We start from the raw sequence: 72,089 nt of genomic DNA on the forward strand, positions 1-72,089 counted from the left end.
TATTTAAGGTTTTTGATTGCCTCGTTGACAGTACATATGGGGTGAAGTTGGAGAAAGCGATGGAGAGAGAGAGACAAGATGTTGCTACAACTTGAACAGGAATGCATGAAGTATATCGAAAGAAAGTTGACCAAGCAAGACATTCTAGGACTCCCCTGCATCAAGCCATTGTAGATACTGAAGCAAAAATTGATTTTCTTATTTTGGCTCTAGCTGAATATGGGATCGTTGTAAGGGTAAGAGGATTCTTCTTTATGATTATTCTGCAAAGATGCTCTGCATTGGGATACCTGATTTTTATCTTAGTACTTGAATGTGATGGAGGTGCTAGTATTTAGAATGAGAATTATGTGGCTATGTTGCAAGGTGTGAATGTTTTAAAAGATCTAGAAATAGCAGAAGTTGCTCTCAGCTACTTTGTGTCTGTGCAATAAGAGTAAAATCCAAAAGCTTCCAAAGAAGATATTGTGCCTCTGTCAATGAGGCTATTACGTCTCTCTTTACATAAAAGAAGCTTTTATGTTCATACTTGCACTCCTTTTCACATACATTGTAAATACCCGAACATGGGACCACATGGTAATTGCCTTATTCTAAAATAGTGTGAGCTTGAGAGCAACATCTCGTTATTGGACAAACCATAATTTGTTTAAATGTATCTTGTGAATCATGCAGATCAAAAAAGAGGGTTGCAGGGTGTTTGGGAAAAATATTGTATCACTGCACAGGAAAATAGATATCAACGCATGCAAAGAGAGAGCCTTTGTCCAGATGAAATCACCTGCGTATGCATATCTTGATTGCATCAAGCAAGGGCCTCTCTCTTGATGCAATCACATGCGTGTGCATCTTGAAGGCATGTGGCTCTACGCAAGATGCTGATATGGGCATAAAAATTCACGCTGATATTGTTGGTAAAGGGTTGCTGAAAAAGATATTGTGCTTGGCAATGCCTTGGTTGGCATGTTTGCTAAATGTGGTTCACTTCAGAGAGCACCATAACTTCTCGAAAAGCTTCCTATTTAGAGTGTGGACTGATTGTAGGATTTACCCCACAGGGGGCAGGCCAGAAAGCTCTACTCTGTTTTCAACATATTTGAAGTGATAGCTCTGGTCTGTTCTCAGTAGATTCGAATCGATGGCCTCTCTCATAATTGCAAGATTTGCTCCAAAAGGGCAGCGTAAGAAAGCTCTAGGCTGTTTTCAGCAAATGCGAAGCAAGGAATCTTGGAGAAAGATGTCATGATTGGTCGTATTTTAATCAATACGTATGTCAAATGGGGTGCCCCAAAGACTACGACTTTGTGTATGTGTGCATGTGAGCCTACGAACGAACAGTACGGAGGATTCAACATCAATCGACATGTTTGCAGAAGTTGCAGAATGGATGACGATGGTAGAACGTATACTAGTGGGAAGGTGGCGGAACAATGTAAGGAAGTTCTAGAAAGGGCTCCATCCAAGATTGTGCGTTGATCTACATAACCGATACCAAAGGTACACTTATATTCCGTATTTTGATTTCCTTTATGTGATCTCAAAAGTACTTAGATTAAATCATGTATACATCAAAACAATAAATTTATATCATTTTTATTTAAAAGATTGTAGATGAGGGTGACAAAGGCTGAAGAATTTTCTGTGATGCCCAACAAATGGACACGTTGACAATACGCCACGGCAAGGCAACGTGGAATGATACATGTCTTCATAAAACATCTGTAATGAGTTCTTCTTTGTAAAGCTGTAGTATTTTTACAATAAAAAAGCCCCTCTAACATTGGAGAAGAAGCATAAGTCCCCCTTCAACACTGAAGAGAATAAAAGTAGCAGGGGAAGGGCACGCTCCCTACGGTATTATTATAAATGTGGAGAACGGTGCCAACTTCACATCATACATATGTATGGTTTTTTCCTTTTTTTATGGGCACAAACATCGTAAATGCACGAAATGCATCTCGTTTTGTTTTTATTATAATGTGGAACTGTTTACATTCATACATCTTTTCATGCAAAATCTCATTTGTGATGCGAGATCGTAGAGCTTCTGGTGAAAGCTTCGAGGAGATATGCTAACAAGCCATCATCACAAACTATGTCATGAGGTAAGCGCCACACCATCATCACTTTTTGAATTCTTACCATGTGCACAATAAAGCAATCAAAGCAAACTAGTTATACAACGTACCAGGTGTTAGCCCGCATATTGTGCACTTAGAAATTTTTTGGTTTAAAGGTTGTTCTAATGTTGCTTGATATGTGCCCAAGAGATCTCCTCCACATATTAAGCCTATATAAAGTGTTAGGTTTGAGGCACGTGGTGGGGCCCCACCCATTCATTATATTTTTTTGGTTATAATGAAAATAAGCAGTGTCAGCACATTGAGTCCCTAAGCTCCACCCAAGACTTTGCTGCTTCTTCTCCTTCCCCCTTCTCTCCTTCCCTCTCTTGCATCTTGCACACATCTCTCTCTCCACAAATGGTATTAGAGCATAGGCGTCTCGACCGCAAGCCCCAGCTACATCCACGTGTGCAGCAAGCCTAAAGAGGATTGGAATCTTTGGGAGATTAGGAAGCAAATCTGCAGGAAAACCACACAGGTCGACTGTGAGAGCTTGAGGCAAATCGAGCTTGGTCAAAGCCAGATAGAGTCGAGTATGGGAGCTTGGAAGCTCTGTACCAAAATTGAAGAGAGTTTCTTTGGTGGATCTGCAGCTCACGATTGTAGCAAGCATTTTGCAACAGGCTAGAAGCGAGCCCATTTGCAGATGAATCGCAAAGCAAATCGGAGCTTGAAGGCTTGAAGAAATCAAGCAAGGAAAAAGCGATGGTTTGGATTGATTCGAGCAGTGGCGAGTAGAACCGTCGCGTGTCAGTTTGTCTGCAGGTTTTTTGACAGTTTTGTAGAGGATTTGATTTTTTCCAAAAAAACTTGACTTACACATTCATGTGTGCAAGCCATCGCTCCCACCATTGCCCTCGACAACTCGAGTACCCGACACCCGCTCACACACACCAGAGTCAAAGAGTGAGAGAGAGATTTTCTCACCATGGGAGAGCAGAGTTGTGTGTGTGTGTGTGTGTGTGTGTGTGTGTGTGTGTATGAGAGAGAGAGAGAGAGAGAGAGAGAGAACAGGGCTTTGAAATCGACACCTCGTCATCGGCATCGGAGACTCCCATCCGGCGGCGGGAGGCGGCGTCGACATTCGTGATTCACTGTCGACATCGGTGAGAGCAGATCGGCTCTCGGCTAGTCTCTAACATTGGCAGTTTCCACTGTTCTGTAGTCCTTCCCGTCTTGAGAGGAGAATCAATGGCCTCTCGCCATTTCGAGTGAATCTCATCAATCGGATAATTCTTTAGGTACAACACATATTTTGGGTTTCTGGAGTACTCGATCAATCTTTTTACACAAGTGTCAACCTACAATTGACATTTGTACTCCGCTCTAGCCAAATTTCCCGTCGTAAATTTGCCTAAATCTCCTTTGGTTTCTTCAATTTCCACGTTGGGTTTCAACTTTTCTTCATCTCCCTGGAGAGGGTTGTTGTCTCTGTTAGATTCTTCGTGAGAACCCATGTGTGTTGCAGAAGGGATCACATCGTGCGTAGAAGAAGAATCTTTTTGAGTTTTGATACCACTGTTATAGGCTTGTACGCTTCAAGCGAGAAATCAATAGCAACACACGAATAGAAACTTCAAAATCATTGAACTTCACGAGAGAGAGAGAGAGAGAGAGAGAGAGAGAGAGAGAGAGAGAGAGAACGATGAACTGTGATGATGTGTCTCCAAATTGTGTAGCATTTTATTCAAGTCTCATGGAATAAAACCTATGAATTTTTGAATTTTTGAATAATCGAATAACTCTAGTCTATAATGGATCTCCCAGAATTCTCCTCGTGAGATAGATCTTTAAGGTCTCTTGGGATAGTTTCCTATGACGTTAAAATTATCTTCTTCTTCTCCTCTCTCTCTCTCTCTTCTCACTCGAATTCCATCGTAGAATACATAAAAGAGAGCACACACAACCATAAAATTGAGAGAGAGGAAGAGAGCCTTGCCCTCAAGTTTTGGTCTGGTAAAGCGCTCTCTCTCTCTCTCTCTCTCTCACACACACACACACACACACACACACACATTCCATGATAGAAGACCAATAAAAGAGCACTAGATAATTAGGAGAGAGGAAGAAATACTTACCCTTAAGCTTTAGTAACTTCACTACACGTAGTTTTTGTTCTCGGTGCATAGGTTGATATATATCAAATTTTCTTGTAATCAACTATGCTACCTTTCTAAAAATGGATCCATGAAAAGAAGGACGAAAGAGCATTCTTGAATGCTATGGATTTGTGGAGTGGGCTCTCAAGGATCCACGTGGCATCGTGGTGAAAATTGTAACACGATCCCCTTCTTATCCCCTTTCCCTTCTTTTGAGTATGGCTTGAATATAAACAAGTGAAAACATGACGGCTTTCAAAAACAATAAAAAAGTGATAAAATTGTTTAAATTGGTATCAGTGTTTGGGAAAGGATTGCATCAGCTTAGTCTTGAGTCGATTGAAAATCGAGACTAGCTAGCTGTAAATCATGGCAAACGAAAAACGAATGAAATATGTGAGAAAGTCGTCCAAATATTTTGCAAATCTCAAAATTTTTGCTAGTATTTTCGGTTTTTTTCTTTGTGAGGAGAAAACTCGATCAGCAATTGCTTAATAAAAGAGACTTTCTTGAATCTATTGGGTCCACCTTTTCTATTACATGGAATCTTGATAGATTCCATTTTATGCATAATTGAATCGACACAAAAGTCCACCTCCAGGGGCGAAGATCGACCTTGCCACCTTGGAAGCTCTCTGCGTACGCCCGCAAGCTCCAACACCACCTATAATCGGACCCCCCCCCCCCCCTCTCTCTCTCTCTCTCTCTCTCTCTCTCTCTCTGTGCGCCTCTCTTAATCACACCTTTCGCTATCTGCAGCTTGGATCATCCTGAAATCGGGAAGTTAATCAACCTTCTCATGCTAAAAATAAGCTTGAATGGGATAGAAATCAACTCTATCGTTATCAGTTGCGCCCCTTTTTGCCGTGGGCGGATGATCCACCTTCCCCTCTGTATGCGCATTGCCCTCACACACATAGTCTAGGTGGAGCAGCACACACCCCGTGCCCCCCTTTGTCCACTTGGGTATCTTGAACTACAAGAAATCACGCACGATGTCATGGGCCTGAGGTTGGCCTTGTGCACTTTTCCATCGCTTGGAGACCCTTGAGACGTGCATGTGTGCACCCTAAGAGAGAGGTTGCCGGGTTGGCAAGTAGAGGAGATGCTTGTTGGTTGGCTGAGCTCAATGCGATTAAGCACATCAAAGACCAGCCAGAACATGTCCCTGGCACGAGAAACACCACAAAAAAAAACGTTGATTTTATTGGCCCAGCCATGTTTGTGTTGGCTAGTTGGAAGAGTTAGCCACTGAGCTTTCTCGGCCAACCACGACACTATCTAACATGGGGTCTTAATGAACCCAAGGCGGTGGGATCGATGACTGCTCTATGGGAATCTTGAGGACGACGAACGGCTAGGAAAAAAGTCAGCACATTGACCCACATCGCTCCTCATTGCAGACTCAAACCCGAGACCTCACGTTTGGCAGCGTGACACTCTAACCACGGGCCCACATGTCCCCAAGGCCAAGCCACTTTCTAATAAAGTGAACTCGAACATGGGAAAAAGTAAACACCAACAAAACAAGTAATAAAATCACAAGGCCTGCAAAATAAGTGTCGAAGAAACATACTCTTAGTAGAAGGTAGACTTCCATATGCATTTGTTGATCGTATTATGCGCATAGAAGAAGCGAAAAAAGTTACATGCTTTGAAAATTTCACGTGGAAAGTCACACTCTAGAGGGACACCTTGTGCTCACATGGTGTTCATGTTGCTAGGGCTCTTGCCCTTGGACACTTGAGTGCATCTTTCTCTTGGGTGGGTCGCCCAAGGAGGAGGTTCCTAACTAGTTGCTACGAGTTCTCTCTATCGTTCCTAGCATGTGGTGCATCAATTATGTTGCCATGGTGATGCATATGCGTGGCTCTTGCATGATGGTAGGTGACCCTTGCCCGACCATGTAACATGACTAATATTTGGAACGGATAAGCACCTGCCCCCTAAGGGCCCTCTGGTGTGTCGAAAAAAAAAATCTTCAATTTAAGAGTCATTAGCTCAAACAAGAATGCAGTAAATCCTACCAAACACGAGCCATGTGTGTGTGTGTGTGTGTGTGTGTGTGTGAGAGAGAGAGAGAGAGAGAGAGAGAGAGAGAGAGAGAGAGAGAGAGAGAGAGAGACAACTGAGATGAAATGTTATATTAAACATATTTAGAAGGTCAAAATGACCTATGAGACCAAACTGATATAATCGTGGTGGATCTAATACAATGTTTGGATACAAAATAAAATGAAGTAAAATAAAAGCTAAACTGAAGAGAGAGAGAGAGAGAGAGAGAGAGAGAGAGAGAGAGAGAGAGAGAGAGAGAGAGAGAGAGAGAGAGAGTTAAGAGTTGATAGTTGAGGGTCTGAAGATCATGAGCTTGTGTATAGGAAGGTGCACAATGCAACCCTATCTAGGAGACACCATTATTCATGAGGAAGAGAAGAGATGAAACTATAAGATGGCCATTTCAGACTGCCTCATCAATTAACTGATGCCGGCTTGTGTTGATCAAAAACCCAAACTCATGTACATTAGCCTAGCAGGCTTGGTAGCAGGGAGTACAACCTCTCTAAGCTTGTAGTCCATCAAGATAAGGGCTTCCCAAAAACAAAGAATATAAGGGCACACTTTAAGCCCTTTCCGGTTTTGGGCAACTTGAAGCATTTGAAAGCAGCACCGCCAAATTCAAGTTGTATTCATTCATTGCTGATAAGTTATGTTGTCATAATATGGATACGATAGGGAGGCACCATGGCATTATGTTTCTGGTTGCAAGGGAGCATGAGCATGCCAATAGGATAGACGATTCATTTATGTCATTGATTTAGAGAGAGAGAGAGAGAGAGAGAGAGAGAGAGAGAGAGAGAGAGAGAGAGAGAGAGAGAGAGAGAGAGAGAGAATGAAATGAAATGTTATATCAACTTGTGTGACTTTAGTACATTGTCAGGGGAACATAAACATAAAAATAAACGAGGGCACCTAGAGTGTGTAGAGATATAAACAGGTTGAAGGCATCAGGGTTCCGTTTGCAAGGGAGCGTCAGCATGCAGCCAATAGGACAATAGGATAGACGATTTGTAATTTTCTTTGCTCGTCATTGATACACACACACACACACACACACACACAGAGAGAGAGAGAGAGAGAGAGAGAGAGAGAGAGAGAGAGAGAGAGAGAGAGAGAGAGAGAGAGAGAGAGAGAGAGAGAGAGGCCAATGTGCCTTGCAAGCTCCAACCAAAACACGTAGTAGAACTGCATGAGCGCTCAAATCAATCTTGGCTCGCTCTGCAAGGATGTGTGCACGTGTACATGCACAGGTGTTGCCTTTAATACAAATATGTGTTGGCAACCTGTTTAGAGAGTTGCAGTATGGAATGTACTTGAGCTTCAGAAATCTCAATGGTACTAGTTTTGTCGAGCTAGGTTTAACCGCAACACTAAACTTATCTTCTACTTGCTATAAATGTGAGTTCCTCAAGCCTTGGCAACTGATTGCCAGCTTTCACAAGGTTTGCCCCTAGCCCACCCACTAAATTGTGCACTTTGAGATCCGAACACTCAAAGATTAATAGCTTTTCCAGCCAACTAGCTCATCATGTCTCAAATCTTGCAAGACGAGCATGATTAGCCACCCTACATTTGGGACTCCTTCCAACCTCTCAACTTTGTAACTTCTTGTATATTTTCCAATCTCAAACTCGGAGAACCTTAATATTTCTCCCTTCAATATTGCTCAGATGCAGGCTCATGCTATGCAGTCTATTTGAATGAGGGCAGCTATACTTTGATTTGTACTACTTTTACTGCACTCCGATTTCTGCATGCATACATGTAAATGAAGCACTGATTGACCTACAATACACAAATGTTATGCTCACAAAGCTAACACACATGCGCACGTGTGCAACTCGTGTACTGCACCTAGTGTTGAAGCCTAAGCCGTCAAAATTATCAGTTACAATAACTTACAAAGGCAACCATCGATGAATTCAAGCTCAACACCCCGTCACCCATATCTGGCAGTTTAACCTCAACACTGACATTATCTTCTCCATTGAGGCCCGCAACCCCACCAAGTAGATCAGCCTCTACTACAATGACATGGCCGACTCGCTCCTCTACTAATGCTAGAATTAAAAGGGTACAGAGAGAAGACAGAGCCCAGAGATTATGTGCCTTCTTTGGCAGCTTGTCCACCCGCTTCAAGTTGAACTTTACCTCTCACGTCACTCCTTTGGAGCAAAGGACTCGCGGGAGCTATCAGATTATGTGAAATGTCCTAAGGAGAGGGAGTGGTTGAAAGCCAGTTGCCAAGAAAGCTCACGTCTCATAGATGAGTGCTACGGGTGGAGTCAGGGCATCAACTGCTCCATGGGCCTCCTTCAAAGTAGCTCCAATATCAGCCCAACGTGTTGAGGGTGAGAGCAACGAGTTGAAGATAGGTTTAGGATTTTGGTTGTATGGCAGCTCTCTCTCTCTCTCTCTCACAACACACACACACACACACACACACACACACACACACACACACACAAAAATATCCCTATGTCGGTCCAGCTCATGACGGTGAGATCACCTGAGAACCCCCAAGACATGTCCATCATTAGATTTACACACTCTTCTTTTAAATGAGTGCCCACTATCTTATTTCAATCAATCACCATTTTTGCCTTATCAAAAAATGCTTCAAAATACAACTCGATCTTTTTCTATTATAATAAGCAAAAAGAGAAGGCGTCACTATAGCCTTTGTCCTTTGGACAGGCCAAAAAATAAACATGAACAAAAAAAGTAAATAAAGACAAATTGAACAACGTCCCAACTTCACAAAAAACATGCTTCACTTCCAACACCGTAGATCCCACCCATTCTTCATTCAATAAAGTTGTCCTAGTTACTCGCATGGGTGATTAGCTGAGGGAGGAGCAATCGTCCTTCTCGGCCCTCGATCACCACAGGAGCTCACTCGGAAAGAAGAGTAGGTGCTTGGATATGGCGGCTGCAAACAGCGAAGTGGTTTGGGATGCTGCGAATAGCAGGTTTGCTACCCGTGACGGCTTGGCTTACTTGCAGTATACCATGCTCTCCCGAAACCAGAAGCCGGTGATGGACATGGTCCACACGTATGTGCCCCCTAGCAAGCGCGGTTCTGGCATCGCTGCCCTCCTTTGTGCATCTGCTTTCCAGCATGCCCAACAGCATGGCCTTCTCGTCCTTCCTACCTGCAGCTACATATCCGTAACACCCTCTCTCCCCCCCCCCCCCCCCCCCTTCCTTTTTTTGCCACGTGTGTTGCAGCTACATATCCGTAACTCACTCTCTCTCTCTCTCTCTCTCTCTCTCTCTCTCTCTCTTCCCCCCCCCCCCCCCCCCCCCCCCCCCCCCCAAAAATACACACACGAGGGAGAGTTTGTATGTTTGTTTTTGGGATGAGGGAGAGTTTGATTGTTGGCTCCCTTGCCTGATTTGGAGTTCTTGATTGGTGAAAATATTCGGGATGCGAGGGAGCAAGTTGATCCTTGGTCATAAGGTAGGGGAGTGTCAAAGAACAAGGAGCGATATAGGGTGACTCTTTGTGCACCTCCACAATTGAAGTCTTTCACTCAAGTTGTTGAGTTTTGGAGATTCTTTATTCTAGTTGGCCTTGGATTCCCTTTTCTCTCTTCTTGGAGAGAGCCTTGGCATCTACAGATTACAAGTGCCGCTTTCGGCAAGTGGACTATCCTCTCTAGTGCCAAAGTCCTACTAGGTTGCTCTAAGTAGGTGTTCTCGTTGGCTGTCCCTTTTGAGCTCTATATAGCAACCTTAACAAATTGCCCTACCCAGACTTTGACGATAAGTAAAATAAATACCTAAAAGCCAAACTAAATAATGGGATTACATTGGGCAGTTCACTTGAGATGCCAAAAACACCCTCTTTGTAGCTCGTAGTGGACATCAATAGTGAGACCAAGTCGATGAAGAAGCTACCATGGACACCCCAATAGAGGATCCTGTAATAGACTTGGACACTCCAAGTCAAAAATCAATCACGACAGCACCAAATAACCACTTCAAACAATTCACAGATCACAATAGATTTGCACTGGCCCGGCGGAGTTCCCTGCTTAGAGATATTGGCCCCAAAGATTGGTGCCCCTTTCGGTATTTCTTTTTATATTAATCAGATCAATGTACAAGAGAGTGGTTAGGGTTTCATTCTCAGACTCTGCGTCCAGATCCTCTGAGAAGTGAGGCCCTCACCACTTATTTAAAGATACAAGGGATGCCCAAAAGTAGAGCCCCAAAAGCTTTTAAAATAAAAAGCATCAGTTTTCTCTCTCTTAGAGAGTCTTTTCAAAATTCGCGTTGCTCATCATTTTTCAAATTTTTTTTTTCCAACCTCTGCGATTTCCGAAAATTAGGGTTTTTGGCAAAAATTAGGGTTTGCAAGAATTTTAGGGTTTTTGGCAGAAATTAGGGTTTTTGCTATCCGCCATGTCATCACTTTGTGACAGATCCTTTCTACTAAATACACCTCGGTTATGCTACCTTCAACTTTGTACCTTAGAAGAGTGCCATCTTGAGCATTGGTTGCCTTTTAGAAAATTTGAACTGTAGACCACACTACGTCCAAGAATCCCCATGAATCCCCATTCATGAACTGTGAACATATCATGTCCAAATATACTTTCCAGATAATAAACTTTGAACACATTCTGTCCATAATCCGACCAACAACAATGGATTGGTGCGCACTCATCTGTAGTGTTTTAGATACGTCTGATTGATTCCCTGCAAGATGCATGTGTCTCGAACTCCAACCGACGGGTTCAAACACCGATAACTTGAACTCCAACACAAGGGTCCAAATTAATCATATGGAGCACTTCTTGCCCCTCTCTGCTACTCACAAGCCTCTCTCTGGCCGAAGGTAGTGGTGACACTTTCCCCTTGACTTCTAGAAATCTGACATTGAGGCCACGTTGGCCGTCGCCATGTGTGCCATGCCGATCTCCTCTGGCAACTCTTTATTACGATGTCGACGACGACGAGGACGGCGACGAGACGGACTGAAATCTGAAAACGCTAAGGGTTGAAATCTGCAAATCTTGTATCTGCTGAATTCTGTCTCTATGTCGGTGACGACGACGACGATGACGATGGGCAGAAAACACAGATGCTGAAATCTGCGAATAGCGGGCTGAATGTGCAAACTTTGGCTGATCTAATCGTGCGGCGAGGTTCTGCTGCAGGAAGGTGAGATCTGTAAGGTTCGGGGGCTGCGGTGCAGAGTCTATATGCTGAAAATTGAAAAGGCTGATATGGAAAATGGTTATGACGCAGGGAATCTGCAAAACGCTAGGCTGAAATGATGGTCCAAAAACGCTAGGGCTAAATCTGTATCTGTTGTAGAAAACGCTATGGCATCTGCAAACGCCACGCTAATCTGCAAGTGGCAAAAACACGGGGTTGATCTGCACTTGGTGAAAAACGCTGGCTGGTCTTGGTAGCTTGAAAACGCTAGGTCTTCTTGTTGGTCTTGCTAAGAAGGTGCACTTCAACTGTGGTCTCGTGCCTCTTCTGCTAGAAATTGCTAGCGCTAGGTTTTCTTATATATTGGCTTGGCTAAATTGCCTTACCCAGTTTCTCAACAAAGTCACTTATTAATAACAAGTGAAAAATGGCTAAAACAAGGAAAATAGGTTTTCTGCACTGTAAAATGCTTCTAATGAATCTGATGGTACTGCTGATGATCATGCTATGTGCAACTAGAGGATATGCATCTACTCTAAGTGCCTAGACATGCACGGTCTGCGAACAGACTCACAAAAGTGCCAGAACACTTTCTAAGCTAAGTTAACTGAACGCTTGTCATGAAGTAGCTTGTCCACATACACATAGGGTTAGATGTGCACGTGACATCCCCTCCTTTTTAAAGTAAGGTACTGGTACCGAACTGTATGGCGTCGAGGGAGATCACCAACAGCGTGTGGAATCCTGGAAAGGACTCTTCGCCGACCCACTCTGATGCGTGGGTCATGCAATACTTGAACTTCATAAAGGTCTGCAATGCTTGCTTCTTTGGGCCGCACCAAAAGCGACACAAAGTCATCCTGGCTCCTTCAATGCTTCAACTTCGTCTATAGTAATGCGTCTACCTTCTTCAAAAATCTCCAAGGACGAAAATTCTTGAAACCACTTCCAACAGAAAAACATGAACATACCCATTTCATGTAAAGTGACTGGAAAAATTCTAGTCTTTCGAAAAAACTGTGCATGCAATGCAGATGAACAAAGTGACGGAGTGCCAAACCGTTTATCAAACACACGCAAACAATGGGGTCGAATCTTGACTTTCTGATCTAAATCAGTCAACTGTGGCAAATCATAATGGAAATGCCGATGCTTGATGCTCAATCCTTCCTGTGCTCTCTCTGACACTGTGTCATGCCAAGGAAGAGACATGGAATGTAAATTCCTTGATTGCAAACATTTCATCTTTTCATGAGTAATCCGTATACATCCGTGCTGTGAGTGAATCGTGTTCAACGTACAATATGTCATGCTTATGAAAAGGGATCACGTAAAGACGGTGACTAAAATACAGGAAACCATCACAAATAAAACACTCGAACAATGCGTGCTGACTAATCATGCGCACACATAATACTTCTTGTGGGGGTTCTTGGGACCTCGACTCGAGAGCCAAGATCGGTTCTTCGTGATTGATCGAATCTACAATGAGGTTAGCTTCTCTAGACAAAGTATCAACTAAACCATCATCCTTGTGAACAATCACATCTTTATCCTGCAATTTATCATGCTTATCATTATCATGCAATTCATCATGCTTATCCTGATCATGCAATTCATCATGCTCGTGAATAATCACATCTTGATCATACAAATCATGTGTGTGGTGCTTTGGAGAATACAAGACTGAGAGAGTCTCCTTCTCGTGATTCTTTTTAATCTTCGTCTGCACATTAGGAAATAGTAGGACCAACTCTTGCATGTGTTGGTCTCTCTGCGCTTCACGCTCTAACCGTCTTTCTTTGCGCTCGCAATTCAATTTGGCTTTTCTTTCTTCGTGCTCACGCTCTATGGCTGCCATTCTTTCTTTGTGTTCACGATCCAAGATGGCGTGTCTTTCTTCGTGTTGTCTCATCATGTCCATCATCGTCTTGACGAAAGCCTTCAAAGGATTTGGTGCAATCCTTGGCATAGATGAGGAAGGGGGAGGGTCGGAAAAACCTCTTGGTGGGAAAAATTCTTCTTCGCCACTTCCATGCTCATCACCTCCATGTGAAGTATCCATTCCACTTCGGGTGATGACCATACACTGAAGTCTTGGGTTCTTAAGTTCACGAGGAACTTGGGTTCTTGTGGTTCTTGGTTTTTGAGATTCTTGAGGGTCGTGAGTCTTGGGATTCTTGAGGTTCTTGAGTCTTGAGGTTCTTCTTTAGCTTGCAATCTGTGTTAGAGAAGGATCTTCTCTTACCTCAGCTCTTCTCTTTCCTGCGGGCGCACCCCTTAGCGGCCTTGCGCTCACACCGAGGTTGCTTTTTCCCACCTCACATCGATTGGCCGGCCGCTAAGTGCACGGTCCGCTCTCAATGAGTGAAAAGAGAAACAAGGGGAGGCTGGACAAGCCCTTCTTTCTTGTGTTTCCTGTCACTCTGTAACAGACTTTGACACTCCAAGTCAAGAATCAATCACGACAGCACCAAATAACTACTTTAAATAGTTCACAGTTCACAATATATTTGCACTGGCCCGGCGGAGTTCCGTGCCTAGAGATATTGGCCCCAAAGACTGGCGCCCCTTTCGGTATTTCTTTTTGTATTAATCAGTGTTTAGAGTACAAGAGTGGTTCGGGTCTCACTGTCAGACTCTGCGTCCAGATGCTCTGCAGAGTGGGAGCCCAAACCACTTATTTAATTTTTACAAGGGATGCCAAAAGCAGAGCCCCAAAAGCTTAAAAATAAAGCAAAACTCTTCTCTCTCAAAAGCTCTCTGTAAAGCTTTAATAAAAATAAAGCAAAGTCTCTCTTTCTCTTCTCAAATTACGTAAAAAAAGCTTGATCGCTTGTTGCCGTAGAATGCGCTGCAAAAAGCGGGTTCACCCGTACGATGCCACGTCATCATCCGGGATTCAACCTGTTGCCCTTTTAGGGTTAGGGTTTCCAGAATCAGGGTTTTCAACAGCAGTCAGGGTTAGGGTTTCCCGCATGCTCTCGGGCAAACACGTCATCACTTTGTGACACTCTTCAAAAACAGGATTAGGAATCGACCGTGCATGCCCAGTCACTTAGTGTAGATGCATATCCAAAGAATTTTTTGACATGTGACCGAATTTTTCTCAAGGAAAGAACCACATAATTTTTTTTGCTTGTTGCGGTCATCACTTTGTGAGTCTATTTGTAGACCGTGCATGCCCAGTCACTTAGTGTAGATGCATATCCTCTGGTTGCACAGAGCATGATCATCAATATTCCCATCAGAATCCATTAGAATCAGTTAGGGGATTTTTCCAGTGCATTTAGCCTGTTTTTCCTATTTTTGACATTTTTCACTTATTATTTTTAAGTGACTTCCCAACAAAAGTAGGTAGGGAAATTTTGCTAAGTTTGTATATAAGCAAACCTAAGTTAGCACTAAATGGCAGAACAGGCAGCAGGAGCACATGCTCAACAGGCACCTTCTCAACAAAACCCCAGCAGAACCCAAGGACTCTAGCGTTTTTGCTCCTCAGCAGCTTGGCTAGCGTTTTTGGACCAGACACCGCAGATCGGCCAGCGTTTTGCCCTTGCAGATCCCTGGCGACAAGACCCCAGCAGATCAGCCTAGCGTTTTTGCATTTGCAAAACCGCGGCGACAGAAACACCATTTTCAGCCCTAGCGTTTTTGCATCTGCCAGCAACCTCAGCGTTTTGCAGATCTATCGCGATAGAATCAGCCCTAGGACTAGCATTTTCAGTTTTCAGCTGTTAGACTTCGCAGATCAAGTCTCGAACCTCGCAGATCTCACCTTCCCACAGCAGTTCCTCGCCGCACGGTCAGTTTCCGCAAGGTTTACAGTTTCAGCCCGGAAAACGCAGATTTCAGCATCTGCGTTTTCAGCGCGTCGTCGTTGCATCGTCGTCATTGCCGTCGTCATCGACATAGAGTCAGAATTCAGCAGATAGAAGATTTGCAGATTTCAGCCCATAGCGTTTTTGGACAGCCGTAGAAAGATTGCAGATTTCAGCCCTTAGGTCGACTTCGTCATCACCGTCGTCATCGTCGACATAGCCTAGACTTGCATCAGTCACTTGCATTCATTTGTACCAGATTGTGCAATCAATAAGTAGACCACTCTCGCCGACGAGAGTGGGGCCTTCGGAGGAGGGTTTTACAAAGTCTCTGGTGTCGTATCTCTCTTCTCTCTCTATCTCTCAGTCTCATACACTTGCATGCACAGTGTCCATTCACTTTGTTGTGATCATAGCACTTTCCATTAAGAACGGAAGGCTCTCCCTTCCCAAAGAACTAAAAGGAATCTTGAGCACAGTTTGGAGCACTCATCTTGAGCAAAGCGCAAACAATCATTCCGCTGCACCTAACAAATTGCCAAGAAGCTTCAGCCTCTAACTCTTTGCTTGGAAAGAGATGCTGGCCATCGCTTTCATGCCCTGCATATTATATTGCTCCACAAGACCTCTTATGCATTAGCGTTTCAAATCACTGGATCTCTGTGCATTGCCAACAACATTTCAAAACGCTCTTAAAAACTGCCACGCTGGAGGGGTCACCTGTTGGCGTCTCAGAATGCTCTACAGAAGAGAGGGCGTAATGCCCCTATTACCCGCCAACATTTCAGAATGCCTATGATTCCTCTGCTCTACTTCCTTTTGCTATAAAACGCTGCAATAGGGATAGCTTGCCAATTTTTTGCCTTGCGTTTTAAAACACCATTACACACAGCTCCAGATGCTTTGCTGTGCTTGCGTTTTTGAATGCCGTTGCACACAAGGTTTTTCTCCTCGCCGCTTCTTCTTCCCTCGCCTGTTGATATGCGACCAAACATGCTGCAAGGCCTCTTCGAATCCTCTTCTCCTCTAGGCCACCTTGCTCGCTCAAGGTCATGGAGCACACTCAACTCTGATACCATGTCAAAGACGACGATGCGAAAGCGTAGAGACCAAGGGGAGAAAAAACGAGAGAGAGAGAAAGAGAGAGATACTACTGAACAAACCAACCTTGGCAATGAAATGATGATAATACAATGGGGACTGAGGGTTGCTTATATAGCAACCTTAGTAAATTGCCCTACTTAGACTTTGACAAATAAGTAAAATAAAGAACTAAAAGCCAAACTAAATAATGGGATCACATTGGGCAGTTCACTTGAGATGCCAAAACTCTATCACTAGGAAGTGTTCTGGCACCCTTGTGAGCGTGCATGCAGGGCTTGCATGCTTACACAATTTAGAGTTGTTCCAAACTCTATAATTGCACATGACCACAACTAGTGTTCGCTAGGTGTAGTGTCACGAGCAGGCACCACGTGCCAACGGAAAAGAACAGATTGGACAGACTTTTAGCACTTCAACAACAACCGAACTTAAAGAGAAAGAGCACACGTGACACGGGAGTGGCGGAATTCCACCCCAGAGAGTACTGGCCCCAAACCTTGGCACCCCTTTTGGTATTTTTTTATATTACTTGAACTCAGTACAATGCCTGTACTCGCGCTCTACACCTTTACCCGGAAGAGTGCTAGAGAATGAGCCCTCTACACATATTTAAAGGCCCTTGGCCTTGAAAAGCAGTTACATGAAAAGGAGTCAAACTCAAAATCATATGGCCCCAAAAGCACTAGCGCCCAAAAGCTGCCAGTGTGTTTTGTGGAAATCCGTATAGGTGCCATGTCACCACCAACGAGAAACGCGAAATTTCGTATATACTGCCACGGCAGCATGCCACCGCAGATTGCGAAAATCTGTACAGGCTGCTGCCACATCATCAGGTTGGTTGTAATCCTTTGGTTGACTCAAAAGGAGTCACATTGTCATAAACAGGTGCCCGCAAAAGTGGTGCTCTAGGATTGACCATTCTAGCACTCGCATCACCTGTTTTACCTGTCATATTTGCATTTTGGGCATATGGTTGCGAAAAACCAGCCGTACAAAATTGTGTTCCAGGCACTCGAAATTGGCCATAGGCATCGTGAGAACCTGGTTGAACACCCATGTTCCCGTACATAGGGTTACCCATGCCTGTTTGCATTGTCCCGAACACATTCCCTAGCATATAACGTGTGGAAGGTTTAGCCATAGCTTGAAACACTGAACCACCTCCAAAATAATCAGGGTATGAAGTAGGTAAGGGAAAGGTATGATGCATAGCTTGTTCATTACTCCCTTGACCATTCACAAACGGTTCCTATCCAGCTAAAGCAAATTGCTTGGGATTAATGGACACCGTTGGTTGCTCAACCACATGGGCTTTCCCTCGAGCATCAGGAGTCCTCTGTGCATTGGAAATCTCCTTTTTTTGCAACGGCTCAGTCATACCTTGGGTCGGAGCTTGAAAACCCTGTGTCGGAGCCTGTAAATCCTATGTAGGAGCCTGTAAGAACTCCTACATCCTTGAGTTGTTAGCCAAATTGCTGAAACATTTCCATGCAACTACGCAATTGAGCTCTGAACAACGTGTTCTCTTCTTGAAGAGTTGAAGGAACTTTCTCCGTGCCACGTGAGGAAGATCCCTCTTCAGGTATTTGTGCTCTCTTCTTTGCCATAACGACAAGCTTTGTGTTGCTTTCACCCACGAAAATCCACGGTGCACTTTTTGAGGAAAAAGTAACTATCCCGTGGATGGAACAATATACCGTCCTCTACACCGTAGAGCCAATTTAAACACCTATTAACTTTACACAGAGCATTGTGAACAAAAGAGAACACAGATGCGTCCAACAATTAGAATGTCACTGTGCAAACAAGACCGACACCCTGTAGGGCCCCAAAGACTGGCGCCCCTTTCTGTATTCAATTGAAAGTAGATGATCCGAACACTTAGACCAAACTCTCACAAAGCTGTCCAAACCTGACGAGGGCTGAAAACGCGGGTTTCCAACCTAATTTCGGTAGCATAACGGTACTAGAATCCCTGTAGGTCAAAAGTACCTATCTAGGACGGATTCCCTCGCAATTTAGAAGCTTTTTGATGAGCTATATTAGGATTTCAGCGTGCTGTATTTCCCTGTTTTGCCACTTTCGGGTGCCCAAAACCTTGTGCATGCATCGCAAGGCTTTCTCGAGGCTCCCCTCGTGTTCCCTTGCAGTTAAGTGTGAAACCCTAAACCTGCAGAAAAACATAGCAAGCTATAATTCTCTGTTTTGGATCGTTTTTAGCGGAACGAACACGTCTACGCGTGTCCCAAGGGCTCCTGCATGCAATGGGACAACTCCCTTGAAAATTGGACGAGTTTGCACGTGAGAAAAATCTCCAAATCCGCAATCTTTCGCGGTGGAACTGTGCGTACCTGTGGGGGATTAGCAATTAGCTAATCCGCTTCTTGTTCAAAAGGCCCTTGCCTTGGCAAACGTGCATAAAACCCTTAGACTAATCATCGCGCTACATGAGACAAGGAGAAGGCAAGCTTCAATGCAAGCTTTCCATTAAAGCTGTAAACCTGCACCCACTACTCATACACACTCTGTAGATCACTTATGGAGCAAAAATTTGCCCCCAACCTCAAATTGGGCGCCCCCTCTTATGCAAACTCGGAAAATCAGCCATAGACCGCCAAGTGTCCAGTTTGTCCCTTTTGAGATAATTCCCTGGTTCCCACCTACTTATAAGGTTGTAAGTGACTTGCCGAGTGGCCCAAATACCTCTTGGCTCACACAAGCTTCCATATTCATCAGAATTTAGTGCTAATTGGCCGGATTAGTCTCAAACTGAACGAGCTAGACTCTCGATGTGAGAAACGTGCTCGGCCGCAACCGTTTCACACTGGCCATGCAATGTCCACTTGCACCTTTTCAAGGGTTCCGATGAAAACAAGTAAAAATAAAATAAATTAAAATATGTAGTACATCTTTAAAGAAGGCAACATGAAAAGTACACCTAATGGTGACACAAGCATCTCTCCGGATTCGTTCAGTCGGTCCCAATTTCTCCCAGGGATAGGTGCTTGGGAGTAAGGGCTGTTTTGTGGCTGTGCCCAGCCAATGTGAGGTTGTTCTTTCATTTCGGGTCGTGTCCAGCCATGTCTAGCTCGGGTTTTGGCTCAGTTCCATGGCCATCAGGCTCCTGCATGCTGGGGATATTTTTCCCAACCTTGCTATCTATCCTTTTTGTTGATTTCTTTCTTATTATTTATTTATTTTCACTTTTTGGAAACACCCCTCGGGAAATCTAACTGCCCTACATTGCATAGCTAGTGTGGAACTGTTCAGAGGGAGTCCAGGCCTGAGGGCAAGAGAGCACTAAGGTTGGACAAGGACTATGGTTAGCCAAAGTGGGGTCATTGACTAGCCAAAGTGGAATCCTTTGCTACAGAGGCTACATTTTAGTTCTAGGTGTGGCTGCAGTGTACAAAGGGGGGTCAGATGACTTAGAAAGATACAATGGCAGTATCTCCTAAAATTTAGGGAACTGCTATTTTGGGACCTAAAAATGTGTTCGCGTCATTATCTTCGGAATGACAAGGGGAACATTTTATTACTCTGTCGCGAAGCCAACTGGGCAACCGGTCGGGAGATTTTTAGGCGGCAACCCCGAAATGGGAAATGGCCTGTAAATGTGCCAAGTGGCACATTTTTGTGGACTTTCCTCATGCATGAAGAAGTGGCGCTGATTTTAGAGAAGAGAGGCTCATTTTGCAGTTTCTGTCACAGGTTGAGAGCTATGGAGTGCTTCCTTTACCTCTTATGTACAGTGCGGTGCCAGGAGTGATGCCCTGCACGCTACGCACTGCCCTCTCTCTCCCCTATGGCAGTATGTTATGCCCCTCTAGTGGGCTTTTCAATTGACCAATGTACAGTTGTGTGGGTTCATGCGCGATTGCCGAGGCAAGAACCTCTTGCACAGGTACTGGATTAGCTAGCGGCTAATCCCCCGCAGGTACAGGTGAATTCGGAGAGGTTTCACGTGCGAAATCTTGTCCGATTCAAAGGGCAAGTAGCCCTACAGGTGCGGGAGCTCGAGGACTTGCTACGGATGCGACCGGCACGCAAAACGGAACCCGAAACAGTGAATTACAGCCTGCTGTGTATTTTTGCAGGTTTAGGGTTTTGGCCCTAAACGGACCCTAATACCCCCAAGAGGTTCGGGGAAGCGAGGGGACCGCTGTACAGGTGATCTGGCGCATTTTCATGGCAGAAATCAGAGAATTCAGCGTGCTGCAGATTCTCGCCAGGTTTTGCAAAGTGTCTGTATGCATCGGGAAAGTCATCCAATGCGTGGGGATACTGACTGTGAAGGGTCCTAGTACAGTTATGCTGCCGAAAACGGGCCAGAACAGTTGAAATCCAGCCAAGATTGTGCGAGGCAGCTTGTAGGGAACCACAGCTTTTATTCCCTCTGTTAAAGAATAAAGAAATACCGAAAGGGGCGCCTAATTTAGGGGCCAGTCTGGTGTCGGTCTTCTGGTACAGGTGCAATCTAGCAGCCTGTATCCCTTTCCCCTTTTGTTGTGTCTTGAAAGTACAGGTAAAGTGGGCGACAAATTAAATGGGTGAAAGCAAATAAGGTTTAAGTCTAAGGTCTACCGCCCTTTTTGGATTAACAGGCCGGTTTCAGGCCCACCTACTTGGTCTCTGTCAGGTATATAGGCAGGGGATGTTCACCTTAGGAGAGCAGTTGTGTGCAGTGCTGTGGGGGCAGGAGGCCCCCATGACGAACGTGGATCTGCTCCTCTCGTATGGCTGCACCATGACGGAAGTGCTCAGCATGATAGCGCTGGCACCCCTAGAGGGCAGCCCCAACAGGCTAGCACGGGTGATGGGCAGGAGGGGTAGATCTGTCCAACATTCCTACTTGCAGCCTTGGGGTTTTCCCTCATGCCAATGCCCAACGTTTTTGGCAGCACTCAGCCGAGCGTTTTCCTCATGGGCAGCAGGGGATCAGGCTAGCGTTTTCCACAGCATCCCTGGCATTTTCTCCTTCCCAATGCAGATGCATGGAAGCCACATCATAGGGCAGCACCGATCCGGTTACTTCTCCCTTCAGATCAACCTTCCTACCAGGAGGAGATCCCGCCAGAGCCTCCGTTCCATAGGATGCTAGGGCAGCCCATGACGAGACCGTACCAGTGGTCTCGTGTGCAGGACCAATTGGCAGTGTCAGTAGCAGTTGCAGTTGTGTGTGTCCTTGGGTCTATCCATTTGCATGTCAGTTCTATGCCGGATCACCCTTGGTCACTTGTATGAGCAGATTATTATAAGCATGGAGAGCCTCTCTCTCTCTCTCTCTCTCTCTCTCTATCATTCTCAGATTTATCATCATTTCCTGTCTCTCTCTATGTCACAAAGTGATGACATGGCTACGGACAGCAGAAACCCTAATTTCTGCCAAAAACCTTAAAAAAACCTGTAAACTTTTGGGATATTTTTGAGCGACGCAAATCTCAGCTTTTGGCAAAAAAAAAGCATAATTGCTTTTTATTGCTCTCATTGAGAGAGAGAGAGAGAGAGAGAGAGAGAGAGAGAGAGAGAGAGAGAGAGAGAGAGAGAGAGAGAGAGAGAGAGAGAGAGAGAGAGAATTTGGTTTTGCTTTCAGAAACTCTCTATGAGAGAGGGAAAAGAGCTTTTGCTTTAAGGGCTTTTAATTTTGAAGCTTTTGGGGCTCTGCTTTTGGGCATCCCTTGTAACCTTTAAATTACTGGTGAGGGCCTCACTTCTCAGAGCATCTGGACGCAGAGTCTGAGAGTGAAACCCTAACCGCTCTCTTGTACTTTGATGATTGATTAATACAAAAAGAAATACCGAAAGGGGCGCCAGTCTTTGGGGCCAATATCTCTAAGCACAGAACTCCGCCGGGCCAGTGCAAATTTATTGTGATCTGTGAATTGTTTGAAGTGGTTATTTGGTGTTGTCGTGATTGATTCTTGACTTGGAGTGTCCAAGTCTGTTACAGTGGTATCAGAGCACGGCCAATTTCTTTTCTACGGGAAATCCGATCCCCGAATTTTTTTTTCTGCGGCACCTATGGCTTCGGGCAATGATCAGTCGACTCCCTCTGCATCTGGAGATGCGGGCTGGGATCACAATGAAGATTCAGACAGAGTATGGCCCGCCTCGGCCTACTCAGGCGGAGCAAAGAGAGATGGAGCGTCGTCAATTGATTGGTGATGCAACAAAGATGATGCTCAATTTTGCCAAGGACCCAAAGATGGAAAAATATATGAACCAGACCTCTTTGGAAGAGGTACAGATGGAGTGGCAAAGAACCACACACCACTCCCGAAACCCGCTCTCAAGAAATCTTCTGTCTCCAAGAAATATACGGAGAAGGAACTGGAGAACGTGGTTAATGCACGGATTGCTTAGCTTTTCGATGTGCAAAAGAAGGACAAAAAGCACGGCAAAAAGCAGAAGAAAGGCACTGACTTCCCGGGATATTTGGGTCGTCCGTCGACATTTGACAAGGCAAAGAAATTGAAGAAGCGCATCAAGTTTGAAGACCTACCCAATTCTTCTTCTTCTTTTTCTGACAGTTCTTCTAGCTCTTCAAACTCGAGCGAAGAAGACAGGAAAAGCAAAAAGCGAAGCAAGCAACAACGCTTCGGAAAGGGCAAGAAAAAGGCAAGGAAGTCTAAGTCTCGCCCAGTGAGTGACACTTCTACAGAGGACTCGTCTACGGACAGTTCAGACTCTGACAACGGAAACTTTTATGCGAACAAGAAGAATTTTTACAAAGCTAACTAGTATGACTTTCTCGAAGATAAAAGCAAGAAAGTCCGAGAGTTTAAGGAAGGTGGCCACTCGATCGAGTTTGATACTTTTTCAGGATACTCAAATGCTTCGAAGGCTTTGTCTTTTATACAGCAGTTTGACATCGCTTTCGCGGGAGGACGCTATTCAGAGCACTCCAAGATTCTGAGAGCTACCTCTTACTTTAAGGGGAATGCTCGTACTTGGTGGTCCACGCTTCTTTTAAACAAGACTGCGCCAGTTAAATGGCTGAAATTTAAGAAGCTTTTTATTTCTTCTTGGTTGACGCAAGAATATGAATGAGATATACGAGCTGCTTGGAACCATCTTCGGATGACCAAGAAAGATACAATCAATGCTTATTGTGAAAGATTCTGGACCTCTTTTCTACCCGCCTCTTCCTTCAAGAAGATCTAGTTCAGAGAACAGATTGAGCGGTTTACCTTGGGTCTACCTACAAAGATTCGAGATCACTGCTTGGAACACAAGTCAGCTTCTATTCAGGAGTTGATGAGTCATGTGAAGCAGGGCTTTGCCATTCACTCTGGCAGTCTGACCTACCCCACAGATGAGGCCATGACACAACGAGCCGAACAGACTTCTCGAAATGAAAGTAGAAGGAAAAAGAGCAACCCAGAGAAGAAGGATGCACGACCCAAGCTTACTCCTCAGGAGAAAGCTCGCTTCATCAGGGAGGGGAAGTGCTTTGGATGCGGGGAACATGGACATATCTCCGCGAAGTGTCCTAAACAGGCACCGAAAGAACAGAATGATAAGAACGACGACAGGCCTGAGAGTTCGAGAGCAGCTGAGGAACGTGGCAGAAAAGGCAGATAGAAAAGCAAAACTGGTATCACATGGCGTGGGACCTGCACCGAATCTAATGAATGAAAGTACAAACTTTGCCGCTTTTTGGGGCAAAGTGAAGGATCAGGAAGCTCTTTTAAAGGAGCCAAGGCCAACTTCTTTTCACTTGGAATTGGCGGCTCGATTTGGAATTACGCCCGACAGACTAAAGCCTAGGGCGGAGGTAGTTTGATTGGCACTCGGAAGGGATGTTGCCATTACACCGAGCATTGGCAAACTTCGTTTGCAATGACAGGGGTGTTCAGGGCACGCGAGTGACGTTCTACTCAGGATCCCTTCGTACCACAAGAACTACGCCGTGGTTGACTACCGGGCCGAGAGAGCGACTTTGATAAATGAAGGGCTTAGAAAATGTACTTGATGAACTTCAGTTTCTTACTCATTCTTTTGGGAGAGAACTTAACGATGGATAAAGGTTGAATATGTTTTGACCTGATCAAAAGAACGCCAAGATTTTTCTCCACACTCATGCTGATTGCTTTTCAGAGGGCCTGAAGATCAAACCATTGATCTGATACCTGGAAGCACGCCACCGAACCGGCCACCTTACCGTGTGAGCCGAGTACAGAATGAAAAGATTATGAACCCAGTGAAAGACCTCTTGGAAAAGGGTCTTGTCCAACAAAGTACTTCACCGTATTGCTCTCCACTGTTGTTAGATTTGAAGATAGACGGATCTTGGAGAATGTGCATCGATTATAGAACTCTCAACAAAATCACCATCAAGAGCAGATTTCCGATTCCTAGGATCGATGATATACTTGACAGGTTACAGGAATCCTCGTGCTTTAGCAGGATTGACTTGAAGAGTGGATATCACCGAATCGCGCCGGGAGACGTCTACAAGGCAGTCTTTCGGAAGACTTTTGGGTTATTTGAGTTTTTGGTGATGCCTTTTGGCTTAACCAATGCTCCTACGACATTTAACCGGATGATGGATAGGATTTTTCGAGAGTACAAGCTATTTGTTGGCACTTTCTTTGATGATATCATTGATTTCTCCAAGAATGAAGCAGAACACAGAGATCTTATGCTTTAGAGATACATTATTTTTTGGGACACTTTGTCTCAGCAACAGGAGTGCAAATGGATCCGGCCAAGATAGACACTATCCGTGATTGGCCCGATTTGAAGAATGTCCATGAAGTTGCAAGCTTCTTGGGATTGTGTTCGTACTACAGACGGTTCATTCGAAAGTTTGCAAAGGTTGCTTCCCCTTTTGCATATCTTGATACAGAAAGGAGTTCCTTTCTCGTGGGGATCCACAGAGGTGACTGCCTTTCAGACATTGAAAGAGAAATTGACTACAGGACCAGATTTGACTTTGCCGGACTTGCAGAAGTCATTTGAAGTATTTTGTGATGCTTATGGTTGTAGTTTGGGTGCGGTCTTGATGCAAGAAGGCCATGTCATTGCTTACGAGAGCCGATTGTTCTCTAGGCCGGAGATGACAGCACAGATTTATGAGAAAGAGCTTTTGGCGGTTATCCATGCTCTTACTCAATGACGGCATTACCTGCTCGGAGCGGATTTTACTGTCTTTACAGACCATCAGAATTTGCGCTACTTCTTGTCACAGAAGCAGCTTTCGGAAAAGCAGATGCGGTGGGCGAACTTCTTGTCACAGTTTCACTTCCAGATTGTCCATGGGCAGGGACAAAAGAATGTGGTGGCAGATGCTTTGTCTCGGAAGCCGTTGGTTCTGGCTATTTCCGCGATACATCATAGGAGCTTCGAGGATATGGTCGATCAGTATGCCACAGATACAGATTTTGCAGATATTGTCACACGGATACGGGATGGGGAGACAGTAGCTGGATACTCCCTTCGGGAAGGCTACTTGATGAAAAAGACTATGTTGTGCGTTACACAACCGTTGAGGGAAAAGGTTATGACTGAATGCCACTGTCCACCTTTTACGAGTTACCGCGGCATTGCTACCACCATGAAGGGAGTAGAGAGATACTTCTTTGGGCCGAGACTCAAAAAGGATGTGGAAGAGTTTGTGTGCAGTTGCTTAGTATGCCAGAAGGTCAATTTTGACAGGCATAAGGCACAGGGATTATTAAAGCCTTTACCCATACCCACCCGCCCTTGGAAAAGTATTGAAATGGATTTCATTTTTAATCTCTCGAGAACACAGAAAGATCACGATGATTTTCCGATTACATGGCACGTCTGAGACGATTGTCTCCGACAGAGACCCCAGATTTATGAGTTTGTTTTGGAAGGCAATTTGGGAGAACATTGGCACGCAGTTGCAGTTCTCGTCATCGTTCCACTTACAGACTGATGGGCAATTTGAGATTGCCAATTCAATGATTTTAGATTTATTGAAGTCTTGTATCTCGGATCAGAAGATTTAATGAAAAAAGAACTTACCTTTTGTGGAATTTGCCTACAATAACACGATACACTCTTTGACGGGGAAGATGCCATGTGAGATTGTTGAAAGTGCTGCGAAGGTTCCATCCTCCCTGAGCACGAAAGATTAGATATTTAAAGCGGATGAACATTCGCGAGATTTGGATACGGCTTTTGCCAAGGTTCGCGAGACTTTGCAGGAGTCTCAAGAACGACAGAAAAAGGCAGTGGATCGCCATCATCGCGACTTGAAATTGAAGGAGGATGATTGGGTGCTCTTACGTTTTGAGAAGGCACGTCTACGAAAGAAAAAGGGAAAGGAGAGGCTTTTTCCAAAGCTTAGTATGCGATACTACGGACCTTTCCAGATCACTGACAAGATAAATGATGTCTCCTTCCGATTGAAACTGCCAGATACTTGGAGGATTCACAATGCATTGCATGTGAGTCTCTTGAAACCTGTTAAGGGTGATGTGCCTGATGATGGGGAGCCTGATGAGCAACCCGAAGTGGAAGAAAACAAGGAGACCCTTGTTCCTGAACAGATTTTGGCACATAACGATACGAAGAAAGGTAAAGTCCGAAGGCGGTTCTTGGTTAAGTTCAAGAACTTTCCTGCATTTGATGCGAAGTGGATGGAGGAGGAGGACCTAGCAGATACTCCTCGGATTGTGAAACTTTACCTCGATGTTTTGGTTTAGCATAGTCTACTCCAAACGGAACCCAGAATTCAGCTTGGCCGGAGATTTGGTGCAGTGGGATGCACAAGAGGGGAGTCACTCCGCTCCCTTGTCAATAGATGCCTCGATTTTGATACTAAAGTTATTGATGTCTCTTTGAGCTTCAGGGATAATGATAGCTGACAATATTCTACTGGACGACTTTATGAAATGGAATTCCTGATAATGATACTGATTTGTTTCTTCACTTCTTTTGAGTGCAGGAACTGATAGACGAAATGACTGCAGCATTTTGGTCTACTTGATCTCGAATAGACACGGTTGCAATAGGGGTTAGTCAATCAGACATCGATGAGGTCCCGATTGGACCTAGATGTGATTGCTAGCTACATTGCCAAATAAATCATGCTCTAAGATCCGAATGAATGTTGAATGTCATGTGATGTCCTGTGATGTCTGGTGATGTCCTATGATGTCGTGTGATGTGACTGTCGATTTTGTACATGTGCTAGATGTGTGTTCCTAGTACGTAGGTACTAACAGTCAGTGTCTGCTAAGACGGTTTATGGCTTTTGTCGGTTTTGTAGGCGTAATTGTGGTCGATTACAATGATTTCAAGAGGGGGGTATGTCACAAAGTGATGACGTGGCTACGGACAACAGAAACCCTAATTTTTGCCAGAAACCCTAAAAAAACCTATAAACCCTAATTTTTTTTTGGGGATATTTTTGAGCGACGCAAATCTCAGCTTTTGGCCAAAAAAAAGCATAATTGCTTTTTATTGCTCTCATTGAGTGAGAGAGAGAGAGAGAGAGAGAGAGAGAGAGAGAGAGAGAGAGAGAGAGAGAGAGAGAGAGAGAGAGAATTTGCTTTTGCTTTCAGAAACTCTCTATGAGAGAGGGAAAATAGCTTTTTGCTTTCAGGGCTTTTAATTTTGAAGCTTTTGGGGCTCTGCTTTTGGGCATCCCTTGTAACCTTTAAATTAGTGGTGAGGGCCTCACTTCTCAGAGCATCTGGACGCAGAGTCTGAGAGTGAAACCCTAACCGCTCTCTTGTACTTTGATGATTGATTAATACAAAAAGAAATACCGAAAGGGGCGCCAGTCTTTGGGGCCAATATCTCTAAGCACGGAACTCCGTCGGGCCAGTGCAAATTTATTGTGATCTGTGAATTGTTTGAAGTGGTTATTTGGTGCTGTCGTGATTGATTCTTGACTTGGAGTGTCCAAGTCTGTTACACTCTACCTCAATGATCTCTATTCCAGTAGACTTTGGAAGCGCCGGTTTGCCCTCTCTGCTCTTTGATGGGACTCGTATGCTCTCAGAAAAGCACACGCATGAAGCTCTGATACCACTGTCACGAGACAAGCACCACGTGCCAATGGAAAAGAACAAACTGAACAGAATTTTAACACTTCAACAACACCTGAAAGTAAAGAGAAAGAGCATACGCGACACGGAGTGGCGGAATTCCACCCCAGAGAGTACTGGCCCCAACATTGGCGCCCCTTTCGGTATTTCTTTATATTACTTGAACTCAGTACAATGCCAGCACTTGCGCTCTGCACCTTCACCCCGAAGAGTGCCAGAGAATGAGCCCTTTGCATGTCACGTGACACATCTAACCCTATGTGTATGTGGACAAGCTACTTCATGACAAGGGTTCAATTCAGTTAGATTAGGAAGTGATTTGACACTTTTGTGAGTCTGTTCGCAAAGCGCAAAGCGTGCATGTCTAGACACTTAGAGTAGATGCATATCCTCTGGTTGCACACAGCACGATCATCAGATTTCATCAGAACCCATCAGGAGCATTTTTACAGTGCATAGACCTATTTTCTCTATTTTTGACATTTTTCACTTATTATTTTTAAGCGACTTTTGTTGGGAATTGAAACTGGGTAGGGCAAATTCACTAAGCAAGTACATAAGCAAACTAGCGCTAGCACTTTCTAGCAAAAGAGGCATTAGGAACTTCGCGTTCAACAGGCATCTTATCAGTAGGATCTCCCCAAGATGCCCTAGCGTTTTCTCCATCAGCAAGAGACACTAGCGTTTTCCCCACAGAACCAGCCTTGGCATTTTTGCATGGCAGATGTGCCTCGACGACAACAAGACGCAGGAGATCAGCCCTAGCGTTGGCAGATTCCACAGCGACAGCAGATCAGCCCTAGCGTTAGCAAATTTCCCGCTATTGAGTTTTCAGCCCTAGCGTTTTTGGTTTGCAGATCAGCCTCGGCGTTTTGCAATTCCCTCGCGACAGAATGATCAAAAGCACCAGCATTTTCAGTTTTCAGTAGTCAGACATCGCAGTACAAGTCCCGAACCTCGCAGATCTCACCTTCCCGCAGCAGATCCTCGCCGCATGGTCAGATCCAATGCAGTTTGCAGTTTCAGCCCGGAAAACGCAGATTTCAGCATCTGCGTTTTCACGCGTCGTCGTTTGTTGACCGCTGGGTCAACAACACAACACAACTCAAGTTTCGTACCAAAGTCTTATCTTTTGCGAGTTATGAAATGCTGCGGATTATGGCTATAAACGTCATTTGTAATGAGTAGTTATTCTAGTTTCAGAAGCCGGGGTGCAATGGCACTTCCAGATTGTAAATACAAAGCCATTTGACCCTTTCAACCCCATTTTTGGTTAAACCTAAGGTAGCCTTAGTATATAAGGTACCTAGGTCATTTTGTAAGAAGACTTTTATCATAATCAAACTTAGCGCTGCCGTCTACTGTGTGTGAGAGAGAAAGAGAGGGAGTGTGAGCTTCATCCTCTTGCTACGCCCCGCTCGCTCAACACATTGGAGATCCGACTGCACCATTGTTGTAGGCTCGAGGAGAGCTACGCGACAACGCCAAGCATTCCACGCGAGACGAAGCGCACAAGGCGACGCATCTACGAGCTATTTGTGGCCGTAAGTGTATCAAACGATGTCTGTTTTCTGCGTGCTAGTAGTCTATAGAATCGTGGCGACATAAGCTACGCATAGGTACTCATAAATTTCAGTTTCGGGCACGTTCAAAATTCTGCTCTGTCATCCTACGCGTTTTCCGCAGACGGGTTTAGAGTGAGGGTTTTGAGTGTAGAAGCTTAGGGACAGGTGTATCCTAGTGAGGGGATGGTGTTCCTTAAGTTTCGTATGAATCTGGCATGATTAGGCGAGTTACCTTCCGTATGTGTGTATGTGGCTAGGTGGTGTAGTTGAGAGCATTGAGGTTCTTGATTGTGGTTTAGTTGGCCTTCCAGAGTGTTGTATGTGTAGGATGGTCTCAGCTTGACAAGCTAAAGAGATTTCCTCCGTGTGCCTATCGTGTCATCTGTGTCCTCGATTGACATTATGTTGATCTAGGTAGTGTTTGCATGCACTTCATGGGTGTGTGAGTCGCTCCCGTCCAACATTGGCGCCGCTGCCGGGGACACAAGGACCTAAGTAGATTTCCTACTAACACTCGTGTGATGGTTGCTTGATTTAGTTTCTGCTAAAGAAAGCGTGTTTCTTAAGTGGATCCGGAAGAGGATATTCCGCGATCAAGTAGATAGCCAAGAAGCGTGTGTCTTGCCGAGGGTCCGCGACTAGATAGGTTTAGTTAGGATCTGTGGATTAGAGTAGTTGTTGGTGGTCGAGTGATTTGTGAGGTGATAAAAGCGTTTACTAGTCCGTGTGTGGCAATGAAGCGTTTTCTACTCATAGATGCAAATCCCCATATGATTTGTAGGAGTAGCTTTAGGTAAGTGATCCGATTCTGATCTAGAGCTATTCAGCACTGAATTATTTGCTAAAGTACTTGATTGCATTTGAAATCACAGAAAAGTGTGCTTTTGAGGGTAAAAATGCATTAAACAAGCTTTTGTGGATATTTTTGTATGACTGACTGATGTTGTGCATATAAAAGAGCATTTGCAAGGGTTCTGTGAAGAAAACCTGCAATTCTGTAAGCATAGATATCCTACGCGTAGGATGTCTCAAGGGGGTTCTGGAGACCAAATTTGAAAATTCTGACTGCACCAGTGTGTTCAGAGGGTAGGTTTTACCCTAGTAACATATTGACTTGGGTGTTTTTCCCTATTTTTGTTGACCAAAAGCCAAAAGGCGGAGTCAGAGAACGTAAAATTTCAGAAAAGGCTTAAATTGAGTGATTTTTGCATGTTTTTGCAATTGTGAAGCCTACTTGCACTTGGTGAGAGCAAGTATCAGGGACACTTCAGTCTCAAAAAATCAGCAGTAGACATCCTACGCGTAGGATGTCTACAGGGTGATCTGGTGGAAATTTTGAAATTCTGAGTTGACCAGTGTGTTCAGAAGGTAGGTTTTACCCTATTTTCACCTGGAAAGTGGAAATTTGACCAAATTTTGACATATCAAAGTCAAAAGACAAGAATTGCCAGACATCCTACCCAAATTGTGTCCAAGGCCTAATTTTGAGACCAAACCATAGGGTGACTTCATGTGCATGTTATACATGATGTTTTGAGTGCATGTGATAAATTTCATCTCATTTGGGTGAGAAAATTGTGTTCAAAGCGGACTTTAACACTTTTTGACTGAAAAAGGCAAGAATAGCTAGTTTTGGGGTCTTTTGAAATCCAAACCAAAATCTAAGCATACCACTGCATAATTCTGAAACCAAAATTCTACTCTGACCATACCATGCTGTTGTATAGCCTTAGGCAAGCCTCCTAGGCAAATTTAGTCCAATTTGGAGTTGATTTGACTTGGGAATTCATCAGAACAGACATCAAGCTTTTGGAACAGTTTCTTGATCATTTGACCAACCTAGGCGTCAGAATCAAAAAGTAAAAATAGCTGTGAGTTTAGCATATCAAGGGGAAGCTACAGTGCAAGTTTGAGCTGAAACAGAGCAAAAAGACATCCTACGCGTAGGATGTCTCCAGGGTCATAAAGTGGTCAAAATTCTATTAAGGCCATATAGAGAGGTACTAAGTGTCTCAAGGATTCCAAAACTTTTTTCAAAAGTGAATTTGGACCTTGTTTGACCTATTTACCAAGCAAAGACAAGAATTGTCAGACATCCTACTCTTGGAGTGCACTAGAAGCTCTTGCAGCCTAAATCTTGACCTATTGGCATCCAAATTCAACTTTGAGTATACCATTGGGTTGCTGAGCACTAGGAGAATCTTGGGATCAAGTTTGGACAAAATCTGAGCTGTTAGACATTCTACGCGCAGGATGTCTCCAGCTTGATTTAGGACTCCAAACCAACCTATGAGCACACCACTGTGATCAGCACATCAAGGAGAAGCTGGGGTGAAAATTTCAAGTCATTCCGAGCAAAAAGACATCCTACGCGTAGGATGTCTCAAGGCCATTTTTAGGTTCAAATGAAATTCTGAGCATACCATTGTGTTGCTGGACCCAAATTTTGTTAAATTCTGAGCATAAAGACATCCTACACGTAGGATGTCTCTAGGCCAGTTTTAGGGTCTAACTATACTTTTGACCATACAGGAATGTTCAGTGTCACAAAGATCCCAAATCTTCTTTTAAAATTGAATTTGGACTCATTTTGACGAGTCTAAACTGCATTTCACTATTTTGGCCATAACTTTCACAAACAGTATCGGATCGGAAAATTTTTTATATCAAAACGTAGCATGAGAGCGGCTCTACAGATCTTATAGCAAAACTTGAACTAAATGTATGCCTACGGCAACCATTTAGTTCAACTTTGAAAAAAACATCGTTTAAGGCCTCAAAATTCATCCGGAAGTCAGGGGTGTCTGAAAGCGACAATTTGCGAGAATTGTGATGAAACGGTTGCGGTTTTGGACATAGTTTCGACTTTTCCCTAACCAAAGTACTTGAACACAGTGGACTAAGTCTACTGGAACCAAGCAAAAGCTCTTAAGCCCAGAAATCATGTCTACCCTAGATTCAGACGCAGCTTACATAAGCTTGGAGATCCCGACGATAGAGGAATATCCTCCCACAATGGGTCTTCCAAACTTGCAATTGATAAAGATCCATCATGTTGAGAGAGTTTGGATGATTGGTCATGAGAGTGAAGGACTATATAGATACATTGACGACAATGAGGTCAATCTTTATAGGTGCTCAGATCCATATCTAGAAGAGATAACGGATTACAAGCTCTTATATGTCTACACATACGGCGTCGACTGTCAATGGAGATCTATAGTTGTCGACAAGTATGGACGAGAATACAGAGTTGTAGAAAGCACAAATCCACACACTATACTAGAAAGAGGTGGATATTTGGTCAATGAAGGATCACAAATGCCTCCACCAAACACGAGAATTCCTATAGGAATTCCAAGAAGAGAGCCACCAAGATTCCCTTCAAGAGCGATAACAAGAGAAGGATTGGGAGAGTCTCTGGTTAGACTTGTAGACAATCGACGAGTTAGACCATCCCAAGTCCAGAAATGGGTAAACAGAAAATACTCCGGAGATAAAGATCCGAGAGATCACGTAGCGGCTTTTAGAAGAGTGATTAGAGCAGAGAAAGTTTCAGATTTTGCGACACAGTTTGCGGGATTTGGATCGACTCTAGAAGATGATGCAGCTACATGGTTCGACTCGGTGGAAAAATGGGATTTTGAGAACCTAGATGAGCTGGTTGAGGAGTTTATTGAAGAATTCTCGCCAAAAGGCATTGCTCACAACACGGTCTCGCAAATCCATAGATTCAAACAGAAAGAGGATGAATCAGTACGCAGAGCATCATTACGGCTCAAGAGATATGTTAAGCTCTGTCCGAGAGCGGAATTACCTACGCAAGCACGACTGATGCTGATCTTTATCCAGGGAATGAGACATGCGGGCCTTCAGAAGGATCTGCATATGATAAGGAGGATGTGATCTTTATCCAGGGAATGAGACATGCGGGCCTTCAGAAGGATCTGCATATGATAAGGAGGATGACGCTAAACGAGTTGATCAAAGAAGCTCTTTATCTAGTGGATAACTGTGAGGCATACAAAGAAAAGGACTTAAAGAGTCAAGGAGATGACACATCCTCTCAGCACAGTGTTTCACAGATAAGTGAGTCCATTGCCAAGCCAACGACACCTATTGATCAAGAAAAGCTTATCGACGACTTGGTCAAGAGGTTGATTCCTCTTTTAAGGTCTGATTCGGGAGAGCCGAAGTGGTGTGAAATTGAGAGAAAATGGACGAACCATACGGAGGAAGAGTGCTATTATCGCATGGAAAATGCTAGGGAGAGGTATGTACAACCTGTTCCAAAAGCACCTACTCCACCTAGATACATTACGTGGAATGCGCCAGGACCAGTAGAAGTTTTAAGGCCACAACTTGTCTTAGGACAACAACCTCCGCTGTCATGTGCTAGAATGCCGGTAGACATGAGATACATGCCAATGATGGAAGCATCAAATAAACCAACGCCAGTACCAGCTACAATGTGGTATAGCAACCAAAGTGAGTACTATCCTTCGGAGCAACAAAATGTGAGAGAAACACATGGAGTGGTGAGGCCGGTACAACCTCCACCTCCTGGGTTTGAGTCGAAAGAAGTAAGGTATGAAATGGACGAAAGGACATTGCGATTCATTGCAAATAGCGGCTTATCTAGGTCAAAGCTTGCTTATAGCCAAGAGGAAATGCTAAAAGAATCTCCTCAACCAGAGACAGATTGTCACAAGAGTCGTGACAACCACTTGGTGAAACAATGTCCTCATACGGAGATCACTGAAGTAAATGCCTATTGTCTTGAGTGTGGCATCACTCACTTGATCCCCGATTGCCCGAAAAACCGAAACCAAATCAGGAAAAGCACGACAAATGTATTAGGGATTGTTCAGCTACCTAGTAGCTCAGAAAATGAAAATGTCGTACCAGTTCAAGTGGTTACGAGCACAAGCTCAAAAAAAAGCTGATGAAAATCCAGAGACAAAGAACACAAAAAGTGACACGAGTCCAAAGGCAAATGATGGACCAAAGACAGACGCACCTAGTCAGAAAACCAAGAGCAAACGAAATAGTTGGAAAGCTAGAAAGACTAGGATGAAAGCACGCAGGGAACGAGAGCAAAAATCCCTAGTTGAGAAGCTTACCAAAGTTGAGGAGAAGATAAAACAACATGAGGAAAAGGAGGCACCTTCTCTTACACAGATGGTTAAACCTCTAGAAGAACCATCCACGGATGAGAAACCGAGAAGTGCTAGTTCAGGAGGATCTGTGTTGGTAGAGAAGGTTAATGAGACATTAGATGCCCTCTTGAAAGCCTATGATGTGAGGCTCAAAAACAACCAAACCCAAGAACACAGATGGATGACATATCCCTATGCGGAACTAGGAAAGCAAAGGTTTGAAATGTGCCAGAAAATGATTCAAACAGCCCAAGATTTACTAGAACCACCAGTTGCAAAACCTGAGGATGTGATCCGTGTCATGCATACACAAGTAATCCCACCAAACCAGGAACTAAAAGAGCTAGATTCTAGCCATAAGCACATACCAAACCTCAAAGACCACGCCTTAGAACCAAGGATAGTACTGAATACCACGGATAACTCTTCCGAGGGATTTCACCAAGCTATACCTGAGGATTGTAAAGAGATAGATGGTCTTGACGAATTGTGGAAACAAGTCAGAGAGGCCAATGAAGCCGATGACCTAAGAAGACGAGTAGACAAGACTGGTGATGAACGAGGAGTGATTCTACCACCAATAGAGGAAATTGAGACTTGATCTCAAATAAATCTAGACGTGCAATCGTATTGGGGCGAGAAAGGATCTGTACAATCTATGGATAGTCAACCCCATTCGCTAAGAACACTACCGTCCTACATGGGAGAGTACGAGACCAAGTCAGATGTGGTTGCAGTCCCATCACAGAGACTGTCTCTCAACAAGGCCATCGATTCAAAGGGGCTAGTAGATATTCTATCTACCCCAGTCACCTGTACAATAATGTTAGCCGAGTTGCTCAGAATAAGACCAAACATGTGGGCTAATGTGGGTAAATGTCTAGAGAAATTTGTTGTAAAAACCCCAATGACTCAAATCGAGGAAGGCATCAAAGAGCTTGAAATGCCTCAACTAAATACTAGGCCAGTGCCATTAAACAAGGTAGGCGAGTATTACGAGGGAGAAGATGGAAACACCACCCTTCCTATGGAATTCAATGGTGTAAAAACCATGGCAATCCTTGACAGTGGAGCTGGTGTGGCTATTGCAACCAAAGAGGTTTGGAAAAAATGGGGAAAACCTGCCTTGATATCCACACGAATGACCCTGCAGCTTGCAGACAGACACAAGGAAAAGCCCCTAGGACTGCTAGAAAAAGTACTTGTTACTTCTTGTGGCATTGAATATGAACACACTTTTGCTGTTGTTGACTTTGGCAAGAAGAACAACTATGACATCATTCTAGGAAGACCATTCATGCGACAATTGAAAATGGTCCAAGATTGAGGTTATGACCATATATACCTGAGACATATGGAAACCATAACAAAGATAAACTTGAGGGACCATAGCTATAGGGATGTGAAGAGAATACCGGTAGAGGAGTTTGATTCCGCCACAGTTACAGGATCAGAACTTCCAGCTGGGTTAGGTAAGCCTAAAGAACTGTGGATGTGTGGAGCTTCACAATGTGGTAGCTTGAAACGTGAGGAATGTATCCTAGAGCGAGTTATAGAGGATAGGGACTATATCCTAGAACCATTTGCAGAAGAAGAGTTAGAGCCTTTTGGATGGGAACACATCTTGGCTACTCTGGACGTGTGCCCCGTGGAGGATGCTCCCACAACAAAGTTTTGTGATGAAAATGGCTATGATGTCGTTCCTTATTTTGCAGTGAGTGTAATCCAGGAAAACGAAGAGATCCAGACATCAACAAGCTCTCAAAATAAGGAGCAAACAAAGAAATGTGGAGAATCAAAAGATGAAGAAGACAACGAATTCTATGACTCTGTAGAACACTTCGAGCTTCAAGAAGATCAACGACCCAGGAATCAATGTCATCGCTACACGAATAAAGTGCATCAAAAGTGGATTCCAAAGTCCTCGGTGAAGACACAACCACCACAAGCATCCTCATACAGGGCTCCTAATAAGGATGCAAAGACTCAGCTAGAAGGAATACGACTAGAGCAACGAGCTAACAATGCTCTAATCAATGGGCTAGAAAAGTCTTCCAAGAAACTACCACCCACAAGCAAACAAACAGTAACTTTCCACTACCAGCCAAAAAATCAAGGGAAAGTACAAGAAGTCAACCTTGCTCAGGATAGTAGCGTTAGTGATGAATCTTACGACATCCCCTATCATCAACTCAGGCCATCACTATCACCAACCCCTTCAGCAACAACCATGACAAGTCAAAAGAACAGGACAACAAGTCAAAGCCAAAAAGCTCGACAAATCTGGATACCAAAAAGCCAAAATCGATCAAAAACAGATATGGATCAAGAAGACAAAGATCTCTAATGACAAATCACAAGATCCAACACCAAAACAAAAACAAGGAAAGCGTGTACGAACGGGTAAGAATATCACAAAGTCGCAAGCTTTCACAACTCAGGTTTGGGCTCCAAAGAAGTTGATTCAAGCACAAAAAAGTCAGGAATTCATTTGGATTCCAAAACAACCACAGTATCAACTTTCAAAGCCTAAATCCCGTCCCCAACCAAGTGTCCAAGGGCTGAAGCAAAGACCACTATCGACTCACACAACAAAAAGGTGGATCCCAAAGAAGTCTCTTCAAACACAGACGAAGCACGGGCAAGTATGGGTTCCCAAACGAGAGCCAGCAACAAAACAAGCAACAAAACAACCAATAATCGCAAAGAAATGGGTCCCAAAGAAGAACAACCAAATTGCTGTCAGTGCATCGCCGCTTGAATTCTTACAATTCTTCCTACGATTACAGTACAGTTAGAAGAGAGCAAGTCGCTTCAATCAAGCAACGATACAGGAGCTTCAAAGACCATTACATTGCTTAGAATAGGAAGCCTCGCCAACAAATGCCAATAAGCAAATTTCTTATACCCACATCTTGCACAACATAAATCTTTTCCATGCATTGACTGTGTATACATAATAGGGCTACATTACGAGGCTTGCATAGGCACAACTTTTACTTGCCCAAGCACAACACATACCCTTTGCGATACCCTGTCGTAAAGGATGACTCCAAATAGGAAGGGGGGAGGCATTTTGAATGCGGACCTAACATTATGACTATTAGAGCGCAATGTTTTGTGGGATGCATTGAATTTTTGCGCTTTATTGTGATAATTTTTTGACGAAATTTAGAGTATATGCCCTCATAGTAGTGTTACAGAGGGGATAAAATCCATATATGAGCCCCTAGGGACATGTGTATAGTGTACATAACATTTAGATTTCTATTTGAATGATTTTTCTTTTGTTGAGTTGTTTTAAGATTTTCTTTGTTTATTATTAAGAAAAAAAATAAAAAATCCATAATCCACATGAAGAAAAGACTGACGAGAGGCCTGAGCACTACAAAGAGAAGAAGGTACAGGAAAACGATGAAACTTCACGAAGTATGTCTCAGCAGCCACTACAACAGCCGAAGAACTTGTCACAAAGTAGTGTCAACATGCAACCGACAAGTCAAACAAGTCAAAGTCGAGTAGCTAAGCCACAAAATGAGGAAGGTGTTAGTCCCAAAGCTTCAAGTAATATTCTCTGTGGTCTAAGCGTCTTAGCTATTCTAGGTACTGCTCAAGCTGGAAGAGTTGAGCATATTTACGTTGTGTCGCTCATCCTGGTATAGGTGAGCAAAAGAGTCGAAGTCTAAATACTTAAGTTTGGTGAAGTGAAGGAGAAGGTCCCAAAGACACTCACGTACCGAGCACAGTGAGATACGAGTGGAGAAACTTCAACATCGACAACCCTTCTTGGAAAGGTGGAAGCTATTGAGACATCTTTTGATGTCACATGTGCTACATTTATTCCTCGAACGCCCATCATCTCCTTTCACATTGCATGCTTTTGTTGACAAATTTCTCATATGCATATAGAGTGTCCTATAATTGGCACTTGCATCAGGCACTCTTTCCGTGTTTCACCCAAGCACTCACCTTTCATGAACATGTACTTCACGGTCAACTGCTCAACTCCAATAAGAGCGTATACCAAAGGCATTTTTTCCCACCGGGTTTTTTTTCCTTTGGTCATCCAGGTTTTAGACCCTAATCTAAAGACACCTATCACCATCCTCTTGTACATATTCCTTCTACATCAACAATAAGGAAATGCTACTCAAATCAATTGACAAATGAATTGAAGCACCAATTTCAGATCATAGCATACTTCTCCTCAATGGCGAGTCGAAGAATGGCCTACAATGACAAAGCTGCAGACAACACTAACAACATGATTGCACAGGAACAAAGAAGTCCTCAATGAAGAAGAGCAAACACAAGGGTAATCAGAGGATCTCAAAAGCTTGTCCTTGATAAAGTCCTGGATTCGGCCTGACAGACAGACTTTGCATTGGAGTGCAACTTGGCCTAAAGAAGTTAAGGGTTTAGCCATACAATTTCTACAAAATCCTTACAAAGTTGTCATTGGCTCACAAGATTAGAAAGCCAATCACTCAATTCTACAGATTGTAGAAGTTGTTTCTGAGAATCACAAATACTCCGAATTGACAGATTTGCTGGAGCAAGTGATGGATGGAGCTTTCTCTATCCATGATGATAAGAGTCAAGTTAAACGACATTGGGTTCTTTTTGAATTTCGATCTGGCAGTAGACCTATAATGACAGAAACAGATGCTGTAGCTCGGAGCGTGGATGTGAAAGACATAAAGTTCGTCATCAATTATGATTTTCCTGAATCATGTGAAGACTATGTACATCGGATTGGACGAATAAGACAAGCTACTGCAAAGGCTATAGTCTATACTTTCTTTCCAACAACAAAACGACAGCAAAGACCACATCGCCATCGACAATCAGGTCGTGTCGGGGACGACATGAACGCGAAAGGGGGGAATGTTGACCGCTGGGTCAACAACACAACACAACTCAAGTTTCGTACCAAAGTCTTATCTTTTGCGAGTTATGAAATGCTGCGGATTATGGCTATAAACGTCATTTGTAATGAGTAGTTATTCTAGTTTCAGAAGCCGGGGTGCAATGGCACTTCTAGATTGTAAATACAAAGCCATTTGACCCTTTCAACCCCATTTTTGGTTAAACCTAAGGTAGCCTTAGTATATAAGGTACCTAGGTCATTTTGTAAGAAGACTTTTATCATAATCAAACTTAGCGCTACCGTCTACTGTGTGTGAGAGAGAAAGAGAGCGAGTGTGAGCTTCATCCTCTCGCTACGCCCTGCTCGCTCAACACATTGGAGATCCGACTGCACCATTGTTGTAGGCTCGAGGAGAGCTACGCGACAACGCCAAGCATTCCACGCGAGACGAAGCGCACAAGCCAACGCATCTACGAGCTATTTGTGGCCGTAAGTGTATCAAACGATGTCTGTTTTCTACGTGTTAGTAGTCTATAGAATCGTGGCGACATAAGCTACGCATAGGTACTCATAAATTTCAGTTTCGGGCACGTTCAAAATTCTGCTCTGTCATCCTACGCGTTTTCCGCAGACGGGTTTAGAGTGAGGGTTTTGAGTGTAGAAGCTTAGGGACAGGTGTATCCTAGTGAGGGGATGGTGTTCCTTAAGTTTCGTATGAATCTGGCATGATTAGGCGAGTTACCTTCCGTATGTGTGTATGTGGCTAGGTGGTGTAGTTGAGAGCATCGAGGTTCTTGATTGTGGTTTAGTTGGCCTTCCAGAGTGTTGTATGTGTAGGATGGTCTCAACTTGACAAGCTAAAGAGATTTCCTCCGTGTGCCTATGGTGTCATCTGTGTCCTCGATTGACATTATGTTGAGCTAGGTAGTGTTTGCATGCACTTCATGGGTGTGTGAGTCTCTCCCGTCCAACATTGCGTTGCATCCTGCTTGACATCGTCACCGACATAAAGTCAGATTTCAGCAGATAAAGATTTGCAGATTTCAGCCATTAGCGTTTTCAGATTTCAGCCCGTCTTGCCGTCGTCGATATCGTCGGCAAGTCCAAAGCATTGTAGAGATTTGTGCAATCAATAGTAGACCGCTCTCGCCATAGAGAGTGGGGCCTTCGGAGGAGGGTTTGACAACATTCTGGTGTTGTATTCTTCTCTCTCTATCTCTCAGTCTCATTCACCTTCAATCACAATGTTTATCCACTTTGTTTGTGATCATTTGCACTCTCTCACTTAAAGAACAGAAGGCTCTCTCTTCCGTAAGTAAAAGGAACCCTTGAGCACAGTTCGGAGTACTCTTTTGAGCAAACTTCAACATTCACTTCCGCTGCACCCTACATTGGTATCAGAGCTTTGACAGTGTTCTGTATCACTCAAGGAAAGAACCACAAGAATTTTTTTGCTTGTTGCGGTCGCACGTAACCCAAGTTCTCTTAGGCGTGTCGATGCCTAATCGTGTTTTTGAAGAGTGACAGGAAACCCAAGAAAGAAGGGCTTGTCCAACCTCCCCTTGTGCCTCTTTTCACTCATTGAGAGCGGACCGTGCACTTCGCAGCTGGCCAATCGATGTGAGGTGGAAAAAAGCAACCTTGGTGTGAGCGCAAGGCCGTCAAGGGGTGCAATGGGTAAGAGAAGATCCTTCTCTAAACACAAATTACAAGCTAAAGAAGAACCTCAAGAATCTCAAGACCCTCAAGAACCTCAAGAATCTCAAGAACCTCAAGACCCTCAAGAACCCAAGAACCCAAGTTCCTCGTGAACTTAAGAACCCATGACTTTAGTGTATGGTCATCACCCGAAGCGAAATGGATACTTTGCATGAAGGTGATGAGCATGAAGAAGGTAACGAAGAATTTTCCGCACCAAGAGCTTTTGCTGACCCTCCCTCTTCCCCATCTACGAGAAGGATTGCACTAACTCCTATGGAGGAGTTGGAGCAAATGTTTATGGACAGGAAGTTAGAACGCGAAGCAAGAAAAGCAGAAAGAATGGCAGAATTTGATCGTGAATGCAAAGAAAGAAAAGCAGAAATGGATCGCAGACACGCAGAAAGAAAAGCAGAAAGAGAAGCAGAAAGAAAAATAGCCATAAAGCGTGAGCATGAGCAAGCACGACACATGCAAGAGTTGTTGCGACTCTTTTCTCAAGTGCAGGCACAAATGCAAGAGATTCGGGGAAAGGTGACTCTCTCAGTCTCTTCTTCTCCAAAGCATGACACACAGGATTTGCATGACGATAAGCATGAGGAATTGCCTGATACTGATGAGCATGATGATTTGCATGATAATGATAAGCATGATTAAGATGTGACTTCTCACGAGCATGATGATTTGTATGATCACGATGTGATTGTTCACAAGGATGATGGGTTAGTTGATGCTTTTTCTAGTGAAGCTAACCTCATTGTAGATTCGATCATTTACGAAGAACCGATCTTGGCTCTCGAGTCGAGGTCTACAGAACCCCCTCAGAAAGAACCGATCTTGGCTCTCGAGCCTAGGTCCAGAGAACCCCCACAGGAAGTATTATGTGTTTGAATGATTAGTCAGCAGGCATTGTTTGAGTGTTTCATTCGTGATCGTTTCCTATATTTTAGTCAGCGTCTTTATGTGATCCCTTTTCGTAGGCATGCCATATTGTACGTTAAGCACGATTCACTCATGAATGAGCACGAATGTATGCGGATGATTCATGAAAAAATGAAATGTTTGCATTCAAGGAATTCACATTCCATGTCTCTTCCTCAACATGACACAGCATCTGAAAGAGCACAAGAAGGATTGAGCATCAAGCATTGGCATTTCCATTGTGATTTGCCACAATTGATAGATTTAGATCAGAAAATCAAGATTCGACCCCATTGTTTATGTGTGTTTGATAAATAGTTTGACACTCCGTCACTTTGTTCATCTGCATTGCATGCACAGTTTTTTCGAAGGAATAGAATTTTTCCAGTCACTTTACATGGAATGGGTATGTTCATGTTTTTGTGTTGGAAGTGGTTTCATGAATTTTCATCCTCGGAGATTCTTGAAGAAGGTAGACGCATGACTCTAGACAAAGTTGAAGCATTGAAAGAGCCACGTAAGAGTTTGCCGCTTTTGGCACGGCCCAAAGAAACAAGCATTGCAGACCTTTATGAAGTTCAAGTATCGCACGACCCACGCATCAGAGTGGGCCGGTGAAGAGTCCTTTCGAGGATTCCAGACGCTGTTGGCGATCTCCCTCGACGCCATACAGTTAGGTACCAATACCTCACTTTGAAAAGGAGGGGATGTCACGTGACACATCTAACCCTATGTGTATGTGGACAAGCTACTTCATGACAAGGGTTCAGTTCAGTTAGATTAGGAAGTGATCTGACACTTTTGTGAGTCTGTTCATAGACCGTGCATGTCCAGACACTTAGAGTAGATGCATATCCTCTGGTTGCACACAACATGATCATCAAATTTCCATCAGAACCTATCAAGAGCATTTTTATAGTGCATAGACCTATTTTCCCTATTTTTGACATTTTTCACTTATTATTTTTAAGTGACTTTTGTTGAGAACTGGGTAGGGCAAATTCACTAAGCAAGTACATAAGCAAACTAGCGCTAGCACTTTCTGGCAGAAGAGGCAGCAGGAACTTCGCGTTCAATAGGCACCTTCTCAGCAAGATTCCCCCAAGATGCCCTAGCATTTTCTGCATCAGCAAGAGACACTAGCGTTTTTCTCACAGAACCAGCCTTGGCATTTTTGCATGGTAGATCAGCCTCGGCGACAACAAGACACAGCAGATCAGCCCTAGCGTTAGCAGATTTTCCGCAACAGACAGTTTTCAGCCCTAGCTTTTTTGGTTAGATCCGGGCTCGCAGATCTCACATTCCTGCAGCAGATCCTCGCCGCATGGTTAGATCCAACGCAGTTTGCAGTTTCAGCCCGGAAAATGCAGATTTCTGCATTTGCGTTTTCAGCGCGTCGTCATCGCATCGTTGTCCTCGACATCGTCACCGACATAGAGTCAAAATTCAGCAAATAAAGATTTGCAGATTTCAGCCATTAGTGTTTTCAGATTTCAGCCCGTCTCGTCGTCGTCCTCACCGTCGTCGACATCGTCGGCAAGTCCAAAGCATTGTAGAGATTTGTGCAATCAATAGTAGACCGCTCTCGCCATAGAGAGTGGGGCCTTCGGAGGAGGGTTTGACAACATTCTGGTGTCGTATTCTTCTCTCTCTATCTCTCAGTCTCATGCACCTTCATTCACAGTGTTTATCCACTTTGTTTGTGAACATTTGCACTCTCTCACTAGGGGAATAAGTAAAAGGAACCCTTGAGCACAGTTCGGAGCACTCATCTTGAGCAAAGTTCAACATTCACTTTCGCTGCACCTTACACTGCACATATTTAAAGGCCCTTGGCCTTGAAAAGCAATTACATGAAAAGTACATGAAAAGTAGTCAAACTCAAAATCATCTGGCCCCAAAAGCACTAGCGCCCAAAAGCTGCTAGCACGTTTTGCGGAAATCTGTACAAGTGCCACGTCAGCAGTCAGCGAGAAACGCGGAATTCCATATATACTAACACGTCAGCATGTCAGCACAAATTGCAAAAATCCGTATAGGTTGCTGCCACATCATCAGTTTTTTGCGTGCGTGTATATGGGTTTGCTTTATTTTTAATGCCTTTATGTCACTTGGGCCCCATCGGACGAGGTCTCATAAGTTGGTCGGACTTCTTCTTCTTCTTTTGCTGTCGAGATCTGTAGGTTAGCTTCGTTCTTCAGTGGCTTGACATGTCAACAATTTGTGACATCTCCTCTTCTTGAAAAACAACTCAAGTTAGCATATCTGCAAAACAACTCAAGTTAGCTCAAAAATTTCCGAGGGGCAATCAGTTTTCTCATTCCAAATCGGAGCTCTTGATTTCTTGGATTGTTGGTTTCTCAGAAGAATCTCATCCAATAAAGAGTCTCATTATGGAGCTCTTGATATCGTGGGTTGTTGGCTTCCCAAAAGTATCTCATCCAATAAGGAGTCTCATTCCAAATTGGAACTCTTGATATCGTGGGTCGCTGGCTTTGTAGAAGTATCTCATCCAATAAGGAATATTCAGTGGTTGTCACATCACAATGCAAAATTACCAATCAATGAAACCAGTATTTAAACCAGAATCAAAAAGTTCAAATCGGCACCAAGACAAGTTTAAGCAGATACCGATTAAAAGAGAAAGCACGGATGCTCGCTACTGCTAAACACCCCTCCCCTGCTGCGCCCCCCCCCCCTCCTCGTTGCCCTCGCGCTGCCCCCCGTCCCTGCCTTCCCTTGCGAGCGGCAGCCCAGCCCGCCCACTCCTTGCTGCGCGTACCCGCCACTGCCCCCAGCTCGCGTTGCCCCCCACCCCGCCCGCTGCCCCCCACCCCCCCCTCCCTTGCGCCGCCTTTCAAAACCCCACCCCGCCCGCCCGCCCGCTGGCTGCCTCTTGAGGTCCCGCATTCCACCCGCCTTATCCATTCTTCCCCCCCTCCGTCTTCTTCTCCCTGAAGCATCCTGCACTTGGCTCTGGTAGCACTATGTCTTTGGACAGTGCTCGGTGCGCTCGGCTGCAGAGTCGCTTCACCGCTCGCTTCTTCGACACAGCAGTAGACACAGATGGAGGCTCCAGCTCCGCCACAGAGGGACTCGTCCGAAGCCCCCTCGCCTGACCCCACTGAGCCCACCATTCGACTTGCTCTTTCGCCGACAGAGCAAGCGAGCCTAGTCGCAGAGGTAGAGTGCTTGCAGGCGACTTCTGTCATCTGCAAGATTCTCGGCACCCGACCTAGCAGAGGAGAGCTGTGTGACCTTCTCCAGGCCCGCCTTCTCGCAGAGGTGGGCAAGGTCTTGGACGTACAGATACTCGGACGAGGTTATTATCAGATCGAGTTTGAGACCTCCGAGATGGCGTCCAAGGTCATCGCCATGAGTCCATTGACCATCTGAGCAGCACGAGCCCACTTTCGAAAGTGGAGACATGGTTTCGACCTTGCTTCGGATGTTCTAGTAGAGGAGGCAGACATCCCCATCTCCGTCTGCTTTCCGGGTTTGCAGAGGGAGTACTTACCACTTTTGTCCAGGATCGGCTCAGCCATTGGGACTGTCCTGGAGACACCTCGCACTGCAGCCTCAGTAGCTGCCGTGCCGGCTGGCATTCCCTCAGTTCGCGTTTTGGTCAGAGACACTCACACGCTCCCGAAGGTTATTCTTCTGTCTCGGGTGAGTGGGGGTTGGTTTAGACAGAGTGTGGAGTATTCAGGCCTCCCGAACCAGTGCTTCATTTGTCGACAGATGGACCATCTAGTGAAGGCCTGTCCACGGAGGAGGCCTCGACCTACACCACAGCCTCAGCCCCGGCTTGCAAGGGCTAGCCAAAAGACACAAATAGAGACACCACGCATACATGCAGAGCCACCCTCTGAGCCTGGGGCTCTAGCGGAGGAGGGATGGTAGTAGGTCCGTGGTCGACGACGCTAGGGGCCACAGCGATAGCCTGACACTCAGAGTGTTCCTCAGGCGCCTACTCAGCAGCAGTGGGTTCCCACGGGGAACCGGTTTGGTCCTCTTGAGCAGGATGAGGTCCCTGCTCCAGCCCCCACCCCAGCTTCACCCTCGACAGTCCCTCCCCCTTCAGAGTTCCCCCCCTCTTCCTCATCCTCCCCCCTGCCTCCTTCTCCCGCCGCCTCTTCCTCTAGCCCCTCTACCTCTACCGCTCCCCCCCGCCCCGCTTCTCCACCGTTCCCCCCTGCTCCTTCTCTCCCCCCTCCCGCTTCAGTTCCACAGTCGTCCTAGGGGGCAGGGTCTTCTCTGGCTACTAGGAGATCTCTTGGCAGCGCCTTTGCCATGAGTCGCTTGGCGAGAGAGGGACAGCCTTTCTTGCGGTCCCCTCTACAGGTCCAGACGACCCCCCTTGCAGATTTCCCTCGAGGTTTGACGAGCATTGACATACGGCGCAGATGGGATTTCTTCGACTACGACTTCACTCGTTTTCTCGGCGACCCCTCAGCAGACCATGAGGCAGCCTGCTTCAGGGTCCATGTTCTGTTCCTTGAAGCTAGGGGGACAGAGGCCTTGGACTCGGCAGTTGGCTTCGCCTTTCCCCTCTGCAGCAGGGACCAGACAGAGTGGACTCTCGACTCAGTGTTGGGATGGTTGCACACACAGGTCCTAGAGTTCTCTCACCACATGGGAGAACTAGGAGTTACAGACTTGCTTCAGACTCTGTGGCCATTGGCCAAGTTTGTGGTGACACCTCCAGATTCAGCAGGATGTAGACACATTGTGGTTTACTTCTTTTGCCGATACACAGTGCTTGCAATGCTATGTATACATTCATGAGGACTCCTGGACAGAGGAGGTTGCTTTACGTACGGCTTGCTCTGCCTGGGCTTGGGCCAGGCACTCGTTGCAATCACACCTATCTAGAGGACGCTCGGATGCGGATTACTCCCCATCCAAGCCAGCCTCGAAGATAGCCCGTCTAGCTGCTGCGGCAGCATCTGTTCTCTCTCGCTCCCCATGAGGATCGTCTCATGGAACGTGCAGGGACTAGGTGGGCCCCAGTTTCACCGTTAGCGGGGCCGACTGCGTCTGGAGCTTCAGCGCTGCCTTGTGGGAGGAGTATAACCGGCCTGTACAACGTAGAGGGCGGTACTATTTCAATTACCTGTTAACTTTACACAGAGCACTGAGAACGAAAGAGAACACAGTTGTGTCCCGTGACTAGAATGCCACTGCGCACACGAGACCGACACCCTGTAGGCCCCAAAGACTGGCGCCCCTTTCGGTATTTCTTTATTCAAATTAAGGTAGACGATCCGACCACTTAGCACAAGCGTTCACAAAGCTGTCCAAACTTGGCGAGGGCTGAAAACGCAGGTTTTCGACCTGATTTTGGAAGCATAACGACGCAAAAACCCCTATAGGTCAAAAGCACATGTCTAGGACGGATTCCCTCGCTATCTGGAAGCTTTCTGGTGAGCTGTCACAGAAATTCAGCGGGCTGTAATTCTCTGTTTTTCACTGCCGGGTGCCCAAAAGCTTGTACACGCATCCCAAGGCTCTCACGAGGCTCCCCCGAGGTTCCCTTGCAGTTTAGGTGCGAAACCCTAAACCTGCAAAAAAACACAGCAGGCTGTAATTCTCTGTTTCGGATCGTTTTTAGTGGAGCGAACACGCCTACGCGTGTCCCAAGGGCTCCCGCACGCAATGGGACAATTCCCCTGTGAATTGGGCGAGTTTTCACGCGAAAAAACTCTCCGAACTCGCAATCTTTCGCGATGGAACTATGCGTACCTGTGGGGGATTAGCAATTAGCTAATCCGGTTCCTGTTCAGAAGGCTCTTGCCTTGGCAAATGCGCATAAACCCCCAGAACTGTACATGTTCATCTGAGTAGCCCAACTAGTGGGGCATTACCATATGTGCCAAAGGGGAGAGAGAGATGCACGAGAGCAAATCATCGCGCTACATGAGACAGAGGAGAAGGCAAGCTTTCCATTAAAGCTGTAGACCTGCACCCACTACTCACACACACACACTGTAGGTCACTTGCATGAACAAAAATCAGCCCCAGCCTCAAATGGGCGCCCCCTCCACCTGAGGTGTCCTGCAAATGGCTCTACAACTGCCAAGTGTCCAGTTTGCCCCTTTGAGTTAATTCCCTAGTTCCCACTCACTTATAAAGTTGTAAGTGACTTTCCGAGTGGCCCAGATTTCATTTGGCGGGCACAGGCTTCCATACTCATCAGAATTCAGTGCTAACTGGCCTAACCAGTCCCCGACTGACCGACCCAGACTCCCGATGCGAGAAACCTATTCGGTCGCAGCCGTTTCACACTGGCCATGCAATGTCCACTTGCACCTTTTCAAGGGTCCCGGGGAAACAAGTAAAAATAAAAATAAATAAAAATATCTAGTACTTATTTATTGAAGGCAACATGATAAATACACCTCCTGGTGACAAGGAGAGATTGATCTCCTTATGCTTCAGGAGCACCATCTGTGTGAGAGCCGCATTAGACGTTGTGGTCAGCTCTTGCGTGGACGGTATGACACTTTTTGGTCAGCTGCTTTTGGACCTGGAGGCATCCAGGGTGGGGTATGCATGACTATTGCGGACTCTTTGCAGCAGGCCATTGTGGGAAGAGGGATTATTGTGCCAGGCAGGGCTCAGTGGATTACTATGCAGGTTTAGGGTTGCCTAGTGGGCTTCCTGAACATCTATGCGTCCAATGTGGCGAGTGCTCGAGCAGAGTTTTGGTCACAGATAGTTGTCTCTGCCGCGCAGGCAGAACACTGGTGCATAGGAGGGGACTTCAACATGTTGGAGGACCCTTCTGACAGGATTGGTGGTAGCCACGCTACTGTGCATGGAGTTGAGCTGGCAGCTTGGGAGAGGTTTTGTATGACTCTGAGGGTCTCGGATGTTTGGCAGCACTCTGGTTTTGTGAGGCCCCCAGACAACCTTGCCTTCTCTCGTTCGAGCCGCAGAGTGGGAGGAGTGAATCTATCGCGGATAGATCGCTTCTACACTAGTGACCATTTCAGTGACTTGGGAGGGATAGTGGGCATTCTGGCAGGGACTTCCTTCTCGAACCATGTACCAGTGATCCTCACAGTGGTAGACAGGCAGAGGAGTGGGAGCACGATGCTTCGCATCCCAGAGAGGGTCTTGTTGGACTCGGCACTCAGAGAGCGGGTAGAGGCTCTCTGGACAGAGAGCTTGTACAGGCAGGATTCTCCTGCTGATAGAGTGGCCTCAGGCCTAGCTCAGATTAGCCGTTTTTTTCTCCAGGAGTCTCTAGCTCGCCGGGCTGCAGCGAGAGAGGAGGAGCAGCGTCTCAGACGGGGCATTGCTTTGCTACAGAGGATGCAGGAGCAGCATCCATACAGTCCTTGGTTGGAGGAGTAGCTACAGCAGGCTCGTCAGGAGCTTGTTAGCACAGAGGAGAGGCGACATGAGTTTGCTTTCCACCGATAGACAGCTCAGTGGACCCAGGCGGGCGATAGAGTGACGGGTGCTTTCTTTGAGGCAGTGGGACCTCGGCATTCGCATGCCAAGGTCAGTCAGTTGAGGAGGCCCGACGGGCCAGTTGCTTCTGAGCCCGAGGATATGCGTGCAGTTGCTACTGACTTTTACCGTAAGTTACATTCTGCAGAGCCCCAGTCAGAGCATCAGGATGCATGCAGGGAGCAGGTTTGGGCACAGATGCCTTGTCTTGTGACTGAGGAGATACGTTAGAGGCTTGAGCTACCACTTCAGCTTGAGGAGTTGCACACGGATCTCAGGGCCCTCCCCCGTGGTAGCTGTCCAGGTGAGGATGGGCTGACTCCCAGTTTTTTCTTGGAGTACTGGGACCTGCTTGGCCCAGATCTTTGTAGTGCTTTTTAGTACATTTTGCACACAGGAGTGATGCCTGACAACATGAGTGAGGGCTTGCTCTACCTCATTCCCAAGGAGGGTGGCTCCTTGGATGAGATTCGACAGTGGCGCCTCATCACCATCTTCAACTTAGCCTACAAAATTCTTGCCAAGGCTTTGAGTTGGAGGATTCAACCACTTCTAGAGAGCCTTATACATGGGACTCAGACAAGTTTTGTCAAGGAACACAGTATCCTTAACAACATATTTCCTTTTTGGGAGGCTTCTACCCTGGCACAGTGAAACCGGCCTGTACTTTCAAAAAGGGCTTTAAACTTAAACCTTATTTGCTTTCACCCATTTAATTTGTCGCCCACTTTACCTGTACTTTCAAGACTCAACAAAGGGGAAAGGGATACAGGTTGCTAGATTGCACCTGTATGAGTAGACCGACACCAGATTGGCCCCTAACTTAGGCGCCCCTTTCGGTATTTCTTTATTGTTCAAAAGAGGGAATAAACGTTGTGGTTCCCTACAAGCTGCCCCGCACAAACTTGGCTGAATTTCAACTGTTCCGGCCCGATTTTGGCAGCATAACTGTACTAGGACCCTTCACAGTCAGTATTCCCACGCATTGACTGACTTTCCCGACGCATATGGGCACTTTGCAAAACCTGGCAAGAATCTGCAGCATGCTGAATTCTCTGTTTTCAGCCCCGAAAATGCGCCAGATCACCTGTACAGCGGTCCCCTCGTGTCCCCGAACCTCCTGGGGTTATTAGGGACCGTTTAGGGCCAAAACCCTAAACCTGCAAAAATACACAGCAGGTTGTAATTTACTGTTTCGGGCGCCGTTTCGCGTGCCGGTCGCATCCGTAGCAAGTCCTCGAGCTCCCGCACTTGCAGGGCTACTTGCCCTTTGAATCGGACGAGATTTCTGGCGTGAAACCTCTCCGAATTCACCTGTACCTACGGGGGATTAGCCGCTAGCTAATCGAGTACCTGTGCAAGAGGCTCTTGCCTCGGCAATCGCGCATAAACCCACACAACTGTACATTGGTCAATTGAAAAGCCCACTAGAGGGGCATAACATACTGCCATAGGGGAGAGAGAGGGCAGTGCGTAGCGTGCAGGGCATCACTCCTGGCACCGCACTGTACATAGGAGGGAAAAGAAGCACTCCATAGCTCTTAACCTGTGACAGAAGCTGAAAACTCAGCCTTTCTTCTCTAAATTCAGCGCCAACTCCTCCTTGCATTGGAAAGTGCACCAGAATGTGTCACTTGGCGCATTTACAAGCATTTTCCTGTTTCGGGGTTGCCGCCTAAAAGTCTCCCAACCGGTTGCCCAGTTGACTTCACGGCAGAGTAAGAAAATGTTTCCCTTGTCATTCCGGAGGTAATGACGCAAACACATTTTCAGGTCCCAAAATAGCAGTTCCCTAAATTTTAGGAGATGTTGCCATTGTATCTTTCTAGGTCATCTGACCCCCTTTGTACACTGTAGCCACACCCAAAACTGAAATGTAGCCTCTGTAGCAAAGGATTCCACTTTGGCTAGTCAATGACCCCACTTTGGCTAACCATAGTCTTTGTCCAACCTTAGTGCTCTCTTGCCCTCAGGCTTGGACTCCCTCTGGACAATTCCATACTAGCTATGCAATGCAGGGCAGTTAGATTTCCCGAGGGGTATTTCCAAAAAGTGAAAGTAAATAAATAATAAGAAAGAAATCAACAAAAAGGATAGATAGATAGATAGATAGGTGTGAGCAGGCTCTGGAGACCTTTTGTTGTGCATCGGGCGCATTGATCAATTGGAGAAAGACAGTGGCTTTCTCGGTTGGTAGTGCTCATGTACCCGATTGGATGGCAGGCGAGGGTTTTAGGTGGATTCCCCCAAGGACTGCAGTTCGGTACTTGGGCTGTCAGGTTGGTTTGGACTTGTCTCCCGAGTAGCAGATTGCTCCCCTTCTCCTGTCTATCAGGAGAAAGCTGTTACATTGGAGCTCAGCACGACTTTCTTTGGCTGGCAGAGTAGTAGTGGCCAACCAGGTGTTGTTGGCGACTATGTGGTACATCACTTCTTGCTGGATCTTCTCGAGTTCTTGTATCAGCCAGGTAGAGAGGCTGATCAAGAACTTCCTTTGGTTAGGACATGATACTCAGATAGCCCGAGCCAAAGTGGCTTGGCAGGTCATCACTCTTCCTTGTTCATAAGGAGGGCTTGGGATCATTGACCCAACACAGCAGAGCAGAGCCGTTCTTGGGAAGTTCATCGTTAGAGGACTTCTTCCAGGTGAGGAGCCCTGGAAGGAGTTCTTGCTACAGCAGCTTCGTGCTAGAGTGCCTCAGGCAGGAGACCCTTGGCAACCTTCGACCAGATGGATCTTCACAGAGATGCACAGAGTTGGTTTGAGCAGGAGACTGGAGGACCGCTTCGCTGTGAGTCTGCTTCGATCTTGGGAGCTCTTGCGGAGAGGCCTGGAGCAGAGACAGCCTACTTACACGGAGGAGCGCCTACGGCAGCCCCTTGTCTAGAAACCCATGGTTAGCACTCAGAGAGGCCACTTGGTTGGTAGTCGGCCTCATGTTTCCTTGGTCCCATGGCAGCGGGTCCAGCGCTCTCTTTAGGTGATTGGTTAGAGTTCACAGGCTTGTCAGAGGAGGTGCAGGGTTTCCAGCTACAGGGCATGAGAGGGGTGCAGAGCATGTGCCAGGACATCTCAGAGGCAGTTCCAGCTGAGTGGCTCATGCCTCTCGAGCCATTAGCACCCAGGTGGATGGGAGCCTTCACACGACTGGAGGTTCTCATCTCCATCAGGGCCGTCTCAAAGACTGCTCCATCCCTTTTCTTCGAGCTTCAGGGTGGGGGACGCCTACAACGAGTTGCAGTATAGGCCCCACAGGTGGTAGTGTGCTGTTTTCAAAGGATCCGAGTAGTGGGCATCTTTGGGAGGACGTGTGTCATAGATCCTGACCCAATAGCTCTTGAGACTGGACACTGGAGGCTGTGGGCTTGGGAGTGTTGTCCACTGGCACGAGTACAGTGGGATCCTGGTGAGTGTCTTTGGAGGGGCCCCTTCTCTTCTGCAGACCACCCAGGATTCCCTTTCTTTCAGTACATTGTTCAACTGGGACGTCATATACTAGCAGCACAGAGAGAGGCCCGCCCCGCTGCAGCACCTCATTGGCAGGAGGAGGGTCTCACAGCTGAGTTCTTGGCAGCCTTCTGGGAGAGGTTGTGGGACTTCAGACAGCCGAGGCGAGTCACCCTGTTTCAGTGGCTGGTCGCACACAGAGCTACAGCAGTTGGGAGCTGGCTAGTGCATAGTGGTCTCTCAGCCGCATGCAGCTTGTGACCACCTTGTGGAGAGTTAGCGTCACTGTCTTTGGGACTGTCCCTCGGCCCAGCAAGTGTGGCTACGAGTTCTTCGGCTGATGCCTGCTCTCTCCACGGCTCGACAATACACTTGGGGAGCAGTGGCTTGGTCCACCCTCACGGGCCCGACACTTCAGTTTGAGCTATCATCCACCAGCATGATGATAGTGATGCAGGAGGGGCGACCTACACTCCAGCCTGCTACAGAGCTTACTCCACAGGAGTGGTGCAGTGAGAGAGGAATGTTGGGAGCTCATTAGTGGCCTGACACTCTGGTTCATATGGTGGGCCCGTTGCTTCCGCATCTTTGAGGCTCGCCTTGTGCCACCAGCAGAGACTGTTCGCGATTTTTGGCTAGAGCTGATCCATACTCTTAGAGGACAGCTTGAGGGACTATAGGGCAGCTCCGATCGCATGCGGGAGCGCAGAGAGGCTTTCCTTCGACTCTGGCGTCCTGGGCCTTTCTACACCATGGTCCAGGGAGTACTCCGATGGCATTACCGACCACCTGTGGCTTTTCCCTCCTCCCATTTCTTGATTTAGCCCCATTGTACATATGCTGGTTTTTTCATTGGGAGAGTCTCCCATCATGGTTGTTTAGCCCTCTCTTGAAGAGGTGGTTGTAGCCCTATGGGCAGTTTCAGTAACTAATAGAAGGATCTTTTTCTCGGAAAAAAAAAAAAATTTAAGCAGATACCATCCATTTCAAACAAATTTTAAACAATAGTCCCTCAAATAGAGTTCAAAAGTGTCTAACTACAAAACAACTTGAAAATTCATTTTGGTTTTTTGTTCGGATAGCCGAACTTTGAGGACGATTGGCTTGTCCCTCTGCATCAGGGTAATGGTTCGGTTCCGGATGTGGAGAATCGCATCATTCTTGTCGTGCCAAGGCATGCCCAAGAGAACGTCACAATTGCCCAACTTCATAACGTGGAAATCGACTTTTCCATGCTAATCTTGGATAGTCACTGGAAGAGCACCAATGAGTGGTACCACTTTCTGAGTTTGCCCCATGGCTAGCTCGGCTTCTCCTTCTTCACCCTCTACATCATAATCAAAGTGCATCTGCTTCAAGAATTCTCGATGGATGAAGTTCTCTATAGCTCCGGGGTCAAAGAAAATAAGGGCTTTCAAGCCGTTGACTTTGCCATATGCGCGACATTATTCATTTGAACTTTCAAGTCGTATGCCATAGATATCAGGGACTAGTCCAATAGCGGGTCTAGCTCTCTTAGCTGGAGGTGGCCCTGAAGATCGTTCTGTCGTGGGAGCAGAATGTTGCTCTGTAGACGTCGAGGCTCGCTCAAGACATGTAGTGAATGCATGCCCTCTTTGAAAACATTGGAAGCATCAGGCTTCTTGTAAAAACGTTTCTCGTTGACGTTGTGTTAGACGAGTATGAGGTCGGGTTTCACGAGGCTCCCGAGAATTTGTTCGTTGTTGCCGAGAGGTTTGGTTTGTGGGCGGAGTTAATCCTGTGGAAAACTTCGACTTTCCCTTCATCAGCTTGTAGACGACCGCAACATGGTCCATAAGCTCTTCCATACTTGAGACTGTTAGAGTTCAGGCTATAACCAGCCTGTACACCGTAGAGGGTGGTACCAATTCAAACTCCTGTTAACTTTACACAGAGCACTATGAAGAAAAGAGAACACAGATGCGTCCAACGACTAGAATGTCACTGCGCACATGAGACCGACACCTTGTAGGCCTCAAAGATTCGGGTCCCTTTCGGTTTTTGTTTATTTAATTGAAAGTAGACGATTTGAACACTTACACCAAACTCTCACAAAGCTGTCCAAACCTGGTGAGGGCTGAAAACGCAGGTTTCCGACCTGATTTCGGCAGCATAACGGCGCCAGAACCCTATAGGTCAAAAGTACCTGTCTAGGACGGATTCCCTCACAATTTAGAAGCTTTCTGGTGAGCTGTAACAAAATTTTAGCGTGCTGTAATTCCATGTTTGCCACTATCGGGTGCCCAAAATCTTGTACACGCACCCAAGGCTTTCTTGAGGCTTCCCTGGTGTTCCATTGCTGTTTAGGTGCGAAACCCTAAACGTGTAGAAAAACACAGCAGGCTGTAATTCTCTACTTTGGATCGTTTTTAGCGGAGCAAATAGACCTACGCGTTGTTAGAGTTACACCACCGTTGCTTCGCCATTTTGTACGGCTAGTGATTGTCCCGGGTTGGCCACCCATTTTTACCACACATGCACACACAAAGCTTGGATGTTCAGAGGTCACTTTTTTCATTCTTTTGCTGAAGAAGCGCATAGCTTGCAACCCCAGGTGGACTTCATAACGGTGTTTGCACTTAAATTATTGTTTCAAAATGCTATGGTTTTCATTCTAATTTAAAATAGGTGACGTCTCTGAATTATAGCTTATGAATTTGTTGAATCCATCAGGAGACGTTTCTCCCTCGGAATGCTATGTGGAGAAATATTGTTTTTACTTCGGATGAAGCACCTGCACAATAAGGTCACCATTTCTATAAAAATGTCTTCCTATTGTTAAGTCATGGAAGAAATGTCGTGTATGTTTTGAGTAGCGATGAAAGAGCTCTAATAAATGGAATGTATTGACAGTTCGGATGAGCCTCAACCTGGCATTGGGATCGAGCGAAGGCCTTGTGTTGAAAGGTAACGATTTCTGTAAATGACGTGCAAGAAAAACTTCTAATGTAGAGTTGTTATGTGAGATGGGGGGCATATTGTATATGTTGAGTATTTGGCCCACTGCCCACAATGACATTAAAGAAATGCTTCCTTACCATGATTATATGCCATTGTCTGGGACATCACACAAACGAAATAAAAATGTCTTGTGGTAGCATTTCTCAAGGATGATGCTCAACAATGGTGCAGTTCATCTGTCTTCTGAACCGCATGTTCCAAGGGCATGGCAAGACTTTAAGACAATCTTTATTCGTAGTTACTTCATATCTTTCTCCAAAGTACAACTTCTTGCAGTCTCTGGCTTAAAAAATTGTGTTGTTGCTGTAGCAGCATCGGTCATCTCATATCAGCAAGAGACGGGGGGTTGGTGACTGCGCTTTCTTTAGCATTTGTTGGTCTATTGTTCTTTCAGTAAACAACAACCAAGTCGTGAAGTGTAATTAGCGACAGAGTAGTTGAGTATTTTGAGATGGATGGCCATACCTTTGTAAATAAATCCCTCTTGTACCATTTTTCTCTACTCTGTCTCTTAATCTTCCTGCAGCTTGCGAGCCCAGTTTGTAAATGGCTGTATTTTGTATAGAGCTCTTAAGATTAACTCCACAGTATGGAGCTCACAAAAATATCAAGTGATTGCACATAAATACTATGTCTCTGGCAAAGTGGTTTCCATAGGGAATGGTTTTGAAGGATAAGCAAGAGTGGATGATAGACCATTAAAGAACACTCAAGAGAACATTTAAGGTAGGTGCGGTGATGTCGCCATACTTGGATTAGATGAGTTGGAATAGTAGAGGTAAGAAGGAGTCGGAAGGACCCTCTCCTTTGGCAGATTCAAAATGCCATTCAACCATGGGCACTAAAGTGATTGCCATGTGGTCTCAAATTTGAGAAAAATTAGGGCTCAAGCCTACAGAAGGCCTTAGTAAAGCATGGATCTCTTGGAAGCAAACCGATAAAGCTTGCCGATTTTAGTGCCTCATGGCTGCTTCCTACTACTTATAAATAAGGCAATAACTAAGCATTCTACGACACTCGCCTTGAGGCCTGCCAATGCCAAAGCCACTGGTAGTCATTCATTCCATGAGAGCCTTCACAGCCCTTGTGCTTCATCTTCCAAAGGAGCTGCCCCTGCCTCGTTTGTAGCTGCCAATAAACCCTTTTAGGTGAATTTTATTTTTGCAGTTGCCCTTCAATGTGATTCCCTCTACGTCTACTTGGCTTCAATAATGAAAGGATAATCGGAATCATATTATTTGGGTCTCTCTCTCTCTCTCTCTCTCTCTCTCTCTCTCTCTCTCTTCGCATGCATTCTATCACAAGAAGATTAAGAAATTTTCTCATGTAGGTCTTTTCCGGTGTTTATCATACAATGAATAACATCATGAGCTTTTGCTCGAGAGGCACCGCATACCTAGCTAGGTGCGATTGGGAGCAGGGGCGGCGGTCCCCTGCCCCCAATCGTACCTAGCTAGGTATGCGATGCCTCCCTCACAGAAGCTCATGATGTTGAGGTAAGTCACAATGTGGGAATTATTGTAAGAATTTTTTGTATGTGTAGGCCACTGACACATTTGATATTTGTTTTCCTATTTCTATAGAGGGGCATTGAGGAGTTAGGTTTGTATATGTTTCTTATTGGTTCTATATGTATGAGTTTAACCATCTTCTACACAATGAGAGCACCCTCACCCTTCCGTGGTATAGGTATGAGGCTCCCCACGCTCGTCTAAAGTTGCACCACTCATTATGAATACATGTTTATTGGCACACTCTCAAGAGTGGATACACATATGTGCAAGATGAAAAGCTTGCCATACTCGCACGGGAGCAAACTAGAGAGAGGAGATGGCAAAGGGAAATGGTAAAGCTAAGACCAAATGAAATAAGTATGCAAGACATTTAAATTTCTTTAAAACGACACTTCACATTTAAGTTAAAAAGAGAGAGAGATATATGTAGAGAGGAAGTAAGAAAGCCACTAGTCCCGAGCACTGTTCGGGAAAATTAAGTTTCATAAACATAAAAAATTTCCTTTAAGGTAGATTCAAAGAGGATTTTTTCCAAAATGATCAGCATGTTTTAACTCTATTTTCTTGAATTTTCAAGTGGATTTTCTCCTTCTCCCCCTCCCTCCACCGGTTGTTTGGATTTTGCAACTGGCTCAAGGCTAAGTTGAGGTACAGTTTTCCCAAACATTGGTCATGAGAGAGAGAGAGAGAGAGAGAGAGAGAGAGAGAGAGAGAGTGGGGGATAGCAATAATGGTACACTTTACATTTATTTTTGGGAAAAGTGAGTATCAAGAGCAACGCATAAAAGAGTCATAAACTTAAACTTTTGCCAAGTGTATTCAAATGAGCCACCTCCACTAAAAAGAACCAAAAGCTTTAATTTAATTATTAATCTCATAAATTTTCTTGATATCAAAAATAGATTTGTTGATAATAAATTTAATGATATTGGTCTATATCAAACAAGGTGAAATGTCAAAATGGCCTACATGAGAGATGAGAGTGAATCGGTGATCCCATCCTTGTTAGTTGGGCTTGACAATCCACCCCCTGAGTACAAACTCATTATGAATTTGTCAACTTTTTGTCTGACGTCACACTTCTCCAAAATACAAGCATATGTGGTCATATTCGGAGAGAAGGCCTTGCTCTTGTGTACGTCAAAATCTATTAGACGTCGACACATATTTGAAGATCAAGACAACTCTGTCCCAGTGTGTGTGTGTGTATTTTTGTACACTAAAATTACTTTGATTCTATTAAAAGAGTGAATATAAGTTCGGAGAATGTACCAAATGAACCTTGTTGAGAGACATGTATGCAAATGTGGGGTTCGAAATAATCAAATGGAATGTGATGACTCTATGCTCCATATCAATTATCGGCATACAAGAGTAATGATGAGAGGTGGATCAAGCTTTGTACACTAGAACATAAGCAAGGTGAGTTAGCTAAAAGAAGTACAAGAACAATATGATACCATTATGTACATATTTTGTATACTTTCTTCCACTGGAGAAGGCAGTTTTGGTAATAGCAATACTTCATCTAAAATATGTACTATTGAGGTTTATCTCATGAGAGAAAAATGTATGAGAAGTATAAGTCAAAGGCACTCAACACAAATTAGGTTTGAGTATATATTTTCTATGAGTTTTATTTTATTGTGACTCTTTCTTGAGTATTTTGTTTGGTTTACTCATAACCGTTTTAAAAAAAATAATGTTAGTTTGCTTTGTTCAAATTTGTTGATACTCTTTTTTAAAGACTTCACATAAGGATTTATAATCCTTCATACTTGAAAAGCAATATTCTGCAATGAATGTCTTGAACCTTCATCCAATAAGCTAGAAAATATGTGATTGGTACTCCATGCAATGGGAGATCAATTTGAAACATAGTATTGCAAGCATATATGCTAGATCTTTTTGGAAAGAAAGATATATTGCATTGTGATCTGACCAATAAATTGGAATGTTGTTTATTTCAGCAGTAGTAAACATTTGGTTGGTCCAAATATGATCAATTGAACTTGCATGTGTTGTTGTTGGTAATGTATTTAGAAGATAGAAATTATGTGATGTAATTAGTCGCTGCAACAGTAGCCGTTGTTTAGATTGTTTGAGCATGTCAATATTGAAGTCTCCAATAATTAACATGGTGCTTTCTTTGTTGCAAGTTTTTAGAATCGTATTTAGTATGTCTAGAAAGGGTTGAATACTATCATATTTTGGAAACCAATGGAGTACAATTAGTTGTGATGGCCGATTATTGTCATATTGTATAGTTGCATGTATTCTAAATGCAGGGATATACAATGAAGAGTTATACAAGATTGATGCATTATGTTTACTATGTGTAGATATTGTTCTAAATCTTTTATGTGAGTCTCTTAATCTATGATCCATGTTTGCTTCTTGAAAACAAACTATGTAAGTAAAATTTGTGAGTGGATGTATCTCTATGTATTCAAGATATTTAGACCATGATCTAATCTTCAGTGTGAAAATATCAATAGCATGTTTTTTAGACCATGATCTCCATTGTGCTATTGTATCGAGCCGAGAGCTTTCATTTTTGAAAGAGTCTTCAAGAGCGAAGTTTGAAAAATCTAGAGCATGTAGCAGAGTTAATGTTTCTTTTGAGCGAACTCGAGATAATGCAGTGTAAGTTAGGCCATTCTTGTTGCATTTACTAGATGAGAACGCCATTGTGCGAAGTGAGAGTCCTTGTGATCGATGTATAGTACGTGCAAAAGCTTGCTGAATTGGGGATTGAGTTCTGTAATTTTTTTGGGATGTTATTTTGCTCAATTGAAATTGTTTTGTAACTAAAAATATGCTTGTCCACATTGATTTAATGTCTGGTCTATACAAAAACTTGTATTTTAAACGAGTTTCTTGTCCTATTTGTGTGTTGGTGAACTCAATCCACATTATTGTTTTAGCATTGAAGGTAGTTAGAGTTTGAAAGTAACCATCAACTCCGTTCACAAGTCCATCATTTATATCATAGTTTCTTGTACATAGTTTGGCCAACGTAAATGGTTTTATCTTTAGAATCTTATGAAAACCAATGATCTTGTTTGCATCCCATGTGATTGTTAAGGAAGAGATTGGAGGTTCATCATTCACATTCAATGACCTTTCATCGCTTCAAAAATGTGGTTGTTATGTTCAATTGTCTTTTTTTGCATGAAAAGCAAGTAAGGAGTATTAATATTAAAGAAATTTTGCCTCAAGAGATCATTGTTTAATGATTGAATATCATCTTTTATCTGTCTGTTTTTTCTAATTCTGTTGAGAAAAGCAATATCTTTTTGACGCATTACTTGTGATAGCTTGTACTTTTTGAAGTTTTTTTTTCCAGACACTTTGGCTAAGTGGATCAATTTCTACGAATATCCATTTGTCAATTATAGGCGGTAGAGGTCACCAAAGCATAGACCATGTAAGCCTCCAAATGCTAGATGATGTATATGTTTAATTGTCTGGAGTCTTTTGTCTATATAAGAGAACATTTATGCTTCTACTAAATATATTTTATCTATAATAATTACTTTTAGTTCGTTGTAAGCTTTTGTCAGGGTGTCGAGTTGTGCATCTGGGATTTGGAGTAGTGTTTTTTTGGTTTGTAGGCTTGTGTAAAGTAAAATGTATTGTTGCTCCATCGATATTATATGTGGCTTTGCCTGTTTATGCCAGTTTAAGAATTTTTGGTTTTAATGGGTCACAAAAGTCATTACAGTTATACTATCTTGCAAGCTGCTCTGCAAGTGGTTTTAACAAAACAATTTTTCCAATTACGGTGCCTCCGGTTATGAATGCAAAAATTTACGTATTTGAGTCATATTAAGTTTTATACATAATCACTAGAGAAAAATCTTTGTTGTGCATTCAATTGTCTAATTTGCACATAATCTTTGGTTGTCGGATTTAGTAATATATTGATGCTGTTGAATCTTACGATATTTATCTTGAATAGCATCAAACATTACGTAAAGCTCAATATCTATATCATCCTTAACTCTTGAGAAGTCTATATCCGTATCAACGTCATCGTATATATGATCTTCAACTCTCTCACATGCTAGCTAATCAATGTTGTACCATTGCTCATCAATTGCATTAGCTTTTCCATAGTTATATTTGTTGTAATTTTTGTAAATTTGATTCTTATGTAGTTCAAACATTCTCCAATGAGCATTTGCATCAAGAATGGTTTCTTCACTTAAATGGGTGCATCTTCAATCCATGATTGTGCTCACTTATGTGAGATTGAAACTCCGTAATTAAAAAGAAATCTTGAATTGAGCAGTAAATATGTAAAGTTTATTTTAATAATCTTCTCAAACATGATGTTTTGTGATTATAAGATCTTGCACATGTGACAGGGTCTTCTCTTATCAGATTAACACTAGACTGGTAACATGACACTTTTATGTCCTTGGACACTTTTCTTGTACTGTTAAGTGACCATTTTGTTTGAATTATTTGAAGAGTATGAAAATGAATTTCTAGGTGCTATATATCCACAAAGTTTCCTTATGAACTGAAAAAAACTTGACATTTTTTTTTTGTAATATCAATCTCACCATTAACCTTTTGCACAACATATTTGAACCTAAACTGTGTGGAAAAACAAGTCCTATTTTTGCCTTTTTTTTTCAATTTTTTGCAGTTATACAACTCTAAACTTCATGTTTGTGAAATTTTAATTACTAGAGGATAAACCTTCATAGTTCTCAACTTGTTTTGACATTCTTAGGGAGAACTAAGTGTTGAAATTGAAAGTTATGACCAAATTACAAGAATTGCGTAATCCTGTTTTTTGGCCAAAATTAGCACTTTTATGATTTTTTGGTATCTATCTTGATATCCAAATGAAATTTTGATTGTGTAGGTGCCATGTATAACATAAAGCTAATTTTCCTTGAGTTTTGGGGGACCTAATATGTTATATAGCATAGTATATAATGATGGTTGAGTTTTTTGATTACTGAAGAATACGAGACATTTCAATGTAGCAAGTGTAGTTTTCTCAATACTACTAGTTTCTAAGGTCAATTGTGTGTATTTTGTAGATAGTAATCATATCCAATCATAAACTATAAATTTGGCTAGATATTGAGTAGTTTCTTTGGGATTCTAGAGGTCATAATGATAAAACCAGTTTTGACATGTTTGTTGTATTTAGCACTTCATCATTGTCTCCAAGGTTCCACTTAGTAAGAGATCCATTATTCTTTTGCCATGCTCCATGGTTCCTTTTGGATCCAAAGGCCCAAACTAAGAAAACATGTATATAGTATCTGTATTAAGCGTGACTATAGAAACTTTGATGATAGGTCCGCAGAATGGCAAAAATGTAACTTTTTTGTACCTATTTTTTTGCCCCCAAAAAAATTAGTGAGGAAAAAATAACCATATGTTTTGATCCCCAACCCGTCAATGGGGAATTTTATCTCATGTCCTACAAAAATCCCCACTCTTATTTATATGCAATCAATCGTAAGAAATGGCTGTTTTGGGCAAAATGCACTGGTCCATCAACTTTGGAGTCTTGTTGTGACTAAGACATGATAAATTTTACAAATTTCTCATTATTTTAATTAGTAGTCTTTTGACTATAAGCTCAAAATGAGTGGATCTACTATGGTTTTGGAATTTTTTTTTCCAAAACCCTGAAAGGACATTTTTATGTCATGATAGGTTACCTGACTAGTGTTAAAGAAGAAGCTTTATCTTTTTGGATATATTTTGCTACAGATAGTTCTTTTAGAGTGATACTTAATGCTTTTCAATTGCGTTCTCTGCTTGTGTATGTCACAAAAAAGTAGGTGGACCAAGTTGTCAAATCATTCCAAGCAAATTCTTTCATAGGTGTTCAAAATATTCTAATGAGGTTCTTAATTGTTTAAGGTCCCTGCAACCAATGTTAGATTGTAGTATGTGCTCAATATTTTTGTTTGTTTTGACATCTTTAGCGCAAACTAGCCTATTATTTAATGTAGCTTTCTGTAAGCGTAACCATGTTGATGAGAAGATTTGATGTATCATTATTTTTATTATTTTGAAAGAAATATTAGTGATATGATTGGCAAATTGTTGACCGTGATTAGTTAGTTCCCATTGGCAAAATTCTGGTATAAGTAGTGATATATATTTGAAGGTTTATGACGCTCTTTTCCATAGAACAAAGTAGGAAAGTTTAATTCCTCACAGTCATTGTCTACAAAAAGACCAAGCGGTTGCTTTCCTTTACATGGAGCAATTGTTAGAACTTTTGATAGAACATCAAAAAAGTCGTTTGGGTGTGAAGAAGGCTATTTGTATTTAATTCCACTGCGTCTTCTTCTAACTCCTTATTGATTTCAAAATCGTTATTGCCGTGTTTAGTTCTTTCCTTCAAAGCAAGGAACTGTAATACTTGTTTTTCAGATTCTAGAGAGTGGTTCTCTGCCTGTTTCTTAAACTCTCTTTCCATTTGACTAAATACTATTTAATCAACTTCTATTTTATGTTTTTTTAATATAATGGTGTGTTTACCAGATCATGCATTGCATTGACAGTGAGTAGAGGTTGAATATGTCCAATACTAATTTCCTTTTGATTGCATCTCCTATTGTCATATGCTCCAACGCTAAGCATGGTAGAATCCTTTATATTTTATCTATTGTCGGTGGAATGTTTATTATGCTTATTTTGAGTAAATTTTGACCATAATGTAAATATTGATGTATTTGTGCAAATGTGTTTCTTGGTACAACTAGACGTTCTTCTAATTCATTAAGTACTGAAACTGATTTCTTCATTTATTGTTATTAAAAATCGAGATATAAAATTTGGAAGTTTCTTTTTTGCAATAACTCATGCAGTTATTGCATAATTTCAATTTTGCCTCTTTGTTTCCTTCATTAATTTTGATAGTTGTTTCATGCTCAATAAATTTTATTTGGTATGAGCATTTGGAAGTAAGTTGACCTTTTAAAAATAGGTGTTGACAACATACACAAAGTTCTGAAAGAGTTTGTTGAGAATGTCGTAAGACTTGTCTTACTGCTAATTCTATTATGGAGTCATTGTCGTTCTCTGGAATAATTAATGTTTTATTTTCTTGCTTTTTTAAAAGTGAATAAGCAAGTGATATCTTATTTTTTTGTGATACTCTTGTAGCAAGTGAAATTTCTTTATGAAATTAGAGGATGTTTCAGCTGAGCCTGTTTTCTTCATGCAATTCTAACAAAAAATGTTCCATTTGCTTATTCCAAGTTAAAAGATTAGGTCTTTGAGAAGAACCTCAAGTTAATATTGGTTGTTTTAGCTCTTCATCAATCTTGTGTTTCTTTAAAACATTTGTGAGTCTATTGATAACAGTCGTTGTTACAATTTGTATTTGTAGATTTTGTTGTAAAAAAAGTCCAAAAAATTGTTTTCTATCTAGGTTTTTATGTGTGAAAAATAACTCCATTAGTTTATTTTCTAATGCTACGGTCCACTCTATGTACACTCTCTTTTTCTAAGTGTATTCTTTTGCTTTGTTTTTCATACTTGTTTGAGCTTCTATAGTATTGTTTGCATTTACTTTGGTTTTTGGCAACGCTCTGATGACCTCAATAGGAGGCTCGTGGTGTCCATCTTTTCCATATTCATAATGAAAAAGTAAGTTTAAATTTAACTTATTTGTTTCCAAAATTTATGTTATAGATTATTCTTTTTGAGGATGATCAGCTCCAAACATTTATACTTAGTTGTGTGCCTTGTGCTAGCCACTATAAAATTAGTGCATCTTTCCATAGTCCTTCCGATGTTGCTGGTAGTAGCATCAATTGGATATATTGCTCAAAGCTATTGACATTATGGGTCTCACATAGAAATTGTATGTCCAAGTGGATGCCCATTGTTTCTCTAGCTGTCAAATTGTTCCAATTCAAGTTTTTGAGTAACTCAAATACTTCGATTTTTCTTAAATTGTGGCTTATAATTTTGTTGTGTAGAAAATATGCTATACTATCAAATAGACAATCACCAACAATGTAGTCAAATGATTCAAAAACTTGGAAACCATGAATACTATGAGTGTTTAGTCTTTTGGAGGCGTGTTGAAAATGCCTGAATTGAACATTTCTTTGAAAAGGACAAGTGGTTTAAAAAGTCCAGCATTTGTTATTCGATCATCATATATAATATGTAATCTATCTCTTGATTCAGAAAACTATGGGATATATGGTTTTAAACCTGATTTGGGCCAAAGTGTCACACATTTTTAAAGGCGTGCAAACCAAAAAAATACAAAAAGGATCTCTTTAAGGACCACCATCAGCAGCTGGTAGTTGCATTTGTTGAGTATATTCATTTAGAGAGTGAATCTTGTGCAAATTAACTAGATTATCAAGGCATAAAAAAGTGTGTAAATGTTGAAGCGCATGATGATCATTTTGATTTATAGCATGCATGAAATCTAGAACAATCATATTTCTCAATGTAGATGGTGGTAACAAGTTCTATAACCAGTAGCTAAATGTGTCAAACAAACAATCTCCGAGAACATATACATAATCTTTTAGAACTTGCAATGTGCTATTGTCAAGAGGAATCTCAATATGTAAAGAGTTTCTATTATCCAATGCCATAGGACCAAAACAAAGATGTTTGAAAGTGCAGGACCAACTATTTTAGTTTTCCTTGTGGTTCTAGTAGAAAAAGTGGCTTTTTTTTTCTTTTCTTTAAGGAAGAGCAATAAGAGTTGGAGGAGGGTTTGTCTGATGTTTTCTTAAAGAATGTTGTTGATGTGGCTCTTTTCTCTTTGAAAGGTTGTCAAAAATCACAAAGCCTTATAATATCCACGACATGGACTAAGCTGCAGATCCCTGCATCCAATATTCAAAATGAAAAAAAAGATACATAAGTGCTAGAATCACATGCATGATGCTTTCAAGCTATAATCTTGCAAACACTATTTGGTTCTGAAGCATATTTATCAATAATGACATTTCTCAAAGAGCTAATAATGGTCATATGAGATATGTTTACTCAAATTTCTATCCACAATAAGAAGACAAAAGGAACGATATCATCAATCATGTTTATAGTATAGAGAAGTTATCTCATGGAAAATAATATATCATTCACCATAGTATGTGCTATGTGAAGATGGCTTATGGTTGAAAAGGAAGACCAATATTAGATCTCTATACTTTTCTATATGTGATATGGGTTTTGAATTAACAAATGGTCTTGTACATGGTGCCTACCGTGGTTACTTTTGAAGAAGGAAGGCTTCTCTAAGTAATATGAAAGGCCATAACAAAAACGAGTATATTTATGATGCTTGGATTTAAAGCGGTGGACTGCAATATGAAACAAGAGTATTTTATGTTGGTTATGGAGGAATAAATGTCTTAAATAATACAAATGTAAATGCCAATCACATAGATGCTTATATGTCACATCAATGTCTTATATTTTTGAAGGTGATTAGCAAGCTCACATCACACAAGTTGGTGAAAATAATATCAGGTCAATGATAAAATGGGTATTTTCTTGGACTCCATGGATCATCGTGGAAAGTCTTTTATGAAATGTCTATAGAAACTCCTCAAAGGAGGCCATTGTAGTTTAGATTGTAAGAAGAATCAAGCAAAAGAGTAATAGTATTGCTACATATATTGTGGGTTTTGTCAATGATGGGATTGTTTATAAGAAATTTTCATGAATCCATACGTGTTGGTGTGTATAGAAATGCCCTCAGTGATGACGGGAATTTGAAGATATTTGGCTTTTATGAGATTTAGTCTTGAGGAAGAGAGAGAGAGAGAGAGAGAGAGAGAGAGAGAGAGAGAGAGAGAGAGAGAGAGAGAGAGAGAGAGAGAGAGAGAGAGAGAGAGAGAGAGAGAGAGAGAGAGAGAGAGAGAGACGTTTTAAAAAAAAACATGTGCTCATTTTTACAGCCTTCGGACGCACTTTGGAGTGGTATCAAAGACTAGGCTTGATGATGCCTAATGGATGCGGATCATGAGGAGGAGTTGATCTAGGCTGCATTTTGCAACCAACAAAAGGGTGAATTCTGGGTGCATGTTTGTCGCACAAAGAACCTTTTAGACCAACACTTTTGCATCAAGAGGAGGTTGTTCCACCTTTGCATTGTCTTTCTTGCAAAGAACCCTTGTGTAGCCATGCATGCAATCTAGAATGCCTAGTTGCTTTCAAGCATAGTAGGCCAGCCATCCATTTAGCTACATGCGGTGCGATGTCTCCTCTAGCTTGCAGGGAAGCAACTGCATGGAGTTAACCAGCTCTTTCTCAAAAAGAAACAAGAGTTACAAAATTGGGTGAAATCTATGAGTTTCTAGAAGATGAGTTCTTGGGTAGTGCAAGTTTGACACTAGAGGCACTCTTAGTAACACTTAGGTAGTGAAATTCAAGCTCATCTATCATACCTCAGGATTGATATGGATTTCCAAAGAAGACATGATAAATAAGAGTTACTTCACACATTAAAGAATGGCCTAGTTGAATTCACAAGTTTAATGAGTTCATGATCAATGATATACTCATACCTATGACTCAATATATTTACACTAGCTTTGGTCGATAGTTTTGGATGTGAACAAGTACTGGTCTCTTAGTAATTCACGAGGTGAATGCTTTTTTTTCCAGGTCCTTACAGAAACACCTGGATCAATGTTAGTCTATTTGTTGATTGTGTTTTTGCTTGGACATATTCATAGCACACTTGGTTTGTGCTCTTTTTCATTGCGTTGAACTCTACCTTGGTAGCCTAAGCATATGTATTAGAAATCCTTGATGCGTTTAGAATGATAGGAAAATGCACCATAATTCACAAAAAGGCGAGACTGTGCTACAATTTCTATTTGGAGGCAAAGCTCAAAGAAAAGAGTCTTGACATTATAGATGATTCCTAAAATTAAGTGCAAGAATGTTCATTTTTTGGATGACCAAGCACGGGTTGAAGTTCCATACAAAAGAAAATCTATAGCAAAGTCTCTATTTAAAGAGGAGCACGTTGCTGTAGCAACAAGAAACTAAGTTACCATGATGTGGATAGCGACGGAGTTTGAGAGCATCAAACAAAGTAAAATTGATTATTTGAATGATGAAGCAGCCACATTTAAGGTGGATTTGGCGTACAAAGTCAACCAATTGATTATGTCATGCAGGGTCAATGAAGTAGCTTATAGCAATGAAAAAAGAGGGATTCTCTTAATTAAAATAAAAACAAAACAAGATGTTTTTCAACTCTTTCATTGAAGGCCAAAAGGAGCACTCTCCATGACAAGCATCTTAGTTTATTGGAAAATATAAGTTATATTGGTACGAATGCTCTTACTTAGTGGATGTTTGTCTATTCTCTTCTTTTTCGTAAGCAAGTAGAATAATACCTAAATCGTTGTCTGTAGCAAGTTTTGACTCATCAAAATAAAGAATACACGTATGTTATAGAAAGTTTTAATGAATTAGAGCATGCAATATTCCTGTGAATGAAGCAAGAGAACAAAATCACTTTCATCCACATCATCAATTCTACCTCTTGAGCAGCTTCTGCTCAAGAGGCACCGCATACCTAGCTACGTACGATTGGGGGGCAGGGGACTGCTGGCCCGGTGGGGGGGCTGCCGGTCCCCCTGCCCCCAATTGTACCTAGCTAGGTATGCGGTGCCTCCCTCACATAAGCTCATGATGTTGAGTTAAGTCACAATGTGGGAATTATTGTGAGAATTTGTCCATAATTCCTTTGCAAGAGAACAAAATCACTTTCATCCACATCATCAAGTCTACCTCTTGAGCAGCCGCACATGCCCGTTTTGCCACATTGTTCTGTCGGCTATTCTGAAGTGTGGCACTGATGCTTGGGTTGATTTACGATGGAGATATGAAATCCTGTGACCAAACAGCTTGAGTAGCCTAGCACATTTGGCATTGTCCTTGAGGAAACAAACTAAACAAAAATATATTCCTTGCATGGAAGGTAAGTTTACCCCAAATTTAATGCACGACAGCCCTAGTACTCAAATTGTCGCTCTCCTTCTCATACAGCAGTAACAAAATCCATGCCCCTGCTAGCTATGCTCCTCTGTCGCCTCTTTCTCATTGCAATCTAAAAACATCTACATACAAACAATATAGGGGAGAATAGGCATCCTTGTTTCACTCCAACAGTAGAGTGGATATGCTCAGATAACCCCTCAAAAGCATGAACCTGCCCCGCGATTGTCTTCTACAAAGCCATGACTCCCCAAATCAACTATGTGAACACTTCCATCCCCTGTAGTCTTTGCGTTGGTCGAGCTTTGGGAACCGTATCACTTGACGTACATGTCAGCCAAGGCATTTCCAAGCACAACGTCTTTTTCAACAACTCCTGACCAAGAATATCATCAAAAAAAGTTTCCCATGTGAGCATATGGTATAATGCCACGTGCATTCAGGAGTAAGCATAGCCTTCGAGACCAAATTTTAGGTAGTTTAATCGAGAGAGACGCCCTCACTTTGCATCTGCCAAAAATAGCCCAGAGCTTCCTGGGCCTTCCCCTGTTTTCACATATCCTGCACTCAATGAGTTCCAAGAGTGGACATTCCATACAAGGTTCTCCTCAACAACCCCTGACCATCTCAGCATTTTCCAAATTGTCACATGCCGTCAAGATGCAAGTGCAGGTGACTTTATTTGGAGAGATGCACTTGCTTCGCATCAGCTGGATGCATTGCCATCTAAGCCGGATCTAGATGATCAAGGCAATGTAACTTGCCTAATGTATGGCATTACTGGAAATTCAACAATGGATTGTGTATTGGCAAGTTTGTCAACTGGCAGTAGACTGTTTGGGACTGGCATGCCCAATAGCAGCTGGTAATATTTCTGGATCATTTCTGACATTCCTTGGAGTTAGGAGGCTTCATCTTGCGAAGCATTCAACACTCGAGAGTCTGTAATTACAATCATAAGCACCCACAGTAACAACCCTCTTTCATTCGTAGAAGAAAGTATGGAGCGTGCTCTCTTTTTGGTTGACTCATGCTCTCTTTCCCATCTCACTGTTCTCCACACTCATTGACGTTGGATATTGTCACAAACGGGAGTGTACAGGAATAATCAACAAGCTGAAAATAAATTATCTTTCAACTCAAAAGAGATGAGGGAGAATATCGACACTCTATTTGGGACCACAAGATGGACTGGTCCCCCCCTTAAGAAGAATCTTTATTAGGGAGAATCTTTTTACAAGCACAAGAACCAGAATACCCCTCCATGCGAGAAATTCCTGAGAGACAAGCTCTCAACACTGTTTTCGTATGTACCTAGTGTTGTACCTAGAGCGTGAAGCCCTACAAACCGTTCTTGATTTTGTTCCCAGAATCTTTGAGCATAGGATGAGTCCTCTTTGCTCCTTCTCCATGAGGGAATACCTGCAAAAGTACAAACACAAAACAACAATTCATTTTGCATAATCACAATCAGTAGCTGTAAATCTGAGTGCGGGAAGGTGAACTCCAAGTATCGGCGTCTCTTGATTACTTGCAGACTACCACCAAAAGTGCTCCCTCATGCTAGCGCTGGTGCTGTGTTATTGTGTGTGTGTGTGTGTGTGAGAGAGAGAGAGAGAGAGAGAGAGAGAGAGAGAGAGAGAGAGAGAGAGAGAGAGAGAGAGAGAGAGAGAGAGAGAGAGAGAGAGAGAGAAAGAGAGAGAGAGAGAGAGAGAGAGAGAGAGAGAGAGAGAGAGAGAGAGAGAGAGAGAGAGAGAGAGAGAGAGAGAGAGAGAGATTCTTTTATAGGCTCCCGCACTAGCCAGTGCGGAGCTAGCTGAAATAGGGGCAACCAGGTAGCATTAGAAGTAGAGGGAGGCAGCGGGTTGTTTTTTGGAGAGCAGAGAGAGATTGAATGGCGTTATTCTAGCTTCAATGCTACCTTCTTTTGTTGGTGGTTTATTCTAAGTGGGATGCCCACTTATTAAATGGACGATCTGCCATTTTTAAAAAACAATGTGAACTTGTAATAAAAGTGAGTGAGTTGAAAATTGATGCTATGCAATCACATTCCAAGCATCCCCAAATGTGTGTGTGTGTGTGT

At 43.5% G+C, this 72,089-nt stretch overlaps 1 protein-coding gene across 8 annotated transcripts; it reads left to right on the forward strand.

Annotated features, from left to right (window-relative positions):
- Positions 1–9,071: 9,071 nt before the first annotated feature.
- On the forward strand, positions 9,072–57,132 carry LOC147430935 (acetyltransferase At1g77540-like). 8 transcript variants are annotated; one of them, XR_015185659.1, is made up of 4 exons: positions 9,072–9,521; positions 56,220–56,292; positions 56,400–56,453; positions 56,817–57,132. XR_015185659.1 is itself a non-coding variant. In XM_086493470.1 (3 exons), the coding sequence occupies exons 1-2, from the start codon at positions 9,206–9,208 to the stop codon at positions 56,273–56,275; spliced, it is 372 nt and encodes a 123-aa protein (XP_086349596.1). In that variant the 5' UTR covers positions 9,073–9,205; the 3' UTR covers positions 56,276–56,292; positions 56,400–56,782. The 8 variants fall into 8 exon arrangements, 4 of the variants coding, with proteins under 4 accessions (XP_086349596.1, XP_086349599.1, XP_086349598.1 ...); XR_015185658.1 differs by having other exon boundaries at positions 56,820–57,132; XR_015185661.1 differs by having other exon boundaries at positions 9,083–9,451.
- The last annotated feature ends 14,957 nt before the right edge of the window (positions 57,133–72,089 follow it).

This window comes from Adiantum capillus-veneris, chromosome 21 (genome assembly GCF_014529385.1).
Source record: "Adiantum capillus-veneris isolate H3 chromosome 21, ASM1452938v2, whole genome shotgun sequence".
Taxonomy (NCBI): domain Eukaryota; kingdom Viridiplantae; phylum Streptophyta; class Polypodiopsida; order Polypodiales; family Pteridaceae; genus Adiantum; species Adiantum capillus-veneris.

Coding starts and splice junctions, on each gene's coding strand:
- LOC147430935 (XM_086493470.1), top strand. CDS start 9,206: ATGGCGGCTGCAAACAGCGAAGTGGTTTGGGATGCTGCGAATAGCAGG. Junction 9,522..56,219: donor TGTGTTGCAGCTACATATCC/GTAACTCACTCT, acceptor TGAATCCATCAG/GAGACGTTTCTCCCTCGGAA.